At 43.2% G+C, this 61,986-nt stretch overlaps 1 protein-coding gene across 1 annotated transcript; it reads left to right on the forward strand.

Annotated features, from left to right (window-relative positions):
• Positions 1-11,604: 11,604 nt before the first annotated feature.
• On the forward strand, positions 11,605-45,953 carry LOC123723994 (transmembrane protein 132D). Its single transcript, XM_045703082.2, has 3 exons — positions 11,605-12,121; positions 20,628-21,513; positions 45,183-45,953. Exons 1-3 carry the CDS (start codon positions 12,049-12,051, stop codon positions 45,331-45,333), a joined length of 1,110 nt encoding a protein of 369 aa, XP_045559038.1. The 5' UTR covers positions 11,605-12,048; the 3' UTR covers positions 45,334-45,953.
• Positions 45,954-61,986: the final 16,033 nt, after the last annotated feature.

Below are 61,986 nucleotides of genomic sequence, written 5' to 3' on the forward strand. Positions count from 1 at the left end.
GTCTGATGAAACAAAAATAGAACTGTTTGGCCATAATGACCATTGTTATGTTTGGAGGAAAAAGGGTATTGCAGCCAAAGAACACCATCCCAACCGTGAAGCACGGGGGTCGCAAATGGGTCTTCCAAATAGGCAATGACCCCAGGCATACTTCCAAAGTTGTGGCAAAACGGATAAAGGACAACAAATTTAAGGTATTGGAGTGGCCATCACAAAGCCCTGACCTCAATCTTATAGACAATTTGTGGGCAGAACTGAAAAGGCGTGTGCGAGCAAAGAAGCCTACAAACCTGACTTAGTTACACCAGCTCTGTCAGGAGGAATGGCCCAAAATTCACCCAACTTATTGTGGGAAGCTTGTAGAAGGCTACCTGAAACGTTTGACCCAAGTTAAACAATTTAAAAGTAATGCTACCAAATACTAATTGAGTGTATGTAAACTTCTGACCCACTGGGAATGGGATGAAATAAATAAACGCTGAAGTAAATCATTCTCTCAACTATTATTCTGACATTTCACATTCTTAAAATAAAGTGGTAATCCTAACTGACCTAAGACAGTGATTTTTTACTAGGATTAAATGTCAGGAATTGTGAAAAACTAAGTTTAAATATATTTGGCTAAGGTGTATGTCAACTTCAGACTTCAACTGTACATATGATATGAGCAATGTAAGACATGTAAACATTATTAAAGTGGCATTATTTAAAGTGGAATTGTTTAAAGTGACTAGTGATCAATTTATTAAAGTGGACAGTGATTGGGTCTCCATGTAGGCAGCAGCCTCTCTGAGTTAGTGATTGCTGTTTAGCAGTCTGATGGCCTTGAGATAGAAGCTGTTTTTCAGTCTCTCGATATCAGCTTTGATGCACCTGTACTGACCTCGCCTTCTGGATGGTAGCGGTGTGAACAGGCAGTGGCTCGGGTTGTTGTTGTCCTTGATGATCTTTTTGGCCATCCTGTGACATTGGGTGCTGTACGTGTCATGGAGGGCAGGTAGTTTGCACCCGGTGATGCTTTGGGCAGACCGCATCACCCTCTGGAGAGCCTTGTGGTTGAGGGCGGTGCAGTTGCCGTACCAGTTGCCGTACCAGCCCGACAGGATGCTCTCGATTGTGCATCTGTAAAACTTTGTCAGGGTTTTGGATGACAAGCCAAATTTCTTCAGCCTCCTGAGGTTGAAGAGGCGCTGTTGCGCCTTCTTCACTACACTGTCTGTGTGGGTGGACCATTTCAGTTTGTCTGTGATGTGTACGCCCAGGAACTTAAAACTTTTCACATTTTCCACTGCTGTCCCTTCGATGTGGATGGGGGGTACTCCCTCTGCTGTTTCCTGAAGTCCACGATCATCTCCTTTGTTGCTTTGACGTTGAGTGAGAGGTTGTTTTCCTGACACCTCCTCCCTGTAGGCTGTCTCGTCTTTGTTGGTTATCAAGCCCACTACTGTTGTGTTGTCTGCAAACTTGATGACTGAGTTGGAGGCGTGCATGGCCACGCAGTCGTGGGTGAACAGGGAGTACAGGAGAGGGCTGAGCACGCACTCTTGTGGGGCCCCAGTGTTGAGGGTCAGCGAAGTAGAGATCTTGTTTCCTACCTTCACCACCTGGGGGCAGCCCGTCAGAAAGTCCAGCGCCCAATTGCACAGGGCGGGGTTGAGACCCAGCTTGATGATGAGCTTGGAGGGTACTATGGTGTTGAATGCTGAGCTGTAGTCAATGAACAGCATTCTTACATAGGTATTCCTCTTGTCCAGATGGGATAGGGCAGTGTGCAGTGTGACGGCAAATGCATCTGTGGACCTGTTGGGGTGGTATGCAAACTGAAGTGGGTCTAGGGTGGCCGGTAAGGTGGATGTGAAATGATCCTTGACTAGTTTCTCAAAGCCCTCAAAGCCCTTCTGCCTTAATAGACGTCCACGTCATTGGCACCCGGAACAGTTGTTGTTGAACAGGATTCTTACATAGGTATTCCTCTTGTCCAGATGGGATAGGGCCGTGTGCAGTGCGATGGTAATTGCGTCATCCATGGATCTGTTGGGGCGGTATGCAAATTGTAATGGGTCAAGGGTGTTTTGTACGGTGGAGGTGATATGATCCTTAACTAGCCTCTCAAAGCAGTTCATGATGACAGAAGTGAGTGGTACTGGGCGGTAGCCATTTGCTTCAGTTATCTTTGCCTTCTTGGATACGGGAACAATGGTGGCCATCTTGAAGCATGTGGGGACAGCAGACTGTGATAGGGAGCGATTGAATATGTCCGTAAACACACCAGCCAGCTGGTCTTCACATGCTCTGAGGACGCGGCTAGGGATGCCGTCTGGGCCAGCAGCCTTGCGAGAGTTAACACGTTTAAATGTTTTAATCAAGTCGGCCACAGAGAAGGAGGGGTGGGGGGGTGTACTTGTTAGCGGGCCGCGACGGTGGCACTATCCGCAAAGCGGGCAAAGAATGTATTTAGTGTGTCTGCAAGCGTGACGTCGGTGTCCATGATGTGGCTGGTTTTCTTTTTGTAGTCCGTGATTTCCTGTAGACCCTGCCACATACGTCTCGTGTCTGAGTCGTTGAATTGCTATTCCACTTTGTCCCTGTACCAGATTTTCGCTTGTTTGATTGCCTTGCGGAGGGAATAACTTCACTTCCCAGACCTCTTTCCTTGGTTAAATGCGGTGGTTCACGCTTTCAGTTTTGCGTGAATGCCGCCATCCATCATCAGTTTCTGGTTAAGGTAGGTTTTAATAGTCACAGTGGGTACAACTTCTCCAATGCACTTCCTTCTAAACTCACTCACCGAGTCAGCTTATAGATCGATGTTGTTCTCTGAGGCTGACCGGAACATATCCCAGTCCGCATGATCAAAACAATCTTGAAGTGTGGATCCCGTTTGGTCAGACCAGTGTTGAATGTTTCTATTCACTGGTACATCTTGTTTGAGTTTCTGCCTATAAGACAGTATGAGCAAGATGGCGTCGTGGTCGGATTTGCCGAAGGGAGGGCGGGGGAGGGCTTTGTATGCATCGCAGAAGTTAGAGTAGCAGTGATCGAGTGTATTACCCCCACGCTTCGTGCAATCAACATGCTGATAGAATTTAGGTAACCTTGTTCTCAAATTTGCTTTGTTAAAATCCCCAGCTACAATAAATGCAGCCTCAGGATATATGGTTTCCAGTTTACATAGAGTCCAGTGAAGTTCCTTGAGGGCCATCTTGGTGTCTGAGGGGGAAATGTACACAGCTGTGACAATAACTGACGAGAATTCTCTTGGGAGGTAATATGGCCGGCATTTTCTTGTAAGGAATTCTAGGTTGGGTGAGCAGAAGGACTTGAGTTCCTGTATGTTGTTGTGATTACACCATGAGTCGTTAATCATGAAGCATACACCCCCGCCCTTCCTCTTCCCAGAGAGGTTTTTATCTCTGTAGGCACAATTCATAGAGAAGCCTGGTGGCATAACCAATTCCGACAACATATCCCCAGAGAGCCATGTTTCCGTGAAACAGAGAATGTTACAATCTCTGATGTCTCTCTGGAAGGCAACCCTTGCTTGAATTTCATCTACCTTGTTTTCAAGAGACTGGACATTGGCGAGTAGTATACACGGGAGCGGTGAGCGATGTGCACGTTTACAGAGCCTGACCGGGAGGCCGCTCCGTCTGCCCCTTCTGCGGCACCGTTGTTTTGGGTCGGCTTCTAGGATTAGATCCATTTTCCTGGGTGGATCCGCTTCGAGAAAGTCGTATTCCTTGTCGTAATGTTGGTAAGTTGACATTGCTCTTACATCCAATAGTTCTTCCCGGCTGTACGTAATAAGACTTAATATTTCCTGGGGTAACAATGTAAGAAATAATACATTAAAAAAAACAGAATACTGCATAGTTTCCTAAGGACTCGAAGCGAGGCGACCATCTCTGTCGGCGCCATCTTGCAGAATAATACATAATAGAGTCACCAATAGTCACTGTATTGTGATTGTTTAGTGTTTTATTTACTCAACAAGTAGTGCCCCAAGGAGGGATCAAACCGTGTCTCAAAAGCAGCAGAAAAAGTCAAATAAGGTTACCAAAATGTCCAATACGGCTATACACGACTGGCCCCTACCGGGGAACAGTGAGTTAACTGCCTTGTTCAGGGGCAGAACGCCAGCTCGGGGATTCGATCCAGCAACCTTTCAGTTACTGGCCCAACGTTCTAACAACTAGGCTACCTGCCACCCCTTTCATCAAGGCTAAGGGTGGCTACTTCGAAGAATATAAATTATATTTTGATTTGTTTAACACTTTTTTGGTTACTACATAATCATTATGTGTTATTTCATAGGTTTGATGTCTTCACTATTATTCTACAATGTAGAAAATAGTACAAATAAAGACAAACCCTTGAATGAGTAGATGTGTCCAAACTTTTGACTGGTACTGTATATATAATTTATAAGTCAAACAAATATGTAGCTTTTACAGATTGCCCCTTTAAGTCTATTAAAAGTGTGCAAGTTTGAGCATGTGTCCATTAGGCCTATGGATAAAAAAAAATGTTTTAATCAGCATGAATTAGATTGAGCAATAAAAGCATCAATTTTATTCCATAGGCTTGGATCTGCACTATGCAGCTGTTGCAAGAGCTCATTTTTCACTGGCTGTCCACTGGTTTCAAAAACAATGATTGATGGGCAGCTTAAATTTCTTGAATTCAACCATTATTGGGTTCAAATACACATTTAGATTTGTGAACAGCCAACCACAATCCGTAACGCGCTAATAGCTAAATGAGAGAGCAGCAGTGTGATTCACATCAATGCGCTAACGTAGATATCAATAATAAGTGATATCCGTATCGCCGTAGACTACACCACTACTGTAATCCTTATCTCCAAGCATTTATTCAAGTTGGATAATCTTTTGATGCCGACAGCAGTTGCACCATTGGAAGATATAGTTTGGACTGTTGCCTACAAAAGCCTATTCCTGCCCTTTTCCCGCGATCCATCAAACACATTTGGTGTGTCATCATAGTTGTCACTGACTTGTGGTCAGAGTCGCTCAGGTGGAACAAATTGAAACTTGCGCCTTTTTTCAATGCTGATTTGAATGTCATTGAGAAAACAGAGAAGTGTCAAAGATTTTTTTTTGCAAACATCCTTTCGGAATTTAAAAGTAATCCTCGAAGTAATCATCTAGTTTTTCCAAAGTATCGGTAATCTGATTACAATATTTTTGCTGGTAATGTAACGGTTTACAGTTACCTATTTTTGTAATCCCTTACATGTAATCCGTTACTCCCCAACCCTGTACACATCCATGAAGATCTACATTAAATGACTCTTTAATTGGAGCTTGATCCAAGTAGCAGTCAAAACAGCCACAGTTGCATTACCTAATGTTAGCCCCCCGATTTTCCCAAAATGTTGTCTACGTGTCAGACTCAACAAACTCTCATACTTTATGGTCAGCGCTTGCAAGATCCACTGTCAATGATGGTACAACACCCATCTTCAGTATTAGCTTTCTGGCAAGACCCATCGAATGTTCTCCCCAATGAAGCAACTTTGCTTGAAATGTGCACTGCACACGCGTGACATGATTAAACATTTCAGTGAAGCCTGTCCACTCGAAATTCAAATTCGTATAATGGTGTTATATAAAATATACACTATGGTATCCGGTCATAACACAGTGTGCTTTCTCCGGCATGCAGATAAGTAGCTTGCTAGCTAACAGTCACACCACAGACAAAAGATTACTAGTAGCCTATCTTTGGTTGTACATATGTTCTGCTTGAGCTAGCTAGTTTACGGTTTGTAAACAAAGCCAAAGAAGGCATAGGTGCATATTGTTCAATGGCACCAAAGGATCATGGTGAAAGTGGCCGTAACTAGCAAAGGATTATGGTTGATGTAGTCGTTTTTATCCTGCCTCAGACAGTCAAATCAAATATATTTATAAAGCCCGTTTTACATCAGCAGCGCTTATACAAACCCAGTGGTTATACAGAACCCCAGCCTAAAACACCAAACAGCAAGCAATGCAGATGTAGAAGCACAGTGGCTAGGAAAAACTACCTAGAGAAGCAGGAACCTATGAAGAAACCTAGAGAGGAACCAGGCTCTGAGGAGTCAGTCCTCTTCTGGCTATGCCAGGTGGAGATTAGAAGAGTACAGTACATGTCCATTAAGGCCAGATAAAAAAATAAAAAAATAAACTAGATGTAGTCTACTTGTAATGAGTGTAAGAGATGTTGACAAAGGCGTAGATTTGGTTGTAAATGAACATTTAAGAACACAATACTATGCTTTCTTAAATATATTCACAGATGGATCTAAGGACCCTAAAACAGGGCGGGCAGGTGCAGCTTTTAGTTTAAGGGGGCAGTGAGGAAAAGAGCAACAGATGATTTGTTGGACAGAGTGGGTGGAGGTGGTGAGGCCAGACAGTAGTCATCTGCTCTGACTCCTGTGCAGCACTGATGAGCATAAATGAATCTGTGTCTCAGAGCAGAAAGGATGTATTGTATAAGGTTTTGCAGTGCTTGTATCAGGTGAAACAGATGGGGGTATTTGTGATGTTCCTCTGGGTACCAGCTGATGTGGGAGTAGAGGGGAATGAGGTGGTGGATGTTATCACCAAGCAGGCTCTTAAACATCCTAATGTTGAGATGGAATTTTCAATCAGTAAAGCAGAAGCCAAGGGGTTAATAAGAACAGTGGTTAAAAACGAATGGCAATAGTTGTGGAACAGGGAGAGAAAGGGTAGACACCTGAATAAGATCCAGGAAAAGGTGGAGGCAGGGAGGTCCTCAGGCCGAGAGAGAAGGGAGGAAACTGTAGTCACAAGGCTGAGGCTGGGACACACCAGGCTCAATAGTACAATGAAATTGGTGGGGAAACATCCAACTAGAAAGTGTGATCATTGTCAGGAGGAGATGGAGACAGTGGAACATGTTATACACTGCTCAAAAAAATAAAGGGAACACTTAAACAACACAATGTAACTCCAAGTCAATCACACTTCTGTGAAATCAAACTGTCCACTTAGGAAGCAACACTGATTGACAATACATTTCACATGCTGTTGTGCAAATGGAATAGACAACAGGTGGAAATTATAGGCAATTAGCAAGACACCCCCAATAAAGGAGTGGTTCTGCAGGTGGTAACCACAGACCACTTCTCAGTTCCTATGCTTCCTGGCTGATGTTTCGGTCACTTTTGAATGCTGGCGGTGCTTTCACTCTAGTGGTAGCATGAGACGGAGTCTACAACCCACACAAGTGGCTCAGGTAGTGCAGCTCATCCAGGATGGCACATCAATGCGAGCTGTGGCAAGAAGGTTTGCTGTGTCTGTCAGCGTAGTGTCCAGAGCATGGAGGCGCTACCAGGAGACAGGCCAGTACATCAGGAGACGTGGAGGAGGCCGTAGGAGGGCAACAACCCAGCAGCAGGACCGCTACCTCCGCCTTTGTGCAAGGAGGAGCAGGAGAAGCACTGCCAGAGCCCTGCAAAATGACCTCCAGCAGGCCACAAATGTGCATGTGTCTGCTCAAACGGTCAGAAACAGACTCCATGAGGGTGGTATGAGGGCCCGACGTCCACAGGTGGGGGTTGTGCTTACAGCCCAACACCGTGCAGGCGTTTGGCATTTGCCAGAGAACACCAAGATTGGCAAATTCACCACTGGGGCCCTGTGCTCTTCACAGATGAAAGCAGGTTCACACTGAGCACATGTGACAGACGTGACAGAGTCTGGAGTCGCCGTGGAGAACGTTCTGCTGCCTGCAACATCCTCCAGCATGACCGGTTTGGCGGTGCGTCAGTCATGGTGTGGGGTGGCATTTCTTTGGGGGGCCGTACAGCCCTCCATGTGCTCGCCAGAGGTAGCCTGACTGCCAGTAGGTACCGAGATGAGATCTTCAGACCCCTTGTGAGACCATATGCTGGTGCGGTTGGCCCTGGGTTCCTCCTAATGCAAGACAATGCTAGACCTCATGTGGCTGGAGTGTGTCAGCAGTTCCTGCAAGAGGAAGGCATTGATGCTATGGACTGGCCCGCCGTTCCCCAGACCTGAATCCAATTGAGCACATCTGGGACATCATGTCTCGCTCCATCCACCAACGCCACATTACACCACAGACTGTCCAGGAGTTGGAGGATGCTTCAGTCCAGGTCTGGGAGGAGATCACTCAGGAGACCATCCGCCACCTCATCAGGAGCATGCCCAGGCGTTGTAGGGAGGTCATACAGGCACGTGGAGGCCACACACACTACTGAGCCTCATTTTGACTTGTTTTAAGGACATTACATCAAAGTTGGATCAGCCTGTAGTGTGGTTTTCCACTTTAATTTTGAGTGTGACTCCAAATCCAGACCTCCATTGGTTGATAAATTGGATTTCCATTGATTATTTTTGTGTGAATTTGTTGTCAGCACATTCAACTATGTAAAGAGAAAAGTAGTTAATAAAATTATTTCTTTCATTCAGATCTAGGATGTGTTGTTTAAGTGTTCCCTTTATTTTTTTGAGCAGTATATTTCAGTGCCAGAAATTTGCGAGCGAAATGGAGCGATTGTTATTAGATTTCAGGAGTAATGGGGTTGAAGAGCCAGGATTAAGTGAACTTCTGGGGAAATCTTCAGGGGATGTAGTATTTAATTATGTATTTCGTTTCCTTAGGGAGACGAGATTATTTGGTAGGATTTAGACCTTCACTCTGGTCCACACTCCAATCCAGTTGGTGGCGGTAATGCACCTTACGTTGGTTGCCAACCACCATATAAAATCCACAGAAGGAGGCCAGGGCTGCATTCCAAACACTAAAAGACACACCCTCTCCCCTCAGATTAAGTGGACACTTCTGAGGATGTTTGACGAGTTTACACTTGCAGGGCAAGGGAGGAATTAATTCATTTTAAAATGGATAGCCCTTAATTCATTTTAAAATGGACAGCCCTTTCCCTGAAATTCGTCACTCATTAGGTCAGAGCTTGGGGCGGCAGGTAGCCTAGTGGTTAAAGCATTGGGCCAGTTACGGAAAGGTTGCTAGTTCAAATCCCTGAGCTGCATTTAATTGACTTGCCTGGTAAAATAAGAATTATTTGGCCAACAGGTGTTTTCAGTCATCATGGAGCCACCAGTAGCTATTGTGTGTGCTTTATATGTGCTACAGTGCTACACTCAATTATGATTGCATGTCTACTTAAATTAACTATATAATTATTCATATATATATACGCCTAACTAATGGATGGAACTAGATGGAAATTCTGAATAAATATGTTTTATTTCTACAATTTCCAAAAGCTAACCAAACAAAAACATAATTACTTTGACAAGATGTTTGTGCATTTGTAGCACAATTTCTAACTTATTTACATTCGTTTTTACTTGTATGTTGACTTCTCCATATTGAAGTAGAATTTCTGGCAGACTTTTCTTTGTGGACGTACAATCATCGCGAATTGAACTATGGGGCGTTTCAGGCGCCGAGTGAACAGAATTGTACACTCGCAAACTCTTGTCAATAACGAGGGCTGAGGGGTTTACGTTGCGAAGTTCCCTTGTTTGGTTAATCATTTCGACCAACGGCAGGGATTCCCCCAAGGTCATAAAGCGATGGTAAGTGGAGCCCAGATCAACCCTAATGGCCTCATAGACTGCCGGCCCGTGATTGGTCTGTGTAGGCACGTGGTCCTGCGTGATAACAAATTTAGTCAGAATGGATCACTATTTAATTCAATGTCTCGATTTGTTTCGAACTTTTAAATAATTCACCATGGAGATCGAACTTGATCATAGTAAACAAATTTTATAGCCAAAAACAGGCGTCTATTTTTTTTTTGATTGTTTGGATATTCTGGCGATCCCAATTTACATATGCTTTCTATGGCAGACAGGGCTTTTGGCACGGCTACTGTAGGGTAGCTAAGCAGTATCCAACCAGCAGAGCTCGTGACTTCACGCTACAGACCGGACACTGGGGCTTGAGCCTAACATAACACCTGTACGCCCCGAGCAAACCGTTTGTTGAGTTCATCTTCAGTTTGAAACTCTTGCCAAAGTGTTAGAAGGGGAATATTAACATTTACTGTTGTTGATACAAATGTTGAAATTCCATGCATTATGGCAACGACATGTCTTACTCTTGACAACTTTTCATTCTAATGATAAGATAACCATTTTCACATAATTTCTTATTTAACTTGCTGCAAGAAATATAGGGACGTAAAAAGACTCCAATTCCACCAACATACAGTAGACTATTCTCATAATTCCTTATCTTTAGCCATCAGGGGGCACTAGAATTCCACCCCTTTAGCTTTAACAGTAGGTGTTCATAACAACATGGGTTCAGCCTCATTTACCTAATGCTAATTTATAGATGCGCCAATCACAGATGGAGAGCATGATGTCCACCATGCCCATCACATTCTTTTTGCTGTCACTTACAAAATCATGCACCTTTGATATCCCGCTCATGAGTATCCCTGTATTCATGAATAAACAGAATATTCCAAATTTAAATTAATATGGGTTAAATGGAATAGTAACTGAAATGTGGACACTGTCTGTAGGCCTATCACCTCTGACATGTAGCGTAATTTTATATTAACTCCTGCAGAATTATGCGTTTCTTGCAGTGAAATTATACAACAAATGTCAATTTTGTTTCGGGAACAGGAGTGGAGAAATATGATTTCTTTCTTTCAGCATCTCTTGTCAAAATTCAATGCTTGTGTTATGTATTATCTTCTACACTTCTATGCAAGCAGACAGTATTTCAACCAAACAAAATATGCACCCAAGACGAACTGAAGTGTTATCATAAACATGTTTTCTCAGCTTTTAATTTCCTTAAAATCGGTCAAACTGATGACATTCAGACATTTTGCACAGGACCAAACATAATCACACAACACCCATGATATGCGAAACTGAGCTTGCACAGACCGCAAAAAAAAAACTGTAAATAAGATAACATATTTACATGTATCCTGTCTTAGATCACCACAACCCAGGCATCTGATCTGGGTTTCTTATATCCGGGATACAAGCTTTTTCGGGTTATTGTAAACTGGATATGATGTTTATATGTGTCAACTCAAACAGAATAATTGCGTATGCAGAATAATAACGGGATATTGGTGTGCATGTAAATGTGGTCATTGATGGCATAATGGGTGTGAGTGTACCCATAGAGCAAAGCAAAAGTAAAAGCAGGAAGAGTAACCATCAATGTGCTGTGATTTGATTAAACTCAACTGACATTACAAAAAATACATTCCATTGCATGAGCCTCAATAATTGGAGAAAAGTTACAGCATCTTTAAATGAATGGGTACACTACCCTAAACACTTTTAAAATGCCCCATGTACATTGTGAGAGCCTCAAATAAGTTATGTATGTTCTTGAATAACACAAACTATAGCCAACTAATCACTATAATTAGCAGCATGTACAGTAGTGGCTGTTTGTTTACACCATCCTCTTATCGTCTCTTTCTTACGCTGGATTTAGAATCACATGAAATCGTCATGGTCTCCTGCTTAATTTACTGGACGAGACGTGCTCTGGCCGGATTGAGTAGTGACAGTTGACTTTAGTTCCCCAAGGGATTGCGCACAAGGCAGTTGGTGATCTGTGAACACACATGGAACATTTCAGCGCAGTCAGTCCCAACGATGGTCAAAGTTGGGTAAATGTCTGAGAGCTGATGCAAGGACTTCAAAATGAATCAGATGGAGTTACTGTATCAAATAATCGTATTCGGTATGGCGGTATAAGGGATAAAAGAAAAAAGAAAAGCACATCGAAACTTGGCTGATCGCAATCTGATCAACGGGACGGGACGTCTCCAAGTTCGTTAAGCAAAACCTTTCCACCATCGAGACAGTTTCTGATAGCTCAATGTATACTGTATGTGACGCACGGAGTGCACAAGACAAGGCTGTATTCTTACAGGTGCGATTTTGTAGCCTACACTAGTCAAGCTACTCTTCTTGGGTTGTTGAAACTCACGAAACTCCGAGACTGGAAGTTACATGGAATAAAGTGACAGCCAAAATGAGAATTTACTCTCATATCTGGAGGTTGTTACAGATATTCCTAGCGACGATTGTCACAGTTGTCACCCAAGGTATGTGCCTTTTATTTTAAGTGAAAACTAGCCTGAGTGATTTTCTGCATATACCTATATTCATTTAGATTCTATTTTGCTCTATTACATGGATGTTTTTGATTGGTATAGGCTACATTTAATTATAGACTCTTTAGGGTGTTGTTCGAATAGTCTAGACGTGTATTCTAGTTTATTTCCTATAAAATAATATCAAACTAGTAGCCTCTTAATAATGTTTGTGTTGTCTCTTTATAATATAATTATGATCGAGATGTTGATGACACAACATAGACCAGCGTTTCCCAAACTCGGTCCTGGGGACCCCAAGGCGTTCACGTCTTGGTTTTTGCCCCAGCACTACACAGCTGATTCAAATAATCAAAGCTTGATGATGAGTTGATTATTTGAATCAGCTGTGTAGTGCTATGGCAAAAACCAAAACGTGCACCCCTTTGGGTCCCCTGGACCGAGTTTGTGAAACGCTGAAATAACCACTGTTACCCTTGTGGTTCAAAATGTATTTAACTTATAGTTTCCTTTGAAATTATATACCATACATTTATGACTACAACTGACATACACACTGACCAAGCCATCAGTCAAATGGCCTACCAAGATACAGTAGGCCAAAGAGGTCCACTTTAGCCTAATTAGCCCACTCCAAAGAGCATGGTAAACAACTTTTTTTATTTGGGGTTGATCTTATTGATTTGTGCAGATGTAACATTGCTGATGTGAATTTTGTTTTTTTGCAAACCTCTATTTCTGTCTGGTGTTATGGCGGCGCCAAATGCATGCTCTGGCAATTTCGACTTGTAAAAGCCAGCACTCCACGGTGGCGCCAGGGTCGGTAATTTACCTGTTTTATATAAACTCAATAGCGCTAGGTTGGAAAGGTGTGTCCTTAAAAACATGCGCCAATGTGCCAATTTCAAGCAGCGCTACTGGTGATATTTAAACTGGTTTTAGCAGTAACGCAATTGGTTATGCCATCGATTTTGCCAGCAGAGGAGCACAATATCCTAATCAGTAGCATATAACCAATGTTTTATTAAAATATAATTAGCAGCAAAACAGTCAACAGACATTCCTGTTTTTTCTTTATGCTGGACGTAATTATTTGCTCATGCAGCTTCTGTGCAAAGTTTGGACTCATTGGGCCTATCTGTGATGCACATTGAATGAAAGGTGTCAGTGACTGTAGGAAGGATTTTTAGGAACATAAACGTATAACAATAGACTGCTTATTGTTTTTCCTTTTATCATTTAAAAAAAATGCATCTTCTGCGTTCATCTGTAGCACCCAACTGTAAAATCGCGGGAATTCCGATCCCTGGCCTTGGTGCTGAATCCTCTTGTAGTTTAGGCTATTTGCCTGTTCATTTGTTTATCTTTCACGTGGCAAAGTCCAAAGTCACTAACAGGCCATATCAGGCGATGGTACTGTAAGCTAATCTTATTATAATGTTTGGCCAATGTCCAATTGTCCATGGCTCTAACATGTAGTGCATTTTCGAAATGCTATGTGTGTAGACGAATATTTTCATGTTGAAGCCAATTGCTTCTATGTTGAAGCCTGACAGACCACTGAACCTATACCACCAGCACTAAGATGTATTATTGCGTTAGATTTACCATTATGTTAGGTTTGTTAAAATAGAGCCCTAGAGTATGTGTTGGATGTACTGTGTACCAGTACCTCTGTTACATTGGAGTATCACCAGTTTATGCACTTTAAATCATATAAAATGTTATTTGTTACATGCTTCATAAACAACAGGTGTAGACTAACAGTGAAATTCTTACTTATTGCCCTTCCTAACAATGCAGAGAAAACAATTGAATAATAATAGAAGGACAATAACATGAGAAATAAATACACAATGAGTAAAGATAACTTGGCTATATACATGGGGTACCAGTACACAGTCAATGTGCAGGGGTTACGAGGTAATTGAGGTATATATGTACATATATAGGTAGGGGTAAAGTGACAAGGCAAAAGGATAGATAATAAGCAGTAGCAGCATATGTGATAAGTTAAACGAGTTAGTGCAAGGGAGGGGCAATGCAGATAGTCCAGGTAGCTATTTGATTAACTATTTAGCAAGTTCCACTCATGAAATGGACACACATAAAACATTTATATTGCTTTCATTCCCTAAGTTTAGTGACAGTGTCCAGCAGAGCTAGTCCAGAACTCATCATTGTGCTCATTCACATCACCTCAGTAATGAAATGGACAAGACCCTGTGGACTTTAATTACAAACCCAGCAATATTCCACATCACAAAGGCATTTGCTAAAAAGCTTTTAACTGCCTCAAATTCTGCTATTTCCAGGCGATGTGGCCCTCCTGAATTATAATAAACAGACTGGATAAAGAGATAATAAAAAGGAGAAATCCTGATAAAACAGATTTTTAAAAGCAGCTTTAAGAGTCTCATTGGATATAGCAATCTCTACCAATCCCCACACAGGCCTAAGCATCTCCCTCCCTCCCTCCCTCCCTCCCTCCCTCCCTCCCTCCCTCCCTCCCTCCCTCCCTCCCTCCCTCCCACCCTTTCTGTACAAATCTGATCAGTGCTCTATCTCGTTTGTATGTTTATGTAGCAGTTGCAGGGACATAGGGTCTTTTCAAGAGTAAACCACCATTTCTATTAGGAGAGCTTTGTCCCTGAAATGCTTAGCTTATGCCTGACCTTTCCCCTGGGGAGAGGACACTGCCATTATGGAAGTAAACAACATCTTGACCTAAACACAGGCTCTCTTCACCACTTCATGTAGAATAAGTGAGATATCTGTGTCATGGCTCCATTCAAGTCATTGGAAATCAGATCACTTACAGGCTGTTCTGCATATATGGAAATGGCAGGTAGCCTAGCGGTTAAGAGTGTTGGACCAGTAACCGAAAGGTTGCTCGTTCAAATCCCCAAACTGACTAGATGAAAAACCTGTTTGTGCTCTTGAGCATGGCACTTAACCATAATTGCTACTGTAAGTCGCTTTGGATAAGAGTGTCTGCTAAATTACTGAATTGTATTTTAGCACATTAGAATGCATGGGGGTTGCACACACAATGTACTTAGTGATGGAGGAACAGACACTTATCTGCATACAAACATGATATTATTGCAGAAGAAAAGGAACAGTCAAACTGTTACTGGCCATTCAAACACCATGCATCATAAGCCAGGTTTGTTTGGTGTGTGGTCAACCCAAATCAGTGGGTTCCATCAAGACAAACTCAAGTTGAATAGCTTGTCAGAGCGTGATAGATAATTCTGTATTAAAAGAGACAATGTATTGTTTGCTAGTTGGTCTCAATATAATGCTGACAATAGCATACAATGACAGCATGGGTAATGTTTTGTTTCCTAGTAACAACCAATAGCCTACTGTAATAGCACACTACTGTAAGTAAAGATAGCTTGTACTCATGACTGAGCAGTACTGTGCTGTCCAGAAATTGGTCAGCTGACAGCTTTACCTCTACTGGGAACAATGCCAAGCAGACCTAAACACACTTATAGCCATGTCATTAATTAGCTTTTGCCTTAGTCTCCTCACTTTTTTAAAAATCAACCTTATATGTTTCACTGTGTCCAGTGATGCTAATGGTACTGTGGTACTGTTTTTACCCCCAACATTAGAACACAGGACCATATGTAGTCCTGTCGGGCTCCCTGTTCCTAGCGTTCTGATGCCCTTATTATTTGCTGTATCTAACAGGCTCACAAGTAGTGACTTATTCTGAGAAAAGAGACACATTATGTTTAAAGGTTGCCTTAGTCTTATTTAATCAGTTCTGAAAATCTCTCTCTATCTGCTTTTTCATATCTAATATATTATATTTAAATTGTTATTACTATTGCTTAATGCAAGTGCTTATTCCCTAAAGATAGACTCCCACTGTACAAATCTAACCTATTCACAGATATTTTCATTTGGAATCAACTAGAGAATTTGGAAAATAGATTTGATTAACAGCATATCATTTTGCGCTCGGTATATGGATTCAGTTGTGCATTGTTTTTCCTTTTGCATTTGAAGAGCAAAGCAGTTGATCCTTGTAAGAACGAAAACAACAATGTCAATGGAGACATTAGAGAAGTGCATTTCTATAGGCCAGAAAAGATATTGTTTAGGTGGACAGGGAAATAGAAAAGTGAAAGGTCTCAGTCTCCAAGTTGAGTGATTGGCGCAGCTCTGTGCTGAAACAGCTGGTGGAGGGATTTGGCATTGTGCTTAACAGCTGGATGCAATGGTTTCATCATGGGTAGTGAGGATGGATATACAGTATAGGCGCAGCATATACACTATATATACAGAAGTATGTGGACACCACTTCAAATTAGTGGATTTGTCTATTTCAGCCACACCCGTTGCTGACAGGTGTATACTGTAAAATCGAGCACACAGCCATGCAATCTCCATAGACAAACATTGGCAGTAGAATGAAGTGCTCAGTGACTTTCAACGTGGCACCATCATAGGATGCCACCTTTCCAATTTCTGCCCTGTTAGAGCTTCCCCGGTCAACTGTAAGTGCTGTTATTGTGAAGTGGAAACGTCTAGGAGCAACAATGGCTCAGCCACGAAGTGTTAAGCCACACAAACTCACAGAACGGGACCGACGAGTGCAGAAGCGCGTAGCGCGTAAAAAATGGTTGCAACACTCACTACCGAGTTCCAAACTGCGTCTGGAAGCAACGTCAGCACAATAACTGTTCGTCGGGAGCTTCATGAAATGGGTTTCCATGGCTGAGTTGCCGCACACAAAACTAAGATCACCATGCGCAATGCCAATCGTTGGCTGGAGTGGTGTAAAGCTCATCGCCATTGGACTCTAGAGCAGTAGAAATGCATTCTCTGGAGTGGTGAATCACACTTCACCGTCTGGCAGTCTTACGGACGAATATGGGTTTGGCGGATGCCAGGAGAACGCTACCTGCTAGAATGCATAGTGCAAACTGTAAAGTTTGGTGGAGGAGGAATAATGGTCTGGACTGTTTTTCAGAGTTTGGGCCAGGCCCCTTAGTTCCAGTGAAGGGAAATCTTAATGCCACAGCATACAATGACATTCTAGAAGATTCTGTGCTTCCAACTTTTTGGCAACAGTTTGGGGAAGGCTCTTTCATGTTTCAAATGTTTTATTTAACTAGGCAAGTCAGTTAAGAACAAATTCTTATTTACAATGACGGCCTACCCTTGCCAAACCCTCATGACGCTGGGCCGATTGTGCTCCGCCCTATGGGACTCCCAATCACGGCCGGTTGTGATACAGGCTGGATTCGAACCAGGATCTGTAGTGATGCCTCTAGCACTGAGATGCAGTGCCTTAGACCACTGTGCCACTCAGGAGCTCTGGAGCTTGACAATGCCCTAGTGTGCAAAGCGATGTCCATACAGAAATGGTTTGTCGAGATCGGTGTGGAAGAACAGTTGCAGCACATCTCCCTCCTGCAAAGATGCAGAAGCAGAAAAGGCCCAGTGAGTGTTTATTCACAGCGGTGGGAGATGTTGCCAGCTCTGGTATTAAGCAGCACATCTGTCAGTGGCCACTGGTGGAGACAGCCCAAGCCCAGGCCCCAGACCCAGCCTTCTACTGAAAATGATTGAGACATATGTCTGTGTGAGAGAGAAAAAAAAGATCCATTTGTGTTTCTCTTTGGGTTGTGGCTACGTAGACATGGCTCCGTTGTGTTTCCCTGACTGTGTAAAGCTTTCTAACGAGTCCACAGCCTCAGTACGATGGCTGCTCAGCGATAAAAGCAGGCGAAGGAGGGATGATGTCACACGCCACAGACCATGAGGGACAAGACTCAGTTAAATTTACGAAAAGCTCCAAGCCCTCCTTATCAGGATAAGGTAAGACCCAGATGCAGACCGTGTCAAAGTAACAGTGTTTATTACAGCAACAGAAGCAAAGGTACAGGACGGCAGGCAGGCTCAGGGTCAGGGGCAGGCAGAGTGGTTGGGCGGGTTCAGGGTCAGGACAGGCAAGGGTCAAAAACCAGGAGGGCAAGAAAAACAGGCTGGGAAAAGACAGGCGCTGACAGGACAAACGCTGGTAAACTTGACAAACAAGACGAACTGGCAACAGACAAACAGAGAACACAGTTATAAATACACATGGGATAATGTGGAAGATGGGCGACACCTGGAGGGGGATGGAAACAATCACAAAGACCGGTGAAAGAGATCATGGTGTGACACTCCTCCTCTGGAAAAAAGCCATCAACAATCCAGTGACAGATGTGCCGTTCTCTCTGCCATCTTTTGTCATAATTTGACAAATGGAATTAAAACATATGTGTCTCTACAGATGCAGATAATTATGTCTGTAATCTTAGTCAACTCTGTGGTAAGCACACGTTTATGACAGTTATGGGATCAAGAATAGTTGTGAAGAGGGACATTGTTGATGATATCTACAAATAGTTGACTTGTCACTGGGGTATGTGATACATGCATTGTGTATTCTTAGTTTGTCATGATGAGTAGAATCATTACATTGCAGGGCTCATAGGCTAGTCTTTGGATGAGGTTGTCCTCTAAGCAGAACCGAATGTGCCCATTTTTCATGAACAAGCATCTGACTTTATTCTGCAATGCAAGCTATAGGCCTACCCTTAAGAGGATAATAGACTTGGTTTCATTATTTTTGAACAGACAGTTTATTAACTGACAGTTTGTGAGATAATCTCCAGTAATGAGCACATACCAGGCAGTTGGTGCCTCTCTCTCTCTCTCTCTCTCACACACACACACACACACACACACACACACACACACACACACACACACACACACACACACACACACACACACACACACACACACACACACACACACACACACACACACACACACACACACACACGAAGTAGGCCAATTAGCCTCCCATTGACAGTGCAGCCTCAGGTCAGCTGCCATAATCTGTGTAATCTATCAAAATGGACGCAAAATGAGAGTGGATGCTGGCCTGCGGACCTGTGCCCAGTTCACTTCCAGAGAGACAGACATGCCGCAACCCTCATGCTTTTAGGCCGGATCAAAGGGCTCTCATGTTGTTGTCTCTTTCGACATCCTCATGCTACTCCAAACACCCAAAATTACAATTCTGCCCTGTGTGGGAAACAAAGGCAATAACATACAGAAAACAAAGGCAATAACTATACTGAACAAAAATATAAACACAACATGTAAAGTGTTGGTCCCATGTTTCATGATCTGAAATAAAATATTGCCAAATTTGTTTACATCCCTGTTAGTGAACATTTCACCTTTGCCAAGATAACCCACCTGACAGGTGTGGCATATCAAGAAGCTGATTAAACAGCATGATCAGTACACAGGTGCACCTTGTGCTGGGAACAATAAAAGGCCACTCTAAAATGTGTCCCGTTTTGTCACACAATACAATGCCACAGGTGTCTCCAACGTTGTTTTAGAGAATTTGGCAGTACATCCAACCAGCCTCACATCCGCAGATCACTTGTAACCACGCCAGCCCAGGACCCCTACATCCCGCTTCTATACCTATGGGGTTGTTTGAAACCAGCCACCCATTTCTGTCTGTAATAAAACCCATTCTGATTGGCTGGGCCGGGCTCCTAAGTGGGTGGGCCTATGCCATCCCAGGCCCACCCATGGCTGCTCCCCTGCCCAGTCATGTGAAATACATAGATTCGGGCTTAATTTATTTATTTCAATTGACTGATTTCCTTATATGATCTGTAACTCAGTAAAATCGTTGAAGTTGTTGCATATTGCGTTTGTATTTTTGTTCAGTATAATTTGTTTTGTTTTCACGTCATCAGATCATGTATATGTTATTGCTTGCTACTTTACCATTTTGTTTTACGTTAATGGTTTGAGCTGAAATCACACTGATAATGGGATTGACTTGATCTAGATGATGGATGATATAATGGCAATGGAGTCTGTTCTGATGCTGTCACACCAGTGTCCCGGGCCACTGCCTCACACAGTAATAACCTTAAGCTGCTCCTGCTATAATTTGTAATATAAAGGCCCTATTGTCTACTGTGTTATGGGAATTCAAAGATTAAGTAAAAGGTCAGTGCTAGCCCTTTCACTTTAATGAAGAGGTCACATCCAGTTGATCAGCTTGCCTCAAGTCTAGTTCCTGGACTTTTCTGGATGGTTTCTTGTTAGTATTTCCTGTTGAACCAATATTTTTATAGGATATTTTTGTATTCAGATTAATAATGACAAAGGCCAGGAATTATTCCTGACCTCTTGATATAACCAAGAAACAATGGACCATGTTATAGAACTCCTGACCCTGATCATGAAGGGGTGTTAGATAGAGTTTAGAGAAGCAGGACAGTAGTCAGAAGGTTGTGAATTCCAAGGCGTAGGCTATTAGGAGAGGCTAAGGGTCTAGTGACTGATTAGTCCATCCAAAATGATAAACATGAATTTCCTCTACATGTCTTCAAAACAACACTGTCTGTTAACCTGGGATAATGTTTTGTCTCTTGCTTTCCCACAGAGTTGGACAGTCAGGAGATGTCAGACAACACCAAGAGCTCCCTGCCATTCCCCGTGTTCCTTCCAGTCAACTACCAGGTGCGAGATGCAGATTGCTTCTTCCTGAAGGAGACCGGTCAGGACATCATGAGGAACTCCAGCCTGCAGACACAGACACAGCCATTTGTCATCCTGAGAGCCAGCCGGCCACCTGTTGTCAACGCCAGCTATGGGCCCCTGTCCAAAGAGCAGCCTGTCCCTCTAGACCTGATCCAGTCTGTGCAGCTGTTCCGGGCACCGGGGGTATTCACCTATAACTGGAAGGTCCAGTTCTTTGTGCTGACCCCCCGGGTCTACTCCTCCATGCCTAAGGTGCAGGTGTTGTTCTATGTGGCTGGGAGGGACTGGGACAGGGGAGCAGAGGGGTTAAATGATGAGTTGCCCTGTGTGATGTTGTTTGCCTTCTGGCAGACCCAGGAGGTAAGGGGCTCCTGTGCCCTTGGAGGTCAGCGGGGCACCTGCATGGCTGAGCTGGAGCCTGTAGCCAGCTGGTTTAGTCCCGCAGCAGAGAGTTCTAGCCGGGAGAGGCTGTACCTAACAGAGGGCAACACAGTAGAGCTGTACTACCAGGCCCGGCCCAGTGCCTACGGGAAGTGCAGGGAGTGGGATGGGGGCCGCTGGGGTAGCTCAGAGCAGCAGCAGCAGGCTGAGTACGTCCCTGTTACTCCAATGCAGAGAATCGGCAGTGTACGCCTCTTTCAGGTGACCAAGGGAGCTGCATCTCTGTCTCAACTCAAGTTGGGAAAGGCCGTTGTCATTCAGACCTCCTCCAAACCCCTGAAAAAAGATATCGCCACTTTCATCATCCTCACGGCCAGCTCCTCCTCCCTGGAGAACTTCACTCTGCGGTGAGTCTCATATGACATGATTGATGTTTTCACTCATACTTAACCTACTTTACTTTTTATTATGTCAAGTCACGTATTCTAAAACAATAAGTTATCTTAAAAATGCATAATTACAAATGCCAATGCAACTATTTCCCTATAACATATAGGAAACAACTATAGTGAAGTGCTTATCAGACCAATAACTGTCCTGTAGAACACTGTGGTTATAATTGGTTAATAACAACTAACCCTATTTTCTGATGTATTGCACAGTAGCCCAACTTATCTTCTAAATTTAGCCACACGTTCCCAAACTGTCCATTAGAAATAAGGGAATATTGGAGGAAATTAGATTTGATGTGGATTAAAGCATTTCTCAGAAAATATCATAGATGTTAGCAGTCTTACTGGGAATTGAGGCAGATTATTAATGTTAAATTGAAAAATACATGTCTTTGGTAGTGGAGAGTAATGATATTCAGAGCTATTTCAACTTCCCATGCCGTCATCAAGCGACTATTTATTTTGCATTAACCTACTATATTCAAGTATTTTCATAATTCAGTTAATCATAACTAAGGTGAGTTTTCCTCTCTCTGCGCTTTTTCTAGGCCCAATGGCTATTTCCTCGTCTCCTCACTCACTCTTTCTTTTTTCAGGTTCGGGCTCATTTAACTTCTGTAATGTCGGACCAGGTCTGGGCTCGGGGTACAGTTCACCGGGCTTGGGTCTGACCGGGATCAAATGTTAAGTTCTGATGAGAACTGAGAACAGTGTCAATTATGCGTGTGCTTTGAATTCATGGTGACTTTGTGTGAAGTAAATACGCTAGGCCAACGGCTTCCATGAGACAACCTGTTTGGATAAAGTGCAATTTTATTTTGGCAAATTTTCTGCTGCACATGTTGTGTATTTTGTGGAATTGCATTACTGCGACATTGGGGGGAAATTTTGTAATTTTCCGGTAATATTACACCAACGGTAATATTTTCTATATACAAATGTATATATAGTACCAGTCAAAAGTTTGGACACACCTACTCATTCTGGGATTTTTCTTAATTTTTACTATTTTCTACATTGTAGAATAGTAGTGAAGACATCAAAACTATTAAATAACACATATGTAATCATGTAGTAACCAAGAAAGCGTTAAACAAATCAAAATATATTTTATATTTGAGATTCTTCAAAGTAGCCACTCTTTCCCTTGATGACAGCTTTGCACACTCTTGGCATTCTCTCAACCAGCTTCACGAGGTAGTCACCTGGAATGCATTTCAATTAACAGATGTGTTAATTAAAAGTGTTAGTTAAAAGTTAATTTGTGGAATTTCTTTCCTCCTTAATGCATTTTTAGCCAATCAGTAAGGGTGGTATACAGAAGCTAGCCCTATGTGGTAAAAGACCAAGTCCATATGTGAACATTTGAAATTGTGTTTTTTTACATTGGATGAAAGCAGAGACACAGAGCGACAAAATGGTATATCATACACTGCATTTGAGGAACAATGGGAAAGTAATTCTGCTTTGAAAGTTGATGAACTTGTAACTTCACTTTTGAGAAAATGGCCTTTGAATGTTTTAGTACACTACCTACTGAAGAGCTCTTCTTTGTCTACACCCATTCAGCATCGTTCACACCCTCTTAAACTTTAGTCCCACCCATCTCTTCAAGGGTTGATCTGAGCGTTCTGTCCTAACAACAACAGTCAAGCACTCGAGCTAACTGGCTAACGTGAGAGATCAGTTCACTGACCATTTAACTCGCCCTAGCAGAGCTGGTTAGGCTCTGCTATGTTATCCAGAGCGTTGGTGACTGCAACTGTGCTGCTGGCAACAATTTAAGTTTTTTTGGCAATACTTACCGGCCATATTCAACAGGTGTTGAGCGTTCGTAAATTTGCCATTTATTCTGCACTCTGGCACACTCAGACGAATACTCTGAAATCGGAGTAATCAAATCAAATTTTATTAGTCACATGCTCCGAATACAACAGGCCTTACAGTGAAATGCTTACTTACGAGCCCCTAACCAACAATTTACATTTACATTTGAGTCATTTAGCAGACGCTCTTATCCAGAGCGACTTACAGTAGTGAATACATACATTTCATTTTCATTTCATGCATTTTTTTGTTGTTGTTATTATTTTTTTTTTGTACTGGCCCCCTGTGGGAATCGAAACCACAACCCTGGCGTTGCACACACCATGCTGGCGTTGCAAACACCATGCTCTACCAACTGAGCCACAGGGAATGCAGTAAAAAAAAAAATACAGATAAGAATAAGAAATAAAAGTAACAAGAAATTAAAGAGCAGCAGTAAAATAACAATAGCGAGACTATATACAGGGGGGTAGCGGTACAGAGTCAATGTGCGGGGGCACCGGTTAGTTAATATGCACATGTAGGTAGAGTTATTAAAGTGACTATGCATAGATGATAACAACAGAGAGTAGCAGCGGCGTAAAAGGGGGGAGCGATGCAAATAGTCTGGGTAGCCATTTGATTAGGTGTTCAGGACTCTTATGACTTGGGGGAAGAAGCTGTTTAGAAACCTCTTCAACTTAGACTTAGCGCTCCGGTACCGCTTGCCGGACCATTTTTAGGGCCTTCCCCTGACACCACCTGGTATAGAGGTCCTGGGTGGCAGGAAGCTTGGCCCCAGTGATGTACTGGGCCGTTCGCACTACCCTCTGTAGTGCCTTGCGGTCGGAGGCCGAGCAGTTGCCATACCAGGCAGTGATACAACCAGTCAGGATGCTCTCGATGGTGCAGCTGTAGAACCTTTTGAGGATCTGAGGACCCATGACAAATCTTTTCAGTCTCCTGAGGGGAATAGGTTTTGTCGTGCCCTCTTCACAACTGTCTTGATGTGCTTGGACCATGTTAGTTTGTTGGTGATGTAGACACGAGGAACTTGAAGCTCTCAACCTGCTCCACTGCAACCCCGTCAATGAGAATGGGGCGTGCTCGGTCCTCCTTTTCCTGTAGTTCACAATCATCTCCTTTGTCTTGATCACGTTGAGGGAGAGGTTGTTGTCCTTGCACCACACGGTCAGGTCTCTGACCTCCTCCCTATAGGCTCTCTCATCGTTGTCGGTGATCAGGCCTACCACTGTTGTGTCATCAGCAAACTTAATGATGGTGTTGGAGTTGTGCCTGGTCTTGCTGTCATGAGTAAACAGGGAGTACAGGAGGGGACTGAGCATTCACCCCTGAGGGGCCCACGTGTTGAGGATCAGCGTGGCGGATGTGTTGTTATCTACCCTTACCACCTGAGGGCGGCGGGTCAGGAAGTCCAGGATCCAGTTGCAGAGGGAGGTGTTTAGTCCCAGGGTCCTTAGCTTAGTGATGAACTTTGAGGGCACTATGGTGTTGAACGCTGAGTTGTAGTCAATGAATAGCATTCTCACATAGGTGTTCCTTTGGTCCAGGTGGGAAAGGGAAGTGTGGAGTGCAATAGAGATTGCATCATCTGTGGATCTGTTGGGGCGGTATGCAAATTGGAGTGGGCCTAGGGGATAATGCCGTTAATGTGAGCCATGACAAGCCTTTCAAAGCATTTCATGGCTATAGACGTGAGTGCTACAGGTCGGTAGTCATTTAGGCAGGTTACATTCGTTTTCTAGGGCACAGGGATTATGGTGGTCTGCTTGAAACATGTTGATATTACAGACTCAGACAGGGAGAGGTTGAAAATGTCAGTGAAGACACTTGCCAGTCGGTCAGTGCATGCTCGGAGTACATGTCCTGGTAATCCGTCTGGCCCAGCAGCCTTGTGAATGTTGACCTGTTTAAAGGTCTTACTCACATCGGCTGAGGAGAGTGTGATCACACAGTCGTCCAGAGCAGCTGGCGCTCTCATGCTTGTTTCAGTGTTATTTGCCTCGAAGCGAGTATGAAAGTAGTTTTGCTCTTCTGGTAGGCTCGTGTCACTGGGCAGCTCTCGGCTTTGCTTCCCTTTGATGTAGAGATCGACCGATTTATGATTTTTCAACGCCGATACAACGCCGATACCGATTATTGGAGGACCCCAAAAAAGCCGATACCGATTAATCGGACTATTTTTATATATATATTTGTAATAATGACAATTACAACAATATTGAATGAACAATGAACACTTTTATTCTAACTTAATATAATACATCAATAAAATCTATTTAGTATGTTCAATTTGGTTTAAATAATGGAAAAACAAAGTGTTGGAGAAGAAAGTAAAAGTGCAACATGTGCCATGTAAAAAGCTAACGTTTAAGTACCTTGCTCAGAACATGAGAACATATGAATGCTGGTGGTTCCTTTTAACACGAGTCTTCAATATTCCCAGGTAAGAAGTTTTATGTTGTAGTTATTATAGAACTATTTCTCTCTATACCATTTGTATTTCATGTACCTTTGACTGACTATTGGATGTTCTAATAGATACTTTAGTATTGCCAGCCTAATCTCGGGAGTTGATAGGCTTGAAGTCATAAACAGCACAATGCTTGAAGCATTGCGAAGAGCTGCTGGCAAACGCAGGAAAGTGCTCTTTGAATGAATACTTACGAGCCTGCTGCTGCCTACCACCACTCAGTCAGGCTGCTCTATCAACTCATAGACTTAATTATAATATAATAACACACAGAAATACGAGCCTTAGGTCATTAATATGGTCAAATCCGGAAACTATAATTTCGAAAACAAAACGTTTATTCTTTCAGTGAAATACGGAACCGTTCCGTATTTTATCTAACGGTGGCATCCATAAGTCTAAATATTGCTGTTACATTGCACAACCTTAAATGTTATGTCATAATAATGTACAATTCTGGCAAATTAGTTCGCATCGAGCCAGGCAGCCCAAACTGTTGCATATACCCTGACTCTGCGTGCAATGAACGCAAGAGAAGTGACACAATATTGTCTGCTAACATTCATTTCTTTTAACTAACTATACAGGTTTAAAAAAATATACTTCTGTGTATTGATTTTAAGAAAGGCATTAATGTTTATGGTTAGGTACATTCGTGCAACGATTGTGCTTTTTTCCGCAAATGCGCTTTTGTTAAATCATCCCCCGTTTGGCGATGTTGGCTGTCTTTAGTTCCCAGCGAGCCAGGCGGTCCAAACTGCTGCATATACCCTAACTCTGTTGCACAGAACACAAGAGAAGTGACACAATTTCCATAGTTAAAAGAAATTCATGTTAGCAGGCAATATTAACTAAATATGCAGGTTTAAAAATATATACTTGTGTATTGATTTTAAGAAAGGCGTTGATGTTTATGGTTAGGTACACATTGGTGCAACGGCAGTGCTTTTTTCGCGAATGCGCTTGTTAAATCACCCGTTTGGCAAACTAGGCTGTGATTCAATGATAAATTAACAGGCACCACATCGATTATATGCAACGCAGGACAAGCTAGATAAACTAGTAATATCATCAACCATGTGTAGTTAACTAGTGATTATGTTAAGATTGATTGTTTTTTATAAGATAAGTTTAATGCTAGCTAGCACCTTACCTTGGCTCCTTGCTGCACTCGCATAACAGCTAGTCAGCCTGCCACGCAGTCTCCTCGTGGAGTGCGTGGCAAGGAGCCCCGTGTCTTACCAGAGGCTGCTGTTCTGTCTTGCCGATAGAGTGTATAACCCGCCAGCTGTACTGTATGTTCTTAATGTCATCGTTCAGTCACGACTCAGTGAAGTATAACATATTACAGTTTTTAATGTCCCGTAGGATATACGTGCTTCCAGTTTGTCCCATTTATTTTCCAGCGATTGAACGGTTGCTAGCAGAACGGAGGGTAAGGGGAGATTAGCCACTCGTCGCCTGATCCTTGTAAGGCACCCTGATCTTTTGCCTCAAAAGTTCCGTTTCCTTCTCCAGCGAATCACAGGGATTGGGCCTGGTCGGGTGTCTGCAGTATATCCCTCGCGTTTGACTCTTTGAAGAAGAACTCCTCATCCAATTTGAGGGGAAAAATCCCAGTTCTGATGTCCAGAAGCTCTTTTCGGTCATAAGAGACAGTAGCAGCAACATTATGTACAAAACAAGTTACGAACAACGCAAAAAAAACTAAAAAGTAGCATGGCTGGTTGAGAACCAATAAGACGGCAGCCCTACCCTCCGGCGCCATCAATTTACGGTTAAGGTTATGACTTAGGTTCAAGGGTTAATATTATGGGAAGGGTTAGCTAACATGCTAAGTAGTTGCAAAGTAGCAAGTAGTTGCGAAGTTCCTGAAATGCTAAAGTTGTCTGTGATGAGATTTGAACACACAACCTTTGAGTACCAGACATTCATGTTATATACCTATCCATTCACCCCAACCAACCACCCTCCTTTCATATTTGCCTTAAGTAACCTTCTATCTTATGTAACAATACCAAACGTAACATATCATACTAATTTGAGTGACCTAGATTTGTTTACTATTTTATGTATAGTCTATGAGACCAGTCTATTATACCAGATCTGACTTATTTGTTTGTGTTCAAAATAAATTTTTGACCAATCCACAAACCAAACCAAAGATAGATAAACTAAGACATCCAATCATATCAAACCAGAAAACATCCTCTTGGAAGGGGGTCACATCAATATGTGATGACCTTAGGGGGTTGGCTGAGTAGGACAATTGCATACAGTGTCATCAGAGTTCACTCTAAACAACTACAAGTAACCACAGAGTTCATATATCCATATAGATAGCGTCGGAGTTCTATTCAGAAGACAAGTTTTAGATAAATACCAAACGTGGCTGCAATAGTGTTATTTTATCACACATTTAATAGTCAGTCCTCTGCATACTGTAGAGAGATAGATACATATTGATCCCTTGATGGGGGAAGGGCTGACTGGTCCTTGGGTATTGTCTTGGGTCATTTTTCATGCTGCCGGAGGTGACACATCAAGAGCACATCAATTAGGGCTGAGCCAACAGGAGTATAGGGAGATTAAAACCTGTTGGGGCTAGGGGGCAGTATTGAGAATTTTGAAAAAAATATGTGCCCATTTTTAACTGCCTCCTACACCAACTCAGAAGCTAGAATATGCATATTATTGTTCAGGTTTGGATAGAAAACACTCTGAATTTTCTAAAACTGTTTGAATGGTGTCTGTAAGTATAAAGAACTCATATGGCAGTCAAAACCCTGAGACAAATTCTGACAGGAAGTGGATACCTGATGTGTTGAATTACCTTTAAGCCTATGCCATTGAAACGCACAGGGGCTTATTAATAGTTGAGCACTTCCTATGGCTTCCACTAGATGTCACCAGTCTTTACAAAGTGGTTTTCTATCTGCTACTGTGAGATCTGACCGAACAAGAGCCTTGGAACGGTGGTGGCCGATAAGACTCTGGCGCGCGAGTTCATGTTGGGTACTCTCGTTCCAATACGTTTTAAAAGAGAATGCAATCGTCCGCCTTGAATATTATTTATGCTATATTACGTTTGACATGTTTGAACGAACGTAAATATTTTTTTTCCCGTCTTTCATGAAGACAAGTCCGGTGGGCTTAGTTCATGTGCTAACGACACAGAGCTTTTTGGACATAAATAATGAGCTTTTTTGAACAAAACTACATTCGTTATGGACCTGGGATTCCTGGAAGTGACATCTGATGAAGAGAATCAAAGGTAATGGATTATTTACATAGTATTTTCGATTTTAGATCTCTCCAACATGGCGGTTAGTCTGTATCGCAAAGCGTATTTTTCTGGGCGCAGTGCTCAGATTATTGCAAATTGTGATTTCCCAGTAAGGTTATTTTTAAATCTGGCAATCCGGTTGCGTTCAAGAGATGTACATCTATAATTCTTTGAATGACAATATAATATTTTACCAATGTTTTCGAATAGTAATTATTTAATTTGTTGTGCTGATTGACTGGCGGTTATTGGAGGGAAAAGATTTCCTCAACATCAACGCCATAGTGAAACGCTGTTTTTGGATATAAATATGAACTTGATAGAACAAAAAATGCATGTATTGTCTAACATAATGTCCTAGGAGTGTCATCTGATGGAGATTGTCAAAGGTTAGTGCATAATTTTAGCTGGTTTTCTGCTTTTGGTGACGCCTGTCTTTGGATTGACAAAACATTACACACAGCTATTTTCAATGTACTGTCCTAACATAATCTAACTTTATGCTTTTGCCGTAAAGCCTTTTTGAAATCGGACAACGTGGTTAGATTAAGGAGATGTTTATCTTTCAAAGGGTGTAAGATAGTTGTATGTTTGAGAAATTTGAATTATGACATTTAATTGTTTTCAAATTTGGCGCTCTTGATATTTCACCTGTTGTTGATAGGGTGTACCAGGGGTGGGACGCTTGCGTCCCACATAGCCCATAGAGGTTAAAGGGGTGTGTGTGTGTGTGTGTGTGTGTGTGTGTGTGTGTGTGTGTGTGTGTGTGTGTGTGTGTGTGTGTGTGTGTGTGTGTGTGTGTGTGTGTGTGTGTGTGTGTCAGTCACCAGATCTCAACCTAATTTAACACTTATGGGAGATTCTAGACCGCTTTTTCCACCTCCATCAACAAAACACCAAATTATGGAATTTCTTGTGTAAGAATAGTGTCACATTCCTCCAATAGAGTTCCAGACACTTTTAGAATCTATGCCAAGGAGCATTGAAGCTGTTCTTGCAGCTCGTCATGGCCCAATGCCCTAAAAGAAACTTTATGTTGGTGTTTCCTTTGCCTTCAACATAGACAGGTGGAGATTTATGTTGTCTTGCTTAGAGATAATACTTGTTCTACTGCTACTATATTTCCTCCAAACTACAGTATGTGGTGAATGATTGTCCTGTCTGGGGTTCCAGAATCCATTTTCTCTATATGCCGCAATTATTTATTTGGCTTGCATGTATTCTGTTATCCATTTGATGGTATCAGGAAGAAATGTATATCAAATTGCCTATCGTTTTTATGACATACTGTACATCTCTTACCTAGAGATCTTATTCCCCCTGAAGTTGAAAGGTAAACTCTGCAAACACAGGCGCCACAGTCACAGGGGCTTTGTCTATTCTGTAGGTGGGATTCAATAGGCTAAAAAGGGGATGACCCAAAAAGCAGGACAACCGGAATGCATTATTCAGCATATCCTTTGTTCAGCCATTCGTATACCCAAATGGGAATGGTACCTGGAGGAGACCAATATTAAGTCAGTCAGTGGTGAGCGTTGCATGGATGCACCTCACCTCCTTTTTTGAGAATATCAAATTAAGTGGAGATGGAATGTCTAGCTGAAGGAGCTGGTCTCTCCCTCAACCTCAATAGGTCCATCTGCGCTTACAGTGCTGCTATGCCCAGAGCACACTGGCAGGCACATGCACTGTTCTGATTTAATGCTTTAGCTGGGATTTCTCACCGTCAACAGGCTATACAGTAGCTTCTCATCCCATAGTGTTTGCTGTGTGTCTTAGTAATGTAAATGTTTTCATGTTTTCAAGTTATTTCGATAAGGTACTAGAATATGTAGCAACTTATTTGAATGAGATTGATTTAAATCAAGTTGGCAGCCGTCTCTCTCTTCCTGTTCCACTCCCCTGTGTTGGAATCTATGTTTACCTAAGCAGTGGGGCTGAAAATAAGCCTTTTCCCTTGGCTCTCTTCATCTGTCACCCCAGTGCCCATGTATCTTAATCACTGTTGCTTTAAATCCATTTGAAATTGCCTCTCACTCACAGTCTCTCCTCAGTCGCTCTGCCTCATGGGGTCAATGGCCACATAATAACAACAAGGAGAGCAAAGGATGAGGATTGATGGCAGGATCTCCTCTCCTCAAGAAGTCTTATTACCTTACCTCTCATAAACAGAGGAGTACATCTGTGTGTATGTTCAGTATCTGTGTACTGTTCACCTCCCTGCCCACACACACAGCCGGTGTTCTAGCCCTCCTCTTCACCACCATGCGGCCAGTTAATTAAGGGGTCCTGTGTGTCTCTTCTGGTCTGGGCCTCAGCAGCTGTCTGGCTGTTTTATCACTGTTCAAGTGTACCATTAAGTCAGGCTTACCACTTAGTCGTCAACATAATGAGCCCAGTGGTGGTGATCGCTAGTGACCAGGGGACCAGAGATCCAGTCAGAGTGTGATAACATGGTCAAACCACACCTGATAGTTTCATTAGCTTTCCATTAGATTGTTTTTGCAGGTTTCATTCTCTGTTACAGATGTATTACTGCTCATATTGATGTAGTGCCATCACCTCCGTATGCTGCATGGTAAATTACATGAGGGGGAATCAGATTTCTGTAGAAAATGTGTTTAGTCTGTGTTCCATTAGCTGGCTAATGTACAGATTGAGTTAGCAAAACCCCAGATCACAGCCTCAGTTTTTAGGCAACGATTAAATTATTAAATCGTGAGGATATTTGATCAAACACCATTTGTAGTTAATTCAATTCTCTCTGATAACATTTGTTTTAATCACAGACAGTATCATGAATAAAACCAATAAGCTTTGCTATACGCCGGATACTGTGTCAGTGGACTACTGCCAAGAAGTCTGATCATTCATCCGTGTGACAAACACAACTTTTTCATCCCATTTGATGTGTTTTTAGTCCTGTCCTGCAAACAATGAGTTGTAAGGATGTCCCCGGAACGTCACGAAATGGTCACCTGAAGTCATCAGGACGTTGTGTCATGATCCCCTGGAGGTTTTGTCTAGTTCCTGGTAGGTCCCGAGGATGTCCCCGGGGACGTTTTTAGGACGTTCTTGGGACGTTATGTCATGGTCCCCTGGAGGTTTTGTCTAGTTCCCGGTTGTTCCCGGGGAAGTCCCCAAGGACGTTTTCAGGACTTTCTTGGGATGTTGTGTCATGCTGCACTGGAGGTTTTTGTCTAATTCCGGTTTGTCACGGGGACGTCACCTGATGGTCACAAAAAAAGGGACGTGCACCCTAGTTTCATTACACATCATCCCTTTTTACTGTTGCTAAGTCCATCAAGGCACTGATAGGTGAACCACTGATCCAATCACAGCTCTTTGTGTTTTGGTAATGCTAGGGACATCCATACACACAAACAGTGCTTTCAACTTAAATAAAAAAGTCTGTGCTATCAAAACAGTCCTGTAGTCAGTTGTACTTCCTGCTTTACTTTTTGCTTGTAAGCCGGAATCAGCAGGATAGAATTATGGTCAGATTTGCCAAATGGAGGGCGAGGTAAAGCTTTGTATGCGTCTTTGTGTGTGGAGTAAAGGTTGTCTAGAGTTTTTTTTCCTCTGGTTGCACATGCTGGTAGAAATGAGGTAAAACGTATTTAAGTTTGCCAGCATTAAAGTCCCCGGCCATTAGGGGTGCCGCTTCTGGATGAGCATTTCTTGTTTGCTTATGACCTTATACAGCTTGTTGAGTCCGGTCTCAGTGGTAAATAGACGGCTACGAAAAATATAGATAAACTCCCTTGGTAGATAGTGTGGTCTACAGTTTATCATGAGGTACTCTACCTCAGGCGAGAAGTACCTCAAGAATTCTTTAATATTAGACATCATGTACCAGCTGTTATTGACAAATAGACACGAACCACCACCCCTCGTCTTACCGGATGTAGCTGTTCTGTCCTGCCGATGCATGGAAAACCCAGCCAACTTTATATTATCTGTGTCATCGTTCAGCCACGACTCGATGAAACATAAGATATTACAGTTTTTAATGTCTCGTCGGTAGGATAGTCTCAAACGGAGCTCATCCAGTTTATTCTCCATGGATTGCACATTGGTCAATAGAACAGATGGTACGAATTCTCACAAGGCACCCAGATCTCCGCTGTATCTTTATCTATTCTTCATGCGAATGATGGGGATTTGGGCCTGGTCCGGGAGAAACAGTATATCCTTTGCGTCAGTCTCATTAAAGAAAAAATCTTCATCCAGTTCGAGGTGAGTAATCGCTGTTCTGATATCCAGAAGCTATTTTCGGTCATAAGAGACAGTAGCAGCAACATTATGTACAAAATAAGTTACATACAATACACAATTGGTTAGGAGCCCGTAAAACAGCAGCCATCCCCTCCGGCACCATTATTTCAATACAAGGCATGTATCAAATCCTCGCTTATACTGAAACTCCCAAAGTCATATCCAATCGCTATACTAATTTAAAGCAATAGTTGTGTGTGGTTACCTAGATGATCATTTCAGCACAGTTTTGATTGGGACAGCGCCATTGTGCTGCTTTGAAACAAGCATGGGGGTGTAATGCGATGCTACTGGCGGCAGAGAAGTCAGGCGCAGGAGAGCGGAAACTGATTTACAACGGCTGTGTTTAATAACCATAAACCACCGTCAACAGAACAATACAATAAATGGGTCAAACAAAACCCGGTAAATACCAGCATGTCGTGCACAAGCACTACAACAAACAATTATGGACAAGGACATAGGGTTAAATACACAACATGTAATTGATGGAATTGGAACCAGGTGTGATGGAAGAAGACAAAACCAATGGAAAATGAAAAGTGGATCGGCGATGGCTAGAAGGTCGGTGACGTCGACTGCCGAACGCCGCCCGAACAAGGAGAGGGACCAACTTCAGCGGAAGTCGTGACAGGGGAACTCGTCTAGATAAAGCAATCAATGTCAGATTTTTGTTTTCACTGAATCTCCATTTGGATATTTGGTAAATATTAGGCTGGGGAAATGTTAGCTAAGTTGAGGTGAGTGTTAATGACAATTTTTATTTTAGTTTGCTTATATATTAGCTGATAAGAACATTTTGCTAGCCTGTCCTACTCCCGACCAAAAACCTGTGACTTGGCTGATAATCAATCAATGTGATTTTGTTTCACTGAATCTCTGTCTGTATATTTGTTTAATTGATCTCTAGCTGGACAAGTGGAAGTGGTAGCTAATTTATTTGTTTGCTCATCTATCACTGATCATAAACATTTAGCATGCAATACTTGAGCCTAAATCAAGTGTATTCTTTGTTCTATTGACTCACGTAGTAGCTTTATATAGACTTATATAGAGCCTAGGCTATTTTCCTAACGTCCCAATCCCACTGAAACTCCAAATCCTGTCTCACGAAAATTCCTAACTTTATATTGTAATCTATTGGTTGCATTATCAAAGCACGTCTCACCTATGCATGCAGAAATACCGCTATAAAATATACCCCACCTCTCTGCTCTGTCTCGTGTTGCTGCCCATATGAGAGCTTTGGTAGAGAATGTGTGATCAATTATCAGGTAAGAAGGTAAGACCCAGATACAGACCACGTCAAATAAACAATAGTTTAATATCTCAACAGGGGCAGGCGATAGACAGGTCCAGGCAGGCAGGGGTCAGCAAACCAGAGGTGGGCCAATGGTACTGGACAGCAGGCTGGCTCAGGGTCAGGGTAAGGCAGAGGTCGATAATCCAGAGAGGGGGCAAAGGTACAGGTTGGCAGGCAGGCAGGCTCAGGATCAGGGGCAGGCAGAGTGGCCAGGCAGGCGGGCTCGGAGTCAGGACTGGCAAAGGTCAAAACCAGGAGGGAGAGAGACTGGAGAGAGACTGGAAAAAGCAGGAGCTGAGACACAAAATGCTGGTTGACTCAAACAAACAAGATGAACTGGCAACAGACAAACAGAGAACCCAGGTATAAATACACAGAGGATAATGGGGAAGAGGGGCGACACCTGGAGGGGGGTGGAGACAATCACAAAGACAGATGAAACAGATCAGGGTGTTACGTCAACAAACGATATGAGAGTAGAAATATGGACATTGTTTTTTTATACAGGGTTGGCCCAGTTAAGATACCTTGATATTTAAACAATTTCCTCTCTTCAACTCCCCATTATTCATGAGCTGATCTGCTATCTGTATAATCAGTCACTCAATTTTGCCAAATAGGAGATACAGTGCATTCGGCAAGTATTCAGACCCCTAGACTTTTTCCACATTTTCATACGTCACAGTCTTATTCTAAAATGGATTAAATTATTTTTTTCCTCATCAATCTCTACATGCAATACCACATAATGACAAAGCGAAAACAGAAATACCTTATTTACATAAGTATTCAGACCCTTCACTATGAGACTCAAAATTGAGCTCAGGTGCATCCTGTTTCCATTGACCATCCTTGATGTTTCTACAACTTGACTGGAGTCCACCTGTGGTAAATTAAATTAATTGGACATGACTTGGAAAGGCATACACCTGTCTATATAAGGTCCCACGGTTGACAGTGCATGTCAGAGCAAATACCAAGCCATGAGGTCAAATTAATTGTCCGTAGAGCTCCGATACAGGATTGTGTCGAGGCACAGATCTGGAGAAGGGTACCAAAAAATGTCTGCAGCATTGAAGGTCCTCCATCATTCTTAAATGGAAGACGTTTGGAACCCCCAAGACTCTTCCTAGAGCTGGCCGCCCAGCCAAATGGAGCAATCTGCGGAGAAGGGCCTTGGTCAGGGAGGTGACCAAGAACCCGATGGTCACTATGACCAAGCTCCAGAGTTCCTCTGTGGAGATGGAAGAACCTTCCAGAAGAACAACAATCTCTGCAGCACTCCACCAATCAGGCCTTTTATGGTAGAGTGGCCAGACGGAAGCCACTCCTCAGTAAAAGGCACATGACAGCCCACTTGGAGTTTGCCAAAAGGCACCTAAAGGACTCTCAGACCATGAGAAACAAGATTCTCTGGTCTGATGAAACAAAGATTGTACTCTTTGGCCTGAATGCCAAGCGTCACGTCTGGAGGAAACCAGGCACCATCCCTATGATGAAGCGTGGTGGTGGCAGTATCATGCTGTGGGGATGTTTTTCAGCGGCAGGGACTGAGAGACTTCAGGATCAGGATCGAGGGAAAGATGAACGGAGCAAAGTGCTAAGAGATCCTTGATGAAAACCGGCTCCAGAATTCTCAGGACCTCAGACTGGGGCAAAGACTCACATTTCAACCGGACAACGACCCTAAGCACACAGCCAAGACAACACAGAACTTGAATACAAGTCTTGGAATGTCCTGTGGCCCAGCCAGTGCCCGGACTTGAAACCGATCTCTGGAGAGACGTGAAAATAGCTGTGTAGCAATGCTCCCCATCCAACCTGACCAAGCTTGAGAGGATCTGCAGAGAAGAATAAAGAAACTCCCCCAGATTCAGGTGTACCAAGCTTGTAGAGTCATACCAAAGAAGACTCAAGGATTTAATCGCTGCCAAAAGATGCTTCAACAAAGTACTGAGTAAAGGGTCTGAATACTTATGTAAATGTGATATTTCGTTTTTTATTTTGAATTAGCAGACATTTAAAATAATTTTGGTTGCTATGTCATTATGGCGTATTGTGTTTAGATTGATGAGGAAAAAACTATTTTATCAATTTTAGAATAAGGCTGTAATGTAACAAAATGTGGAAAAAGTCAAGCGGTCTGAATACTTACCAAATGCACTGTATTCTGTCATTCTTTCGAGGTTATCTAGCAAGCTTTGCAACTTTGGTCATTTGACTTTTGTTTGACTGCCGTTACAATGTTTGTATGATTCAACAGTGCTACTCGAGGTTTACTCTGTGTGTCCTGAGCGTGCTCTGTGTCGAGATAACCTAGACCTACTGATGAAATGTGCTGAATTAATTGAGGAACATGATAACGCTCAGAATTTATTAACGGCCTGTTTTGCAATTCACAGCAATGTCATTGGCGATAAAAGTTACTCTGAGTTTGAGTTTGAGTTTATTTTTATTTTTACAGGGACAGTGCACATTAATCAACGTTTCAGTAAAATTGACGGTTTTAGCCAGCCGGCTAATTTTCAACCGCAGTCCACAACCGCAGGTTATTAAAAACAATTACAATACAGATAATTAATGAGCAGTGAGCACATGCAGAGCAACATAGAAACAATCAAGACATAGCATTCAGACAGAGCAACATAGCACAAAAAGCAACAAGACAAAATCCATAAAAGCAACAGCGTGTTTCCACACCTCACAAGCTACAGACAACAGACAACATGGAAAGCGGCAATACACAGCTAGGGATTATGTTCACAAATCTGATTGACCTTTAGCAATGTCTTCATGTGAAAGTGTGATAGGTGGTGCAGTTATGTGTGTCTGATGGCAGTGTATTCCAGACATGGGAAGCTCTCACAGAGAAAGCAGATTGACTAAAGGTACTTTTCCTTAAGGGAACTATACAGTCACCTCTCATGGCAGACCTTGTGGATCTGCTGCCATGTGTTTGGGTTTTCTGTTTAACAAAAATACTGAGTGGAGGGGGAGCCAGGCCATTTAGGATCTTGAATACAAGACATGCATCGGTGTATTGCACAAGATTTTCCAAACTCAGGAGCTCATGCTTTCTGAGGATGTAACAGTGATGATGGCTATTGGGCTTCCTATCAACCACTTTGAGAGCCTGTTTGTAGACAGACTGAATAGGTTTTATTAATGTTGTACAGCAAGCTTGGGCCCAACTAGTCAAGCAGTATGTTAAGTGGGGGAGTATCATAGATTTGAAGTAAAGTTTTGCTACCTCTGTAATCAAGCAATTTCGTATAAATCGGAAATTTGCTAGGTTGAATTTGGTTATTTAAATTACCCTTTTCACCTGCTTTTTAAAAGAGAGGTTGGAATCAAGTATGATGCCAAGGTACTTAAAATCAGATACCACATGGAGCTTCTCCCCTGACACGTAGACATCTGGCTCAGTAGCATCTGTTGCCCTCTTTGAGAAGAACATGCAGACAGTTCTTTTCACATTGAGATGCAAACACGAGTCACTGAGCCACTTTGTAACCTGGACCATTACAGTAGTGAATTCTTGTGCAGCTTGTTGTTTGCTCTTTGCATGCACATATATCACTGTATCATCTCCATACATTTGAACTTCAGACCCAGTACAGACAGAAGGCAGATCATTAATGTACAGGCTGAACAGGAGGGGCCCCAGTATTGACCCTTGGGGCACGCCCACATCATAGCTAAGAGTGGGTGACAGCTCATTGCTCACTCTGACACACTGAGTTCTGCCTTCAAGATATGATTTCATCCATCTCAAGGCATCGGGGGAAAAGTTGAACTTGGGCAATTTTGTGCTGATAATCTTATGGTTAACAGTATCAAAAGCCCTCCTTAGGTCCAGAAACACAGCTCCAACAACGCCCCTCCTGTCATTACTAAATATCAGTTTCACATGCTGTGAAATCTTTACATAGTGGCACAGACAAACAGGCAATGTGGAGCAGCATCAATCTTATTTTGGGAGAACCCTGGCATAGTGACCTTGGTTTTAAAGGCTTTAAATGGGCACTTCCGAATTTTGTTGTATTTCCCGGGACTCTGGATAAATATGAATTATTCCCACTATGGAAACTTGGTAGATTTTCAGGAAAATATTAATCCCTACCTGACATCCTCAGTGGTGTCCTGGGAATGTACAGCGAACAAGACAAAGGCCCCCTAGAGAACGTTCCCTTGGGACAATCACGCAGCCTTCTTAGAACGTTCTCAGAAAGTCAGTGGGATAACGTTGCGCAAAAACCCTTAAGAGACCTAATGGGAACGTCACTGAATGTCCTCATGACATCTCCTGTTTGCTGGGTGGCCATCTGGCATTAACATTGCCCTAAAGAACTCCCTAAACTGCCACATAAGTATGACAAGCATGTCATTGATGAATGACGGAACATCAGACTGGCTGAACGATGGTTATTTGCTTGCATAACGAAAGGTTGCATCTGTTTGAGATTGCATTTGTAGTATTACAGTTTTCAGTATTTGTGCCATGTCTCTGCAGTGATTCATCTGTACGGAGCCAGAGATGTAAAGGAAAAGTGGATCAGGGGCCTGATTGTAACCCCTGAACAGGTGGGCCTGCCTATGGAGTGGGTCTTACTGGGAATAGGGCACTGGGTTGCCCTCAAAACCAGGTCAAATTAGGATGGGGAGCCTCATGACTATGCCGACGGCAGTATTATCAAATCAAATACAATTTTATTTGCTGCGTACACATAGCTTGCAGATATTATCCCGAGTGTAGCGAAAATCTTATCTTCCTTGCTCCAACAGTGCAGTAATACCTAACAATACACGCAAATCCCCCAAATAAAAAAATACAGTATATACAGTAACACTTTACTTGACACCTGGTCATAACCATGTCATAATATGTCGTAACAGCTGACATAACTTGTCCTAACCTGTCATAATATTGTCATAACACTGTCATGACCCATATTTACACCTGTTGTGACATATATTGCACTATTTTAAGGCTGGTTATGGCACCTACATAAGAGTGTCAAAACCCACATTTATTCAAATTCGTTTTTTCCTTGCCAAGAAGTTTCCTTTTGTTTGAAAGTTTGTCTATTATATTCTTCCTATTATCAGCATTTTTTAAATAACTTATAGAAAATAAGCTTTATGACACTGTCATGAAGCATTATGACCATCCTATGTCACTTTACTTGGACTAAGAAAATACAGTTTATGACACCGTCAATAAGCATTATGACCACCATAATCATATAAGCCAGATAGGCCTATCACGTACATGCTCTTATATCAGTCATCAGTCAAAAAGAGGGTGTCTTGTCCTGCTCATGAAATCTACTCCTGCATTCATCCCAGTCATCAGCAACAGAGCATTGGGGTAGGACAATGTCTGACATCAATGTGTGCACAATTACAATGATAATTTAACATGGTCAATAAAAATATCTATTTCATAAACATACTGTTGACACACAGACTAATGGAATGTTTATCATTGTGTAATAGGTTTTGTGTGTTTTGACACTCTTATGTAGGTGTCATAACCAGCCATAAAATAACTACCATGGTGGGTTTTGTGGGTTTTTACAGTCTTATGTACGTGTCATAACCAGCCATAAAATAACACAGTATACTATATGTCACAACAGGTCTCAACAAATGTGTCATGACAGTGCTATGACCATAAATTATTAAGTTATTTTAACCCTTATGACATGGTATGATGCTGGGTGTCAAGTAAAGTGTTACCATCTATACTGTATGTATGTATGTATGTATGTATGTATGTATGTATGTATGTATGTATGTATGTATGTATGTATGTATGTATGTATGTATGTATGTATGTATGTATGTATGTATGTATGTATGTATGTATGTATGTAAAGGTCAGAGCAGTGAACTGGGCAGAGGGCGGCTAGTGGTGACTATAAGTTGTTTTTCAGTCTCTCTGTCCCAGCTTTGAAGCACCTGTACTGTCTCCGCCTTGTAGGTGGTAGCGGGGTAAACAGGCCGTGGTTTGGGGGTGACCAAGCAAAAATTCTTCAGCCTCCTGAGGTTGAAGTGGCGCTGATGCACCTTCTACACGTCACTGCCTGTGTGGGTAGACCATTTCAGGTTATCAGTGATGTGCATGCAGTGGAACTTGAAGGTTTTTACCCTCTCCACTGCGGCCCTGTGTATGGGGGCATGCTCCCTCTGCTGTCTCCTGAAGTCCACGATCAGGGAGAGGTTTTTTTCCAGGCACCACTGCCAGGGCCCGCACCTCCTCCCTGCAGGCTGTCTCGTTGTTGTTGGTAATCAGGCCTACCACTGTTGTGTCGTCTGCGATGATTGCGTTGGAGACGTGCGTAGCCACGCAGTCATGGGTGAACAGGGAGTGCAGGCGAGGCCAGAGCACGTACCTTTGTGGGGCCCCCCTGTTGAGGCCCCCCTGTTGTTGCCTACTTTCACCACCTGGTGTCGGCCCGTCTGGAAGTCCAGGACCCAGTTGCACACTAGGGCCCCAAGCTTAGTGATAATCTTAGGGGGCACTGTGGTGTTGAAGGCTGAGTTGTAGTCGATGAGGGGAAGGGAAGTATAATGTGTCTTCCATATTTAACCCAGCCCCTCTGAATCAGAGAGGTGCAGGGGTCTGCCTTAATAGACGTCCACGTCATTGGCACCCGGAGCAGTTGTTGTTGAACAGCATTCTTACATAGGTATTCCTCTTGTCCAGATGGGATAGTGCCGTGTGCAGTGCGATGGTAATTGCTTCATCCATGGATCTGTTGGGGCGGTATGCAAATTGTAATGGGTCAAGGGTGTTTTGTACGGTGGAGGTGATGTGATCCTTAACTAGCCTCTCAAAGCAGTTCATGATGACAGAAGTGAGTGCTACGGGGCGATTGTCATTTAGCTCAGTGACCTTTGCTTTCTTGTGTACAGGAACAATGGTGGACATCTTGACGCAACGGGGAACAACAGACTGGGATAGGGAGAGATTGAATATGTCCATAAACACTCCAGCCAGCTGGTCTGCACATGCTCTGAGGACACGGTTAGGGATGCCATCTGGGCCAGCTGCCTTGTGAGGGTTAACACACTTAAATGTCTTACTCATGTCGGCCCGGGAGAATGAAAGGTCAGTTCTCATGAGCGGCGGTGGCCCGCCTCAGCGGCGCTATGTTTTCTTCGAAGTGGGCGAAGAAGCTGTTTAGCTTGTCCTCGAGCAAGGTGTTGGTGTCCTCGATGTGGCTGGTTTTCGCTTTATAATCTGGGTCCATGACATGGCTGGTTTTCCCTTTATTATCTGTGGAATTATTTTTCATCTTCATACAATCATCGATACAATCATTCACTTTACATTGGATGATTGTTCTTTTTGTTTTTTTTTAACATAGTGGTACTTGTCCACAAATTGTATTTTATTATCACAGAAAATGCACTAATATGGTGAATTAAAGTCAGGCTAATCGACATTTAAGACTGTTTACTTGATTTTTAGGGTCTGCCATTATTCACTCACTCAGTTATGACTGAAATAAATAAGGTTTAGAGAGAAGATCAAACAAGCACAGGGGAGGGGGTTGCTGACTGGAGCGGGCCAGGGGGCAGGGGCTGCCATGAGTGTGTGTGACAGAAATAAGAGAGGCCATGGCTTCCTGTGGCAGTGTGGGGTGGAGGTGGTCAGGTGGTGGGGCATCGGTATGCAAAATACACGTTAGTTCGACACTCAAACCTTGCCTGGAGAGAAGTGAGATGGATGGCAGGTGCAGCACCTGAGAGCTGCTTTTCTCACACACTGTCAGCTCCAGTCTCTGGGCCAATCCATCTTCCCTGCCCTGGTGCCTCGATACCTCCTCCTCCTGCCTCCACAGCCAGCACTGCCTAAGCACAGTCACTGACCGCTATGGTTCTTGCTCTGAACCACTGTTAAGAAAAATCCCTCCTCCCTCTCATCACCGTGGGGTGTCCCCCTTCGATCCCAGAGGGCCTGGGGGAGAAAAGGCAGATAGGTACTCTTGTAACAGTTAGTTTTGATTAGGTAAACCCTACACCACCAGGCTCAACACTAGCATGAGTGGGTTTATTTAGAATGCCATTACCAGATTAACTGTTCTCAGATATTTTCTCATTACTTATTACAAGAAGCGTGTCATCAGGGTTACACCTTTTTTCATTATAGATGCCAATTCATTGATGGAAAATAATAGCATTGTTCTGTTTACCACTATGACCCCAGCAAATCCTTATGAGTCAGAATAAGGATTATGCTGTGACCTGCCCCTATAGTAACTGCTAAACTAATGGAAGTTCATGTGAAGACAGGATATTATAGCTTTTATAACATCTCCTGGTACTGTTGGTATATTACTATACCTTTATCACAGAGGTTGTAGAGGCCTCAAGGTTACCTGTCATCCTGGCTCCAGGAGTGTTGTTGTGGTCAGGAGAGATGGGTGGTGACAGGCATGTCCCCTTCTACCCAGTCACCTCCACCCCCACTCACAGTCCCTGTCCCACTGTTAATCTGTGACTGCTGCTCCACTCCCGTTCTCCCCTCAGAGCCTGTCAGTCCTGCTCCCCTCAGAGCCTGTCCGTCTCCTGTGCATTTGCTCCTGCTTTCCCCCTGGGAACCTGCTGGTTGTTGCTAACAATATAGTGAGGGCCCCTTCCTGTCAGCTCTGTGCCACTTACTCTAATGGATGAACAGTACAGAGAGAAGCAGGTCACCTTCACACACACACACACACACACACACACACACACACACACACACACACACACACACACACACACACACACACACACACACACACACACACACACACACACACACACACACACACACACACACACACACACACACAACAGGACGTTGAGCACTGTGTTAGTTACTCCACCATCAGCCTGTACTACTGTACTGCCCGGAATTGACATTTCTACTGCTTGCAACTCTTTTTAGATTATCCCAAGATATTTCCTGATTTACATCCATCCAGCCCCTTTGGGGATGTGTAATTCTCCTGTGATCGCCAAACTTTCCTTTGCCAGCCTAGTAAGTACTGTTAGCACTTTTGTCGGATAGAGATTGTAGCAGTAACATGGCAGGATCAGTGAAATCTTACTGAAATGTCTGAGTCCCTGTCTCACACGTGCCACAAGTATGTCCCCTCATGTTGAGAGAGAGAAGGAGCGAGAGGAGAGAGAGGAGAGAGAGAAGGAGAGAGCGAGAGGGAGAGGAGACAGAGGGAGAGCCGAAGGCATTGGGTCATTTCTGTGCGCCATGTGGCAGCATCACAGGACGATTTCAGCAACCTCCATGCCAAGATTAGTGCTCCCTTGAGCCTTCAAACCAGTACTCCTGATTACATCTTGGAAGAGCTGTATGTGCAGATGTTCAAGCACACATATACAAACACACACCACACATGCACACTTACAAAACACCCACAACTACACACATAGGCAAATAACATTAACTAAAACAAATGTGTTTTTAAATGGGATGAGTACATACGCATGGCAGTAGCATGAGTATAGCATCTGTCCATATGACCTTGAATGTCCCACAGGAGGGGGAGTAGAGAGGATCAGATGGATGCTCATATCGTAGATTACCTCCCCCCAGAGACACATAATGTGCTCACTGTTGTTTAACTGCCAGAATGTATGTCTGAAAGAGTCAGGGATAAACCCATGAGCAGCATTAGGCTACACATGACATGCATGCACATGATAATACTACACGGACGATGTTACGCACTATTAGGAATATTTTTATGAAGAAACAACTTGGTGGTGCTCCGTTTTTATAGAACATTAAGCTGGAAGAATTGTATTTGAAAAATACTTTGAGTGGCTCTAAAGAAAGACGAGATCAACGAGTGCAGTGTTGTTATCCTGTACATTGGCAGAGGATGGAAATTAGGATGCCTCTCCAGTACAACACCATGGATGTTTTCATGTATATATCTGACCTCTCTCCACTCATACGCTACGCTAACTCCCGGTAGGACCTTTTACACTAGCCATTAATAGCAGGGTAATATTTTCAATTAGCATTCAGCTCTCTGTTGTTGTACTCTGTGTTCAGCTGCATTAGATAATGCTTATCATTTACAAATGAGAGGCCAGCAGGCCAACAAGCCATTAGTACACTACGAATAATTTGTGTACGAGACAGGACCAAAGATGCCCATAGTATATAAGGAATACTAAACACTCAAAATGCATTTTTCCTCTGGCTATTGAAACCTATCCTATGGGGTTTGCTCAAGCCTCTTAAATGATAGGGATTTGCTATGAGCAAAGTGGTCTTTGATTGACCGAAGGGCTTAGGAATGAATAATTTCATGGCCCCAAGCTATGGGAGGCCAACATCATACTAGCTAGGTCCAGTGGAGATGGACTTACTGCTAGGTGTACAATTTAGAGTTGGCGGTATTTGTCTTATACATTTTTCTCGTCTTCATTCACAGAGCGATTGTAAAGAAGGGAGTGTCGTTTCGAGCAGCAACACCGAGTAACTCGTTGCTGTGGGATATCACTCTGGACGCTGGAGCAGATGGCACCATCGCTGTTGTTTGTCAGAGGAAATCTGCCATACCGGGAAAAAGGCAAGTTTGCTGAAAATACACAAGAATCCCCAAATTTACTGTCAGTGAACTCCATTAAACTCACCGTGTTCAACCACTGGACCATGGATGGACCCTTCACGTCTGGGTTTGGCTGCTCATAGACAGCTTTAAACACACTTCTGAATGTTAAGAAGTTATATTATGTCATGGGTTGTTAGATAATGTATTGTAATAATAGTGTACATGCTACTGGGGCTTAATGATTTCAATTTTGCCTGAGGGAGTGAAAAATAGTCTGCAAAGTAGTATGAGTAGGATAATCCCTCAGAATAAATACCACCCACACACGATGCCATTTTGACCGAGGCTTAGCCTATCTGACCTGACAAGACACCGTATGCTATCCAAGCACAAAACTGCTGCTGGGAAAAGCTTAAGTAAATCTGCTTTTAAAAAGGCCACTGTCCTCACACCTTATTAAGTAGAGCTACCTCTTAACCTTTTATGCAGTGGGCTAAATCAGGGTCACGCAGAGTGTTTCTTGGTAGTCTTAACCTGTTAGGGCTAGGGGGCAGTATTGACACGGCTGGATAAAAAACGTACCCGATTTAATCTGGTTACTACTCCTGCCCAGTAACTAGAATATGCATATAATTATTGGCTTTGGATAGAAAACACCCTAAAGTTTCTAAAACTGTTTGAATGGTGTCTGTGAGTATAACAGAACTCATATGGCAGGCCAAAACCTGAGAATATTCCATGCAGGAAATGGCCTGTCTGACAATTTCTTGCCCTTCTTGATTATCTCTATTCATTACAGAGGATCTCTGCTGTTACGTGACACTTCCTACGGCTCCCATGGGCTCTCAGAAGGCGGCAAAAAGCTGAATCGTGGCTTTGCAGGCTCTGGCTGAAAAAAAGTAGCGCGTTTTGGTAGTGGCTGGTTACAGTACTGTGAGACTCAGGCGCGTGCCCGCGTCGACCCCATGCCTTGTTTTCTTTCGTCTGTTTACCTAAACGCAGATTCCCAGTCGGAATATTATCGCTTTTTTATGAGAAAAATGGCATAAAAATGGATTTTAAACAGCGGTTGACATGTTTCGAAGTACGGTAATGGAATATTTAGAATTCTTTTGTCACGAATTGCGCCATGCTAGTGACCCTTATTTACACTTCGGATAGTGTCTTGAACGCACGAACAAAACGCCGCTATTTGTATATAACGATGGATTATTTTGGACCAAACCAACATTTGTTATTGAAGTAGCAGTCCTGGGAGTGCATTCTGACGAAGAACACCAAAGGTAATCAAACTTTTGTAATAGTAAATCGGAGTTTGGTCAGGGCTAAACTTGGTGGGTGTCTAAATAGCTAGCCGTGATGGCTGGGCTATGTACTCAGAATATTGCAAAATGTGCTTTCACCGAAAAGCTATTTTAAAATCGGAAACCTCGATTGCACAAAGGAGTTCTTTATCTATAATTCTTAAAATAATTGTTATGTTTTTTGTGAACGTTTATCGTGAGTAATTTAGTAAATTCACCGGAGGTTTGCGGGGGGTATGCTAGTTCTGAACGTCACATGCTAATGTAAAAAGCAGTTTTTTGATATAAATATGAACTTGATTGAACAAAACATGCATGTATTGTATAACATAATGTCCTAGGTGTGTCATCTGATGAAGATCATCAAAGGTTAGTGCTGCATTTAGCTGTCTTCTGGGTTTTTGTGACATTATATGCGATTTCGTCCCGCCTAGCCCAGAGAGGTTTTAAACAAATCTACTTTGAAACAAAAGTATACACCTCACACACGGTTATGGAAGACACCTACCATGTCAGATATAGAGTTGAAATGTATTCCATTTTGAGTTTGCATCCCAATATGAGACTTTATATACATCATAGAAGATTAAAATATAACAAAACCATTTGACATAGGAACACCGGTGTTAAAAAAATATATCATGTTTATTAATTATGAAATTGTTAAAAATATTAACATTCCACCAATGAGGCCACCAGAGGGCAATTTGGTAATTTGACTGCAGGAAAGGGCTATGTCAATCTCTGGAAATTTCTAATTGCTTATCTATAGTTCACATGAAATCGTTGAAAAGTATTTCTGTCCCCTGTTTAGAATATAAACGTTTTTTGTATCCTTTACAGTATGTTGTTAGTGCTTTTGGAAAACAATTAAACAATGATTAACATTAAACATTAGCTAGCCCCAGTCAATGTGAAGATGTGGCTTTGTTGATAATACCCCTTCAGCTCCTAGAAGCTAAACTTGTATGTCCTTTTAAGTCTGTGGGGATATTTTTCTGGTACCATTGCTGCTGTCACAAATATGTCTAGAGTCATGGTCCTCTTTCTGAAGTGTAACCTTTTCCTTGCTCGAGGACAATACACCAGATGTAGGAACCTGTCCATGCTGGAACAGGACCTTCAATTTACATTCCATGTAACTGACCAACTCTGTGGCTTGGATGACCTTTAGATGATCTGGTGTAGCTCCAGGTATTTATAGTCTATGAGAAGTTCCCATGAAATCAAAAGTGGCACTTCATTTGTCGTTTGTAATTTTAGTTGAAGCATTTTGGTGTTCATGATTGAATTGAGCTGGGTTGACCTCATTTTCTTGTTTTCCCCATGTGATGGTATTCGTTCATTGTTTATCAAACCCGTTTTGGGGAAAATATTTGTGGATGCAAAATCGTTTGTTAGGGCTAATCCATCTTAAAATGTCATAATTTACTAGACCCCCTGTAGGGGCTGTCTAATGTCACACTACTTTGGGGATTTCATGGACTTTGTCTCTCAGTTTCCTATAGTGTCAGTAAGTACTGTGAGTGTTTATGTAGCTATCTGGATATTAAGATATTTTTTGCCTCTGTTTGACAATAGACTGCAACGGATCTTCCGATTTAAAACAGCTGCTTAGTGAGAGTGCTGTCCCTTTAATAATCTGGGGGTTGGAGTACTTCACTGCTTCACCCACAAGAATGGCAGAAGGCTGTAATGGTGTCCCCCATTTCAATGTAATGCCAGATTAAACTGGCAAAATCTGTTTTAATGTGGGATAGAGACCCTCTTTTAAATCGGGCACATCTTGTTTTGATACTTGACTGAAACATTTATGATTTGTTTGTGTTTCAGTGTTTTTGTGCAATATACTAAGATTATTTAATTAAAGTAAATCTCTCTTTTTTGTGCTTGTACATATGGTGTGCAGAATTAAAGAAGATCTTAAAGAATAAATGATAGAGAACTCATCAGATTAGCTTTGTGCTTGCATTTGACTTTGTGTGCTTAGTCCCCTCCTGTACTCCCTGTTTACCCACAACTGCATGGCCACGCACTCCAACACCATCTTGAAGTTTGCTGACGACACGACGGTGGTAGGCCGGATCACCGACGCCGATGACTCAGTCTACAGGGAGGAGGTCAGAGACTTAGCAGTGTGGTGCCAGGACAATAACCTCTCCCTCAACATCAGTAAGACCAAGGAGCTGATCATGGACTATAGGAGAAAGAGGGCAGAGCACGCCCCCATCCACATCGACAGGGTTGTCGCCAAGGTACCTTCAAGTTAACCTTCAAGTTAACATGGTCCACACATACCCACACAGTCATGAAGTGGGCACGGTAGCGTCTCCTCCCCCTCAGAAGGTTGAAAAGATTTGACATGGGCCCTCGGATCCTCAAAAAGTTATGCAGCTACACTGTCAAGAGCATCTTGACTGGCTGCAGCACCGCTTGGTATGGCAAATGCACCACTCTTGACTGCAAAGCGCTACAGGGGGTTGTGCGGACAGCCCAGTACATCACATGGGCCAAGCTCCCTGCTATCCAGGACCTCTATATCAGGCAGTGTCAGGAAGGCCCTAAAAATTGCCAAAGACTCCAGCCACCCAAGCCATAGACTGTTCACTCCTAAAAAGGGTTTGCCAGACCTGGAACAAAAAAGGTTATCCTATGGGGACAGCTGAAGAACCCTTTTTTCAAAGAGTGTACCCAAACTATCTGCACGGACCCTACGCACACTCACTAGACCAGTGGTTCCCAAACTTTTTATAGTCCCATACCCCTTCAAACATTTAACCTCCAGCTGCGTACCCCCTCTAGCACCAGGGTCAGCGCACTCTCAAATGTTACTTTTTGCCATCATTGTAAGCCTGCACACACTATACAATACATTTATTAAACATAAGGATGAGTGTGAGTTTTTGTCACAACCCGGCTCGTGGGAAGTGACAAAGAGCTCTTATAGGATTAGGGCACAAATAATAATATAATAATAATCAATCATTTTGCTCTTTATTTAACCATCTTAATCATCATTTAATTCCGGAACTCCAATTTGAGCAGCAGCAGCTGAAAAATGAGCTCCTACAAATATTGAAATTTACATGGTTTTTAGAGTGAAGTACATCGGAAAAAAGCAAAAGAAAACTGCAAGACTGAATAGGAGAAAAAACAAGCAACAAACAAAGAAGATAGGCTTTTGAAAAAATAACTATTTTTCATAAAATTGTAGTTATCTTAGCAAGCTGAATTGTTTACCAGTTGCTAAGCAGTTGCTAGGGACTCTTTTGGAAGAAGCTAGCTAGCTAACGAAGAACAACAAAGAATATCTAGTTAACAGAAGAAAAGAAAGAGAAAATCAGGACAGAAGAAAAAGGATATCAAAGTGAAACAGTTCTCTAAAGACACAGGAGACAATAATACAAGAAACAACACTTCTGTAGCTTGTCAACTATGTGTCTGTCTATCCCTGTTCTCTCCTCTCTGCACAGGCCATACAAACGCTTCACACCGCGTGGCCGCTGCCACTCTAACCTGGTGGTCCCAGCGCGCACGACCCACGTGGAGTTCCAGGTCTCCGGCAGCCTCTGGAACTGCCGGTCTGCAGCCAACAAGGCTGAGTTCATCTCAGCCTATGCTACCCTCCAGTCCCTAGACTTCCTGGCGCTGACGGAAACATGGATTACCACAGATAACACTGCTACTCCTACTGCTCTCTCTTCGTCTGCCCACGTGTTCTCGCATACCCCTAGAGCATCGAGCCAGCGGGGTGGTGGCACTGGAATCCTCATCTCTCCCAAGTGGACATTCTCTCTTTCTCCCCTGACCCATCTGTCTATCTCCTCATTTGAATTCCATGCTGTCACAGTTACCAGCCCTTTCAAGCTTAACATCCTTATCATTTATCGCCCTCCAGGTTCCCTTGGAGAGTTCATCAATGAGCTTGACGCCTTGATAAGTTCCTTTCCTGAGGATGGCTCACCTCTCACAGTTCTGGGTGACTTTAACCTCCCCACGTCTACCTTTGACTCATTCCTCTCTGCCTCCTTCTTTCCACTCCTCTCCTCTTTTGACCTCACCCTCTCACCTTCCCCCCCTACTCACAAGGCAGGCAATACGCTTGACCTCATCTTTACTAGATGCTGTTCTTCCACTAATCTCATTGCAACTCCCCTCCAAATCTCCGACCACTACCTTGTATCCTTTTCCCTCTTGCTCTCATCCAACACTTCTCACTCTGCCCCTACTCGGATGGTATTGCGCCGTCCCAACCTTCGCTCTCTCTCTCCCGCTACTCTCTCCTCTTCCATCCTATCATCTCTTCCCTCTGCTCAAACCTTCTCCAACCTATCTCCTGATTCTGCCTCCTCAACCCTCCTCTCCTCCCTTTCTGCATCCTTTGATTTTCTCTGTCCCCTATCCTCCAGGCCGGCTCGGTCCTCCCCTCCTGCTCCGTGGCTCGACGACTCACTACGAGCTCACAGAACAAGGCTCCGGGCAGCCGAGCGGAAATGGAGGAAAACTCGCAGCCCTGCGGACCTGGCATCCTTTCACTCACTCCTCTCTACATTCTCCTCTTCTGTCTCTGCTGCTAAAGCCACTTTCTACCACTCTAAATTCCAAGCATCTGCCTCTAACCCTAGGAAGCTCTTTGCTACCTTCTCCTCCCTCCTGAATCCTCCTCCCCCTCCCCCCCCCTCCTCCCTCTCTGCGGATGACTTCGTCAACCATTTTGAAAAGAAGGTTGACGATATCCGATCCTCGTTTGCTAAGTCAAACGACACCGCTGGTCCTGCTCACACTGCCCTACCCTGTGCTTTGACCTCTTTCTCCCCTCTCTCTCCAGATGAAATCTCGCGTCTTGTGACGGCCGGCCGCCCAACAACCTGCCCACTTGACCCTATCCCCTCCTCTCTTCTCCAGACCATTTCCGGAGACCTTCTCCCCTTCCTCACCTCGCTCATCAACTCATCCTTGACCGCTGGCTACGTCCCTTCCGTCTTCAAGAGAGCGAGAGTTGCACCCCTTCTGAAAAAACCTACACTCGATCCCTCCGATGTCAACAACTACAGACCAGTATCCCTTCTTTCTTTTCTCTCCAAAACTCTTGAACGTGCCGTCCTTGGCCAGCTCTCCTGCTATCTCTCTCAGAATGACCTTCTTGATCCTAATCAGTCAGGTTTCAAGACTGGGCATTCAACTGAGACTGCTCTTCTCTGTGTCACGGAGGCTCTCCGCACTGCTAAAGCTAACTCTCTCTCCTCTGCTCTCATCCTTCTAGACCTATCTGCTGCCTTTGATACTGTGAACCATCAGATCCTCCTCTCCACCCTCTCCGAGTTGGGCATCTCCGGCGCGGCCCACGCTTGGATTGCGTCCTACCTGACAGGTCGCTCCTACCAGGTGGCGTGGCGAGAATCTGTCTCCACACCATGCGCTCTCACCACTGGTGTCCCCCAGGGCTCTGTTCTAGGCCCTCTCCTATTCTCGCTATACACCAAGTCACTTGGCTCTGTCATATCCTCACATGGTCTCTCCTATCATTGCTATGCAGACGACACACAATTAATCTTCTCCTTTCCCCCTTCTGATAACCAGGCGGCGAATCGCATCTCTGCATGTCTGTCAGACATATCAGTGTGGATGACGGATCACCAGCTCAAGCTGAACCTCGGCAAGACGGAGCTGCTCTTCCTCCCGGGGAAGGACTGCCCGTTCCATGATCTCGCCATCACGGTTGACAACTCCCTTGTGTCCTCCTCCCAGAGTGCTAAGAACCTTGGCGTGATCCTGGACAACACCCTGTCGTTCTCCACTAACATCAAGGCGGTGACCCGATCCTGTAGGTTCATGCTCTACAACATTCGCAGAGTACGACCCTGCCTCACACAGGAAGCGGCGCAGGTCCTAATCCAGGCACTTGTTATCTCCCGTCTGGATTACTGCAACTCGCTGTTGGCTGGGCTCCCTGCCTGTGCCATTAAACCCCTACAACTCATCCAGAACGCCGCAGCCCGTCTGGTGTTCAACTTTCCCAAGTTCTCTCACGTCACCCCGCTCCTCCGCTCTCTCCACTGGCTTCCAGTTGAAGCTCGCATCCGCTACAAGACCATGGTGATTGCCTACGGAGCTGTGAAGGGAACGGCACCTCCATACCTTCAGGCTCTGATCAGGCCCTACACCCAAACAAGGGCACTGCGTTCATCCACCACTGGCCTGCTGGCCCCCCTACCTCTGAGGAAGCACAGTTCCCGCTCAGCCCAGTCAAAACTGTTCGCTGCTCTGGCACCCCAATGGTGGAACAAGCTCCCTCACGACGCCAGGACAGCGGAGTCAATCACCACCTTCCGGAGACACCTGAAACCCCACCTCTTTAAGGAATACCTAGGATAGGATGAAGTAATCCTTCTAACCCCCCCCCCCCCCTTAAAAGATTTAGATGCACTATTGTAAAGTGGTTGTTCCACTGGATATCATAAGGTGAATGCACCATTTTGTAAGTCGCTCTGGATAGGAGCGTCTGCTAAATGACTTAAATGTAAATGTAAATGTAAATCTTACATATAAAACCCTATTTGAAAAATGTGAATAACTCACCACAGGTTAATGAGAAGGGTGTGCTTGAAAGGATGCAAATAACTCTATTGGAGAAAGTCGCAGTCTTAAAAATCATTTTCCACAAACGGTCTGTGCCTGTATTTAGTTTTCATGCTAGCGAGGGCCGAGAATCCACTCTCACATAGGTACGTGGTTGCAAAGGGCATCAGTGTCTTAACAGTGCGATTTGCCAAAGCAGGATACTCTGAGCGCAGCCCAATCCAGAAATCTGTCAGTGGCTTCTGATTAAATTCCATTTTCCCAGAACCGCTTGTTGCAATTTCAATGAGGCTCTCTTGTTCAGATATCGGTAAGTGGACTGGAGGAAGGACATGAAAGGGATAAGAATCCAGTTATTTGTGTCATCCGTTTCGGGAAAGTACCCGCGTAATTGCGCACCCAACTCACTCAGATGCTTCGCTATATCACATTTTACATTATCTGTAAGCTTGAGTTCATTTGCACACAAAAAAATCATACAATGACGCAAAGACCTGTGTGTTATCCAACTTCTTAATCATAGCCTCAATTTTGTCCCGCACGTTGAATATAGATGCGGAGAGTCACTGTAATCCTAGATTCAGATCATTCAAGTGAGAAAAAACATCACCCAGATAGGCCAGTCGTGTGAGAAACTCGTCATCATGCAAGCGGTCAGACAAATGAAAATGATGGTCAGTAAAGAAAACATTAAGCTCGTCTCTCAATTTAAAAGAAAACGGGTCAATACTTTGCCCCTTGATAACCAGCTCCCTTATGTATGTTATAAAAGCGTTACATGGTCACTGCCCATATCATTGCATAGTGTAGAAAATACACAAGAGTTCAGGGGCTTGCATTAACAAAGTTGACCATTTTCACTGTAGTGTCCAAAACGCCTTTTAATCTGTCAGGCATTCCCTTGGTAGCAAGAGCCTCTCGGTGGATGCTGCAGTGTACCCAAGTGGCGTCAGGAGCAACTGCTTGCATGCGCGTTACAATTCCATTATGTCTCCCTGTCATGGCTTTTGCGCCATCAGTACAGATACCAACATGAGCAGCAGCTCCGTTTGGCTACATACGGACCAATAGTGGAATTCCCATGAGAGAGTAACAGTTAATGTGATTGGATGTTAATTATTTGACTAGGGTACCTGTATTTGACATTGTGTTCTTATTTCGCTGAACACTAGATGGTTTAACTTTATTTTTGGCAGTGAAACGAGGCTACCCAGGCGGGGGGAAAAAACTCACTCAAATGTATAGCCCCGTTGGAAAATATAAATTGACTGTTTGAAAATGTGAGAAAAAATGTCCCAAAAATCACATTTGTATTTGGCGTACCCCCGACGGCATTGCGCGTACCCCTGGGGGTACCCAGTTTGAGAATACCTGCACTAGACTATATACAAACTATATACAGTGCCTTATTCCACCTGTTTTTGTGTTACAGCCTGAATTAAAAATACATTAAAAAGATTTTTGTGTAAAAGCCATTTTCAAGTCTTGCCATAGATTTTAAGGCCGATTTAAGCCAAAACTGTAATTAGGCCACTCATGAACATTCAATGTTATCTTGGTAAGCAACTCCTGCGTATAGTTGGCATTGTGTTTTAGGTTATTGTCATGCTGAAAGGTGAATTTGTCTCCCAGTTGCTGTTAGAAAGCAGACTAAAGGACGTTTACTTCTAGGATTTTGCTCGTGCTTAGCTCTATTCCGTTTATTTTTATCCTAAAAGACTCCCTAGTCCTTGCCGATGAAAAGCATACCTATAACATGATGCAGCCTACAGCCTGCTTAGAAATATGAAGAGTGGTACTCAGTGATGTATTAGATTTGGCCCAAACATAATGCTTTGTATTCAGGACATAAAGTACATTTCTTTACCACATTTTTTAAAGTTTTACTTAAGTGGCTTATTGCAAATCGGGTGCATGTTTTGGAATATTTTATTCTGTACAGGCTTCCTTCTTTTCACTCTGTCATTGTGGTCAGTATTGTGGAGTATTTGTATTTATTAAGGATCCCCATTAGATGCTGCCAAGGCAGCAGCTACTCTTCCTGGGGTCCAGCAACATTAAGGTAGAATTTAAAATATTACATGACGTTACATTTCATATTACTTTTCACAACACGTGGCGTTTGTGTCCTCAGGCCACTACTCTGCTACCACATATCTACAATACACAATCCATGTGTACATGTGCGTGTCTTATCATGTGTTTGTGTAAGTGTGTGCCTGTGTGTGTTTCTTCACAGTCCCCGTTGTTCCATAAGGTGCATTTTTTTTCTTTTTTTTCTTCTGATTTTTCTGCTTGCATCATGTGGAATAGAGTTCCAGGTAGCCATGGCTCTATATAGTACTGTACGCCTCCCATAGTCTGTTCTGTACTTTGGGATTGTGAAGAGACCTCTGGTGGCATGTCTTATGGGGTATGTATGGGTGTCCGAGCTATGTTAGTAGTTTAAACAGACAACTCAGTGCATTCAGCATGCCAATACCTCTTACAAAAAAAGTACTGAGACAGTTCGGGCCAGCCGTGCTGCCCTGTTCTGAGGCAATTGGGATTTTCCTAAGTCCCTCTTTCTGGCACCTGACCACACAACTGGACAGTAGTCCAAGTGCAACAAAACTAGGGCCTCTAGGACCAGCCTTGTTGATAGTGTTGTTAAGAAGGCAGAGCAGCGCTTTATTATGGACAGACCTCTCCCCATCTTAGCAACTGTGGTTTTCATGTTTTGCCCATGACAGTTTACAATCCAGGGTTACTCAAAGCAGTTTAGTCTCCTCAAATTGCTCAAATTCCACATGATTCATTACAAGATTTAGTTGAGATTTAGGGTTTAGTGAATAGTTTGTCCCAAATACACTGCTTTTAGTTTTAGAAATACTTACTTCTTGCCACCCATTCTGAAACTGACAGCAGCTCATTGTTAATTGTTGCAGTGACTTCACTCACTGTAGTAGCTGACATGTATAGTGTTGAGTCATCCTCATACAAGTAAGGGGCCTAGACAGCTGCCTGGGGATTTCCTGATTTTAGCTGGATTATGTTGGAGAGGCTTCCATTAAAGAACACCCTCTGTGTTCTGTTAGACAGGTAACTCTTTATCCAAAATATAGCAGGGGGTGTAAAGCCATAACACATACGTTTTTCCAGCAACAGACTGTGATCGATAATGTCAAAAGCCGCAATGAAGTCTAACAAAACAGCTCCCACAATCTTTTTCTCATCAATTTCTCTGTCATTTGTGTAAGTGCCGTGTATGTTGAATGTCTGTCCCTATAAGTGTGCTAAAAGTCTGTTATCAATTTGTTTACCGTAAAATAGAATTGTATCTGGCTTATTAAGGGTTGGTTATAAGCTGGTTGGTCGGCTATTTGAGCCAGTAAAGGGGGCTTTACTATTCTTGGTTAGCGGAATTACTTTGCTTCCCTCCAGGCCTGAGAGCACAAACTTTCTTGTAGGCTTAGATTGAAGATATGGCAAATAAGAGTGGCAATATCATCTGCTATTATCCTCAGTAGTTTTCCATCCAAGTTGTCAGACCCAGGTGGCTTGTCATTGTTGATAGACAACAATAATGTTTTCACCTCTTCCACACTCACTTTTTGGAAATCAAAATTACAATGCTTGTCTTTCAGAATTTGGTCAGTTAAACTTGGATGTCTAGTGTCGGCATTTGTTGCTGGCATGTCATGCCTAAGTTTGCTAGTCTTGCCCATGAAAAAATCATTAAATTAGTTGCCAATATCAGTGGGTTGTGGAATGAATGAGCCATATGATTCAATGAATGATGGAGCTGAGTTTGTCTTTTCCCTCCAAAGCTTTTTACTATCATTCTTTATATCATTTATCTTTGTTTCATAGTATAGTTTCTTATTTTTATTCAGTTTAGTCACATGATTTCTCAGTTTGCAGTATGTTTGCCAATCGGTCATGCAGCCAGACTTATTTGCCATTCCTTTTTGCCTCATCCCTCTCAACCATACAATTGTTTAATTCCTCATCAATCCTCTGGGATTTAACAGTTTTTACAGTCATTTTCTTAATGGGTGCATGCTTATTAGTAACTGGAATAAGCAAATTCATAAATGTCAATACACACCACCGACTAGCAAATATTCTTCATATCAACATAGGAATCACTACAAAACGTATTGTATGACCTCTTATACACTATATTAGTCCCAGCCTTTGGAACTTTGGTTATCCTGGATATGGCTACTATATTGTGATCACTACATTCGATGGATTTGGATATAGCTTTAAAGAAGATTTCGACACGTTCGGCGGTTATACGGTGTTTCCTCTGACACATTGCTATGGCTGGCTTCCGGGTTAAGCGAGCAGTGTGTCAAGAAGCAATGCGGCTTGGCAGGGTCGTGTTTCGGAGGACACATGGCTCTCAACCTTCACGTCTCCTGAGTCCATACGGGAGTTGCAGCGATGGGACAAGACTGTAACTACCAGTTGGATATCACGAAATTGGGGAGAAAAAAGGGGTACATTTTTTAAAATAATAATAAAGAATATTTCTGCACCATTAGTAAAGATGTGATCAGTACATGATGATGATTTCATTCCTGTGCTGTTTGTAAATACCTTGCTAGGTTGACTGATAACCTGAACCAGGTAGCAGGCATTGGTTACAGTTTCAAGCTTTTTCTTGAGTGGGCAGCTTGATGAAAGCCAGTCAATATTAAGGTCACCCAGAAAATATACCGTTCTGTTAATATCACATACAGTGCCTTCGGAAAGTATTCAGACCCCTTGACTTTTTCTACATTTTGTTACGTTAGTCTTATTTAAAAAAATCTACACATAATACCCCATAATGACAAAGCAAAAACAGATTTTAGAATCTTTCGCAAAACTTTTAAAAAACAGAAATACCTTATTTACCTAAGTATTCAGACCCTTTGCTATGAGACTCGAAATTGAGCTCAGGTGCATCCTGTTTCCATTGATCATCCTTGAGATGTTTCTACAACTTAATTGGAGTCCACCTGTGGTAAATTCAATCGATTGGACATGATTTGGAAAGGCACACACCTGTCTAAATAAAGTCCCACAGTTGACAGTGCATGTCAGAGCACAAACCAAGCCAAGATGTTGAAGGAATTGTTTGTAGAGCTCCGAAACAGGATTGTGTCGAGGCACAGATCTGGGGAGAGGTACCAAAACATTTCTGTAGCATTGAAGCTCCCCAGGAACACAGTGGCCACCATCATTCTTAAATGGAAGAAGTTTGTAACCCCCAAGACTCTTCCTAGAGTTGGCCGCCCGGCCAAAAGGAGCAGTCTGGGGAGAAGGGCCTTGGTCAGGGAGGTGACCAAGAACCCGATGATCACTATGACAGAGCTCCAGCGTTCCTCTGTGGAGATGTAAGAACCTTCCAGAAGGACAACATCTCTGCAGCATTCCACCAATCAGGCCTTTTATGGTAGAGTGGCCAGACGGAAACCACTCCTCAGTAAAACACACATGACAGCCCACCTGGAGTTTGCCAAAGGCACCTAAAGGACTCTCAGACCATGAGAAACAAGATTATCTGGTCTGATGAAACAAAGATTGAACTCTTTGGCCTGAATGCCAAGCTTCACGTCAGGAAAATTGGCAAACCCCTCGAGGACCGAAGGGCAGTGGGGCTCGATGGACCCGAGCTAGCTGTAGTATCCATCATGGATGATGAATGGGCCAGTCTTAGACAGCCTCACGGTCCAATGAGGGTGGAGCTCTGAGGATCTGAACCCAAGGTACAAACTACCGGAGAGGGAGACAGAACAGAGGACGACGGTGCAGGTACATTCGAGATCTGATCTCTAATCAGAAGCCACCAGGGAAGAAGTTGCCGGAACCTCTGGATCCAGGGTGACAAAGTTGTTTCTGGTCTGAGTCCGGTCTTAGCTTACCTTCGCCAAGGAGACCACCGTTGCCAGAGGTTGCTCTTTTTGACTTCCATGGCGAGTGACATATCTCCATGGCTGGTTGGTTAGGTCGAGATCAAGAACATCCACCAAGTCATCCAGGAGCATCCTACTAACTCCATTCTCCAGGGAAGGGGGTAACCCCTTCGGGAAGGGATCCTTGCAGAGTACTGGCCAGTCAGCTGTGGGGAGCCGACACGGCTGACACACTTCTACCAGGCCAGAGCGGCATCCGGCTACATCGTTAGAAGAGGAAGAAAAAGTAGGCGGGCATGGATTCCCCAGTAGCTTGTGTAAGTTCACTACTTGTTTGCTAAGAGTAGTCACTTCGCTCCTGTAGTCCTCTGCAAGCAAACAGCTGCTACATTGATAGTCCGGGTGGTCCACATTGTCCCGGAATAAAGCAAAAATAAACACAGCTCCTGCAGCATTGAAAACGTTTGTTAGTGTCCTCCATTTTATTTTATTCCTCCTTTAATCTCTGTGTTGTTGGGAAGGGCTCATAAGCAAGCATTTCACGGTAAACTCTACACCAGTTGTATTTGGCAAACAGTAACATAAAACACAATGCCAAGTATACACTGAGTGTACATAACATTAGGAACACCTGCTCTTTCCATGACATAGAATGACCGGATGAATCCAGGTGAAAGCTATGATTCCTTATTGATGTCACCTAATGTGTTGTACACTCATTTGCTTACCAAGATGACATTGAATGTTTCTGAGTGGCCTAGTTACAGTTTTTACTTAATTTGGCTTAGAAATCAATGGCAAATCTTGAAAATGGCTGTCTAGTAATGATCAACAACTTGACAGAGCTTGAAGAATTAAAAAAATTATAATGTGCAACTATTGTACAATCCAGGTGTGCAAAGATCTTAAAGACTTAACCAGAATGACTCACAGCTGTAATTGCAGCCAAAGATGATTCTAACATGTATTGACAGAGGGGGTTATATACTTACAGTATCTAATCAAGGTTCACTGCATTTGGAAAGTATTCAGACCACTTTACTTTTTCCACATTTTGTTACATTACAGCCTTATTCTAAAATGGATTACATTTTTTTCCCCCCTCATCAATCTTTACACAATACCCCATAATGACAAAGCAATAACTGGTTTGTAGACATTTTTGCAAATTACTAAATGTCACATTTACATACATTTTCAGACCCTTTACTCAGTACTTTGTTGAAGCACATTTGGCAGTGATTACAGCCTCTAATCTTCTTGGGAATAACAATACAAGTTTGGAACACCTGTATTTGGGGAGTTTATCCCATTCTTCTCTGCAGATCCTCTTAAGCTCTGTCAGGTTGAATGGGGAGTGTCGCTGCACAGCTATTTTCAGGTCTCTCGTGAGATGTTCAATCGGGTTCAAGTCCGAGACTTGTCCTGAAGCCACTCCTGCGTTGTCTTGGCTGTGTGCTTAGGGTCGTTGTCCTGTTGTAAGGTGAATCCTTGGCCTCAGTCTTAGGTCCTGAGAACTCTAGAGCAGATTTTCATCAAGGATCGCTCTGTACTTTGCTCGGTTCATCTTTCCCTCAATCCTGACTAGTCTCCCAGCCCCTGCCGCTGAAAAATATCCTCACAGCATGATGCTGCCACCAGGAGTGGCTTCCGTCTGGCCACTCTACCAAGGCCTGATTAGTGGAGTGCTGCAGAGATGGTTGTCCTTCTGGAAGGTTCTCCCATCTCCACAGAGGAACTGGAGCTCTGTCAGAGTGACCATTGGGTTCTTGGTCACCTCCCTGACCAAGGCCCTTCCCTCCCAATTGCTCAGTTTGGCCGGGTGGCCAGCTCTCGGAAGAGTCTTGGTGGTTCCAAACTTCTTCCATTTAAGAATGATGGAGGCCACTGTATTCTTGGACCTTCAATGCTGAAGACATTTTTTGGTACCCTTCCTCAGATTGGCTTGTTTTTTCTCTGACATGCACTGTCAACTGAGGGACCTCATATAGACCGGTGTGTGCCTTTCCAAATCATGTCCAATCAATTTAATTTACCACAGGTGGACTCCAATTAAGTTGTAGAAACATCTCAAGGATGATCAATGGAAACAGGATGCACCTGACCTTAATGTTGTGAATTTTTATAAAATGTTAGAATTGTTCTTCCATTGTTCTTCCGCTTTGACATTACAGAGGATTTTGTGTAGATTGTTAACAGAAAATGACAATTAAATTAATTTTAGTCCCACTTTGTCACACAACAAAATGTGGAAAAAGTCAAAGGGTGTGAATACTTTCTGAAGGCCCTGTAAGTGCTTGATGTGTGAAAGGGAGGGTGTGTGCCAGATAAAGATGTCAGATCTTAATTTGACCCCTTTCATAGCAGCAGGAAAATAATCCTGCAACAGGAGGATTTTAAGAATATTGAATAGTTAGAATCACTGTCAGGGGTCAACTGGAAGCGGTGTTTGTAGGCTACACAATAATTTGGACAACAGGTCCACTGGGTGTCAGTTCAAGTAGCCTATGTAGGCTACATGCAAGCTATGGCAAGTCTCGTGTGAATTCTTATATTTGTAGGCATTACACTTATTTCTTTGTGAGGGTAAATCAGTGTTTTTGATAAATTGTTGTATTATATGTTCAAGTCAGGGAATAGGCCGATTTAAATCTCGGTGCTTGTGTAGTTCAGTGGTTACCGCTGCTGACCCCGGAAGACATATGCCAGACACTGCCCTTTGAATTTTTGGAGGAACTAGTACTTTTTTTAGATACTCTTGGTGGGCTGTACTTGTACGCTTACTGACACCGTAGCCAAACCGGCCGGGCTTATGCACCATCGTACGCAAATTGATTTTGTCCCCCCACACCAAACGTGATCACAACACGCAGGTTAAAATATCAAAACAAACTCTGAACCAATTATATTAAT

This window comes from Salmo salar, chromosome 20 (assembly GCF_965601325.2).
Source record: "Salmo salar chromosome 20, fSalSal1, whole genome shotgun sequence".
In the NCBI taxonomy this organism is placed as follows: domain Eukaryota; kingdom Metazoa; phylum Chordata; class Actinopteri; order Salmoniformes; family Salmonidae; genus Salmo; species Salmo salar.

What these genes read in the sequence shown, in the direction of transcription:
- LOC123723994 (XM_045703082.2), top strand. Translation starts at nt 12,049, where the DNA reads ATGAGAATTTACTCTCATATCTGGAGGTTGTTACAGATATTCCTAGCG. An exon ending in TGTCACAGTTGTCACCCAAG is followed by an intron (nt 12,122 to 20,627) that starts GTATGTGCCTTT and finishes GCTTTCCCACAG; the next exon opens with AGTTGGACAGTCAGGAGATG. An exon ending in CTGGAGAACTTCACTCTGCG is followed by an intron (nt 21,514 to 45,182) that starts GTGAGTCTCATA and finishes CTTCATTCACAG; the next exon opens with AGCGATTGTAAAGAAGGGAG.